Source organism: Anabas testudineus, chromosome 11, assembly GCF_900324465.2.
Source record: "Anabas testudineus chromosome 11, fAnaTes1.2, whole genome shotgun sequence".
Lineage (NCBI taxonomy): Eukaryota > Metazoa > Chordata > Actinopteri > Anabantiformes > Anabantidae > Anabas > Anabas testudineus.
Genome location: NC_046620.1, coordinates 14,340,549 through 14,407,543, shown reverse-complemented (window position 1 = coordinate 14,407,543; position 66,995 = coordinate 14,340,549). Strand labels below are relative to the sequence as shown.

The following is a 66,995-nucleotide window of genomic DNA, read 5'->3' as shown; positions in this document are numbered from 1 at the left end:
AAGAAAAAAACAAACCTGAAATCAAATACAGAGTGACCAAAGAGTTCTACAGGTTGTAGTTGCTACCGGCTATGTGCGTGTTTACTTGCTGTGGTGTATCTGGCTGTGATCTGGCCAGATGTGGACAGAAATAAATAAAGAAAATACATTAAAGTGGGGAAATCAACAGGAAATATAAACAAGTCTACGTGCTGGTATACAAACAGAGTGTGAGAGCGTGGCGCCCCCTGGATGTAGAAGACGACGAGCCCCAGATGAGAGCGTGTTAGTGCCGAGTGCCCTGTGTGGTACTCTAAAGGTTTCAGGCAGGATCGGAGATGCGTTTCTCAGTAAATGTGCAGCTGGCCAACTCATTTTGGTCTCTTCTGTTGCGGATGGTGACGACAGTGCTCTCTCCCTGTCACCAGAACGCCGTGCTTCTCCCCGACTCAGAGCTGTGCTGTTTTTCTCAGGACGGGTCGCAAAATAAAGTGGCACTATTACTCCTATTACATTGGCCAAGGCAAGTTAAATAAAAAAAAAAAAAGACTGAAGCAGTTTAAAATGTCTCTACAAAGGTCGCAAGCAAACATGCAGAATGCAGCCGTTACATAAACACAAATAGGTATTTATCTATCTATTTATATATATATATATATGTATATCTATATATAAACTCTGCCCTGTGAAAATTATAGAATAGCAGTGTTGCTACCTCACATAATAGCCATTATGTGAACATCCAAGCTTTTTGCCCAGGTATGTGTATGTGTTTGGCCTACCGTTCTCAACTCGTGTGTATAGAATGTATCTTCTTTTTTTTTTTTTTGCATTACATCTAAGTCATTGACTCTGCTACATATCCATACTTTATATATTGTATACTAGTTCAGCTACTACTTATAGTAATAATAACAACAATAACAATTGCTTTGGTTTTAAAAAATAAAGTTTTTTTTCTTAGTTTGGCATAGAGAGTTTAGAAACTGGCATCGGGATGGCCCCTGGGATGAGTCGCGCCACAGAGATCTGGTATCTTGGAATGCTGAATATGGCACCCGCTGAATCAATGTGTCGTGGTAGGAAACGGTGAAGTGACAGGGTGAAAAATGCTACATGTTCTGGCAAATGGTGTTTGCTTCAAGTTGGATTTGCGAGCCATTTTGTCAACTGAAACAGTCGAATGGGTGAGAATATGGATGCTCGGTTGAGCGTGGATGTGGCAGCATGTCAGTGTGTGTGTGTATGTGTGTTGATGTGGATGAGATCCAGTATTACAGTATATGTCACATGCGTCTTCCTGCACATGGGGATAATCTGTGTGTGTACTGTATGCCTACCTGTCTTGCACTTCAAATACAGTCTTTGTGTATTTACAGTACGTGTGTCCTTGTCTGCATGACTGTATGTGGGTGCCTACTGGGTGTCTAGGTGCACGAGGGGCTGGTGGCGCTCTCCAGGGAGGATTGGGAGAGGCGTCTGGTGAGGGGTCCGATGCTGGGGTCTGCCAGGGAGGAGGTAGGGAACAGCTTATACCAGCCGCTGACTGTGGCAGACAGGTCCAAGTCCTCCAAAAGGATCTGGGCCATTCCCATGAAGCACTTGTGGTCCATACGCCCGTAATCCCCCCACACTATTACCTAAGGAGGACATGAGGCATGCAGAAATACAGTAGCTGTGATACAAGACGAGTCACCACAGTAAGCGGTTCAGCTGGTGCAATCCAATTAAAGCAAACGTTCAAACAATATATGAAGGTGTAATATGTGTTTAATTAAAGTGTAATCTGAATTTCTTATAAAAAACGCGCAGGTCTGTCCTCAGTCCCTCAGGCCAGAGGAAGTTTTGTAATGAGATAATGTTTAATTCTGACAGCCCGGTGAGATGATTTCACATGTTATAAAACCTATTTAACTCCTTTAATAAATTGTCTAGAAATATGTTTTGAATAAGGCACCTTGCTACAGAAAAGTCTATTTGCATTGGCAGGAAATTAACTTTGCTCTGTGCTGCTGGGAGATCAGTAGACAGGAGAGTGAAAATATTTTAATACTAAACCTAAATGCGAAAAGGTGAAGTTCAGTTTTTATAGCTCTGTAATGGGTGTAGGAATGACTCAGGATTTTTTTTTTTTTTTATGATAAAATGGCAAATCAAAGGGAAGAAAGGAGGATGGCACAGCAGCACCTACCTGTAGGACTTTGCCCTGAGGACTCTCATCGAACAACAGAGCCTGCTGGTAGGTGGGATCCAGATTCTTCTTTACTACTTTGGTTTTCTTCTTGGCCAAGCATACTCCGTTCTCCAGGACATACACCTTCACGTAGGTTGCTGCAGACACAACACACACAAAACAATTAAAACTGCAACTTGTAAGTCATGTACGCCAGTAGATTCCCCAGCAGCAGCAGCAGGTAAGGTCAGTTCTGAGTACCTGGTATGTTCTTGGAGCCTGGTTTCGGGGTCAACCCTCTGGCCTGGTTGACCTCCACCTCCAGCTGCCCTCCTCTGTCTACCATGCCCACATGGACATCCCCTGGAGAGGAAAAGCACAACATCTCACAATCTAGCAAATTTGAACTACTGTTGAGATTCTGATAGTCGTCTTGCCTGAACCGCTTCAGTTCTCTGTTCTCAGGGCAGTAGGCAATATCTGACAGCAGAGGGCGACACAGAGCTTTAAGTCTGTCTTCACCACCAGCTGAACTGGAGCAGGCTCTATTGTTTGTCACAGGCAATGAACTTTACATGAAAGATTTATATCTTAGAAGAGCAACTTTAACAAACTCAGTGAATACACTATTATTGTATTCCTCACTTGTAAGTCGCTTTGGATAAAATTCATAGTGCACCACTTGTGCACTATGAATGTTTTCTGTTGTCTTTATTGACTCTCCATCTTTGTTTTGTGCAAAACTATTTACATACTCTGACGTTAAGCTGTACTACAGATTGCCCTACACCTGGAAACACTGCTGGAGCAGAATGGAACGGAAAGACTTGTGTTGTGGGTCACTCTTGGCTTACCCATAGGGGGTGTAGCTAGTGTTTGCCGGCCTACAATCTGAGCGGGGCCTAGTCCATCCAGAAAGTCACTGAACTGGCTTTCAGGCCCCAGGCGTGTAGTAGGGAAGACAAACCTAGAAGATTTGAATTAGAGCAGAAGATTAGAGATTAGAAATAATGAATTAATGTTAGATGGGTGGATATTGGCTATGGGTGGATGGGTGAGATGGATACTCACGTTCCATCAGAGCTGTTTGAGTTGGTGCTGCCATCGGTTGAGTCCTTGCTGCCCTGCCGTGTCACTCGGTTCCTCATCTCCACGGCAATGCCCGTCTCTGTGCTCCGTCGGATGGTGCTACGAAGCTTCTTTGTCCCGCCATCTGAAGAAAACACAGGTCCCAGCTTTAACTTTAATCCATTAAACTTAATAATCAGAGAAAGTCTGTCTGATAAGGTCAGGTATTAAACAGGCCCAACACATGCAACCATAGCCTCTTGTGAACATCCTGTACTTGGCAGTACAGGACAGTAGAAAATGATCTTAAATACACTGCCCGTCCAAAAAAAAAAAGCACCACCTAGACTTAACCTAGATAATTGCTGCATATAGTAGATGATTATTTTTCTGGAAACACGTTATTTAACTCTAACTGATGCAGTGAGTAGCTTCTCATTTCTTAAACAACCATGTCAGAAGACACATCCTGTGGTCGTGGAGAAGAATATAATCAAGCAAAGAAAACATCTAAGGAGATTGATGGAACTACAAAAACTGGGTTAAGAACTGTCCAGTTGAAGAAAGTCATGAGGTCTGATGAGTCTAGATTTACCCTGTTCCAGAGTGATGGGTGCATCAGGGCAAGAGAGAGGAGGGTGAAGTTGTGCCTACTGTACAAGCCTGTGGGGGCAGTGCTATGATCTGGGGTTGCTGCAGTTGGTCAGGTCTAGGTTCAGCAACGTTATAAGTCCAAATATTGAGGTCAGCTGACTACCTGAATATACTGAATGGCCAGGTCATTCCATCAATGGATTTTTTCTTCCCTGATGGTAATGGCCTACTCCAAGATTACAATGTCAGGATTCATTGGGCTCTAATTGTAAAAGAGTGGTTCGGGGATAATGATCATTTTCACACATAGATTGGCCACCACAGAGTCCAGACCTTATCCCCATTGAGAATCCTTGGGATGTGCTGCCGTGATCAGACTCTCCCATCATCAATACAAGATTTTAAAGAAAAATTAATGCAACTCTGGACAGAAATAAATGTTGAGACATTGCAGAAGCTTATCAAAATGATGCCACGGTGAATACTGCCATAATCAAAGCTAAAGGCCATCCAACAAAATATTACAGTGTGAGACTTTCTTTTTGGACGGGCAGTGTATTTGAATGCAGTTAATAAAACAGTGGGCGTGTCGTTAAGTGAGATTTTCTGTTGACTAAATTATTATTTGGTTTCTGAGTTAATAAAACTAAAACTGACAGAGGATGAATGTTTCTGTCAAACATTATTTTCTGCAACATGGCCTGTACAAGAACAGCAGAGCAGCTTTCATTTTTTAAAAACTACTCACTAGAAACAAGGAGGAATTTAGGTTGGCCTTGAGAGCTCCCTTCTCTCCACTGTTTATTTTGAAGCAAGCTCGCTCGGGCGAGAAGGCAATCTCACCTAATATCCACTGGGATGTCCCTGCACTATTGAAAAGTCTCTCCACTTTGCAGGTATTACTCCAGCCCATTTTAAACACGCAAAACCTATTTTACAATGTTGTGTGTCGCGTGTAGGGGGCTTTTAGAGGGACTCCTGAGCCTGACTTGCTAGGTAGAAACACACACAAATAGTCGGCTTGAGGATAGTTGTGAGGTGTGGGATAAAAAGAAAGTCAGGAGGCTGAGCTTTGGAGGCTGAGAGGAGAGGATCAGCATTTAGGCTTTACAGACGCCTGGAAGAACGAGCGCATGCTGGAGAGCGGCTAACCCCAGACGAAGCTTTGAGGGTATCATCCCATGAAATGGCACAATATATGTGTGTGTACAAAGTAGAAGGGCACGGTGAAGGGATTTGGGATCATGATGTGGAATATAAGGTAGCCTACTCGTGCTATTTTAGCAGGCAACTCCTTCTATCACTCCCATCTTTGTGTCGCTATCCTTCTCGCAACATTTCCCAGAGTTCTCAGAGTGCAATAAGCTCTATATGTATATAGTAAAACGAATAACCTTGACATTTAACACACCAACATCCACACACGAATGTCATGCTGACACAAGGACAGCACCTGTGTTTGTACATCCACACCTCCATGAAACATTTACACTCGCACTCACAGTGTTGTCTGCACCTGAGCACTCAGACAGGAGGGTGAGAAAGCTGCTATGAGCAGTTGTGTCAGCAAAGCTTGCTTTTTATAAAGTACCCGACTCACTACCCTTTAACAGGGGCTCTCTGGGCAGGTACGACTAAGCAGTAGAAACTGAGATTCTTTAAAGTGTTTTAACCCTTTAACTTGCATTTACGTTAGATTTAAGTAAATATAAATGACAGAATTTGTGATGTAACTCGCTGGTTTGCTGCTGCATCCATGCAGCACATTATAACTGCAGCCGTGGTTTCTGTACAAACTTGTGCATTTCTGCTCTATAGAAGACCAAATAGTTAAATGGTGCAGTGAATTCACTGTTGCTAGTTAAACCTACAACAGGATAGTCATCCCACTTCATTAGCCTAAGCAACACCAAGCTCATTAAGCATCCTCACCATGGCCATCCCATCACTATGACAACCACAGACAACCATCTCTACGCAGGTAAGCAGACAAAAAAATTAAAAATAACACTTGATGAGACTTTTGGGAAACTGAAAAATGGAGATGCAACAACAGGACATATGACTTTAAATGAGGGACAAAGACGAAAGAGAACAAACAGAAGGAGGTGTTGAGGAGAGATGGGTGAAGAGGAAAATGAGACTGATGGAGCCCCACGGGTGTTGGAGATGAGGAGAGGGGAGCAGCTTCTGCTGTCTTCTATTTATAACCTTGCAGTCAAGAATATTGTGTGTGAGAGAAAGTGTGTGTGTGTGTGTGTGTGTGTGTGTGTGTGTGTGTGTGTGTTTGCAGCATCACACCCAGACAAACTCCATGCACTCCTGCTGCCATGACAACCCCCGCCCTCTGATCTGGACCCAGACAATGCCACCTGAGACAACTGGCGCCATGGCGAGAGGCTCATCCTCCCCATCACTTTTTTAAAATTAATTTATTGAGGCAACATTTCACAGAAACTCCTGCACTTTAGACAGAAACCTGGATTAACACTGCCACTGGGACGATAACATGAACTCTGTCCTTGCTTGTGATTGAACCACAGAGGCCCGTTGTTCCAAAATGTAGCTTTAAAATCAATGTGATTTAAACATCATTAGCTGACAAGCTTCTATGATCTATCCATCACAATGATCAAATTGTTGTTGTTCTGTTGTCTTGTTATGAAGATAACTGTCACTCTGGAGTTCACCCCAACATCTTCGACATGAGCCCAAGTTTAAGTAGCTATTCATTTTACTTTATATCCACACTTGTTACTTATTTATCAGTACGAACCTCTCCTCTCATCAAAACAAGCTTTACCCCCCACCACCACCACCACCACCACCGATGGTGCGAAGCAGTGATCTCTTCCTTCCTATTTAATCCCCTCCTCCTTGTCTGCGCTTTCCCTCCTTTAGTTTCCATGGCAATGCCGTCTGCATTGCACCAAGAGCCCAGGCCGGCGCGTTCGCTCATAAGCCTTTCCCCTCTCTCTGTGTCTTTCCTCACTTGTATTGTCCTCTCCACAAGTCTCACTCTTTAATCAGTCCCCGCTTTTCTTCCCTCTCTTCGTCTTCAAGTTGTTCCTCCCAACACTTTTCTTTTTTATTGCTGTTTTTTATCCTCTCAGGCTCTGTTTGCCTTCTTCGTTCTTGCCCCCCCTTGATTCCTTTTCCTAGTGCTCTATTTGGCCTCTGTCCATCTTTATCACCTAAGTCTTATCTCTTCTCGCAGTCCATCGCATGTAAATTATTCAGTATTTTCTCCTCTTCGTCTGCTGAGCGAACAGTGTTATACAGAGTTAAAATTAAATATGTGCACCTCCTGAAAGAATTAGAGAATTAGAGGTAGTCTGACATATATATTTGAGGAGCTAAAATAACAACATTACATAAGCTGTTGTGCTTCATTGTGCTACAAGAGAGGGTTTCTTGGGCTTTGTGTGCTACAAGGCAGTTAAAGTGTCTCCTGTTGGCTTCACTATGATGAGTAATACCTAGTCCCTTAAGACACACTCATGAATCTCAGAAATGTGCAATACAGGGAGCAATCACACGCACAAAAGTTTGTATTTACTGGAGCTACTTGCACAAGCAACATGTTTGATAAGCATGATAAGGCGAAATCAAGTCACAAGTGAGGAGATTAGGACGGGAAAAGGAGCAAAGTGGTGGGAATGGAGAGCATTAATAGCTTCACTGGCGAGAATGACTAGCAGAGGGGGAAATAAAGAAAAGCAGGATTACTGAAAATGCCAACAATGCAGAAAAAGAGCCCCACACTGTTACGGCGCACACACTCTCACATGAAATACAGCTTCTGTGAGTGTGTGTTAGCGCGTGTGTGTGTGTGTGTGTATGTGTGTGTGTGCTCAGCAGATCATTAAAGCTGCTCTGACATTTGCAGAGAACACTGTTGAAGCCATTCTCATTATATGCTGTTATATAGAATGCTGTTTTTAGACTCCCTGGCTGCACCGACATGCCTTATTGGATGCACTAGTGACGGCAACGATCCACCATGCATAGCAACAGTAACCAAGCACGGGTGTTTGAGATGAAAGATCTGTTGTCGTATCTTCACTGCCGGACCCCTTCTAAATTTGGATCAAAAGAAAATTCAAGGTAGACGCTTAAGAAAAGAGGTTACACATGACTGTGATTCACAGTTATAATCTTGTATCATACAGTTAAAGACAGATGAAAGATTCAGTGGTTACCATGGTACACTGTAAGTTAGTATAAAGCTTTGTCTTACAAAGTTTCCTGTAACTTGAAATGCAGTATGCAATTTCTTCCAAATCATATTTTAATATTTAGAGGTGCCGTCAAAGCCTCCTGTGACTCACACTTGTACAGCACTGGCAGCATTGCAGACAGATTCACTATTAAAAGTTTATGAGTGAGACTAACCAATCCGAGGGTTTTGACTATGCCTGCTTCATTTTTAGGTTTTGGAGCAATTATAGGAACATTTTGGTGCAACTGTGATGGCCAGAACATGGAAGAACATAGCAGAGTGTAGCAGAGCAGGGATAGGGAGATTGATTTCAAGTCTAATGCTAGATAGTGCTAGCTCTAGCTGCAGATTTGTAGTACAGATTTAAAGGCCTTTCTATAGTCGATAAGGGGAAATTACAGTTATTCACTGTGGATCAAGTCGGCCAGTATGTGAGTAAACCCAAATTAACGTGTGTGAATGAAGTTTAAATGGTTTTTCCCTCCAGGGTAACCCTGGTTAAAACACAATGTAACCCTGTAAACACATTAATTATGTTTGAAAAATCAATTTGCAGTAGCTTCATTCAATCAGTTGCCTTATTGCTCTCTGTGTTGTATGTGTGTAGTGGTTGTCGACATGAACACACCGTATTTGACAGTTTTTTGATTATTTCACATTATACTGCAATTCATGTATAGTATCTGTTTTATTTAGCATTTTTTTCTGGGCTGAAATCGGATTAGATCATTTGAAGTGGGTGGGGTTTAATTTGAAAAAGTAAAATCACATAATACTTAAGCTAATTTACATCAGTGCATAATTGGTTAATTTGGATGGATAAACCAGTGCAGCTCAATGAGTCAAAGTTACATAATGCATCTTTATGTGTTCCAATTTTGAATCAGAATCAGTTTAATCACTTCTTACTGAGAGTTAATATGTTAATCAGTGAGCTTCAGATGTGCTGAGACACAGATTTTAATAGCTTTACATAGAACCACACTAGCTGCTTCCCCTGGCTGTTTCCAGTCTATATGCTGAGCTCAGCATCAAGATACATCCAGATACATATTTAGTGCACGGGTATAAATGTGAAATAGATATTTTCATATAACCCCCCGCGCAAAAGTGAATAACAATATTTCTCAGAACTTTAAACTACTTTAAGGATACCGAACTGTATGAGGAGAATCGTTTACAATATGAATCCAAAGCAGTTCGGGGAGAAGCATAAAATATCTTTACAATTCAAGTAGTTAGCTCATTGAACATTGCTTCTGAACCTTGGTCTATGTCTTTATTAGTTGTATTTATGCCTGTGCGCAATCATATGCCTGTGTTTTAACTGTTTTGTGCATATGTGTATGTGTTCTTCGTTAAAATGATCCACTTTAGATTTTCCTGAGACAGTTATTTAACTCCAATAGATTGGAGAGAAATTTGAAATGTGATGATGAGTCTAGTGTAGCCTGGTATGGCTAGTGTTTCTCTGTCTTTAATGACAATGCATGGGAAACAAATATCCTGTACTGTGTGTATGTCCATGTCTGCGCATGCCTTTATTTCCTTTTGTGGACAGATTTTGTTCAAATACTGTTCTTTTGAGGACATTTTGGTTGGTGATTTGTGGACATTTTAGCCAGTCCTCAAAACTTCAAAGAGCATTTTTGTTAAGACTAGACTGGATCTTAGAGTTAGGGTTGTGTGTGTGTGTGCGTGTGTGTGTGTCAGTGAGTGGTCACTGTGAAGCAATTAGCCTTTCTCAGGACTGTGTTGCATAGGAAATGATTTCTTGAAATCTGAAACCTTAATGTATGGCAGGATGTCTGTTAGTGAGTTAATATGCCACACAAACTCCTGTCTAATGACAATTAATTACAATGAGGAAAAGACTAACCTAATTCAGATGTCATTTCCTGGTGAACTCTGTGTCTGATGTTTGAATGACTGATTTATATAGAAGAAATTAGATGTGAAGAAAAGAAAGAATATATTATACATTATTATTATTACTACTAGTAGTGATCATATCCTTTACTCAACTAAAAGTAAAAGAAATGAATAAATAGTAATAAAACTACTGAAAACATTAAATACATGAATGTATTATAACAATAATGTACAAAGAATTCAGAAAATAGTGAGATGTGCTTTCACAGATTCTCTAAACGATTATTAAAATAGCTGCCAATGTACTGGAGGTGTGCAACAGTACAGACAGAGCCTGTCTGTACATTTCACTAACACACACAAACAGTCACTTCAGCAAGGAGGTGGGAACTTATTAATTAACATCTCCACCAATGGTCAGAAGGGGGCCAGATGGAATCTACATGTATACATGACATACATGCATGTATGTCTGTATGTCTGGTGCCCAACAGGCAGGCAGGCACAGGTTAAATACGCCGTTCAGTTAAACCATTTTTTAAATCTATAATAAGCTATTATACATGCAACGACTGACTGGCTGGAGTAGCAGGCTTATCTACCCTATGAAGTCATTAAGTCATTAACACTTTGATGGCCCCCTGTGATCTGCATCAAATATCTGGCACAGTGCTTTAAACCTCAAATTCATACCTGGCTGAGAGACAGCAATTTATAGAAGTAGAGCTGCACACATACAATAGTAGCGTATACAGGACAAAGACAGATTCACAGTTGAATGATTCGCAAGTATGGCTAAGGCTTGAGCGGGAGCATGGAGAAATCAGTGGGCGAGATTGAGAAAACATGACAGACGCTATGAGTAGAAGAGAGATTTAAAAAGATGGAGATGAAGGGAGGAGAGAGGATGAGAGAGAAAATTAAGATGCCAGTGAACTGGGGAAAACACAAAGAGGACGTTGAGAGAGTACAGCAAGTGCAGAGATGAAAGACACAAAGGGGAGAGAAAGTGATCACCAGTCGGCTTAGCTGGTGTTTTGTAGCCTACAAAAGCGCCGGTGGGGAAGAGAAAGCATTTACAGTTTGTATGTGTCGGGAGAGCCAGTGACTCAACACGCTTCAAAAGAAAACGGAGCAGGAGGTGGGTAAGGTAGACGACGGAACAGCAATCCCACCTGAAATAGCAGCTCAGAAGCTACAATTAGTCACAATGATTATGAATAGCTATCCTGTAAACAGCTATTATAGTCAAGGTCTGTTCAAGTGTCAGGTGCTCCAGAGATTCAGCAGCTCTCATTGTTTGAACAGTTCATACCTCGGCGCCCGCTGCTCTTTATTAGATCTTTCTTTAAGCTGTATTCATTGCAAGGATTTCTCTTTGAGTGCGAGTTTTCCCTCAAAGGATCTGATCACTGTAAGCTTTCCTAAAATTCCTAAAGTGTGTTTTCTAGCTGTGACTCAGCTTCAGAGTAAAAAGTAGGGCACCAGTGACTCACCCCGAAAACACCCTTAGCGTTGCCAGGTCTATTCATTGGTCCACTGTAGTACAAAGACATTTACAGGGGTTTTAACCAGTGAATATACTATATTGTATTGTGTCTTTAATTTATTATTATTTTATTGTTTTATTCATTGTTACAGTACAGCTCACGTGATTAATACATAAATAAATAAACATACAGAATATGTTATACGATAATAATGAAGAAGGCTGGAATTACTTTTGATAAAATACTTTAATGGATATGATCAAATAAGGGATACATCTGCTTGTGGGCTGTGTGTGGAACTGTTAATTCCCAGAAAATGTTATCCACAGAAACAATATCCACCGTATCAGCCTGTCCCGCAGAGCTATATCTATGTGACGGAGCGCAGTGCACAGATTGCTACTTTTTATGTGCATGTAGTTCAGGCTACCAGATAAAAGTAGAGCCCCAGCTAAACACTGTCCTGTCAACAGTCAAAACATATGCTGCAGTGCCACTGATGCAATCTATGTTTGCCCACAGTTATCAGACGTGTGGGCTAGTGTTACCCAAGATACACAGAAACACCACAAAACACCACATCACAAAAAAAAAACAAAAAACACTCCAATAAACAAAAACACTGAATGTACGCTAATCTCTACGCTATCAGGTGCTTCAGCTGGATACGGGGGTGTCATTCTTAACAAAACATAAACTAATAACCTTAAATTGGGCTAAAGTCGAGCTTTTAGCAGCACAGCCTGAGACGTTTTTTTCCCCCATCTGGTTGCAGACTGGCTGCACGCGTTACATTTCGCAGAATTCAGTACATTCAGTAACCGAGTTGAGATGATCTCTCACAGCACCTCCTGTACTTGAGCTGCAGCCTGCAGCCTGTTGCTGCTCACAGTGGACTTGTTTACTAGCTTGTGAATAGAACCAATTCGCATGATTCCCGGTGCCGACTGTCTTTGAGAGAGACTCACTGCTACTGCAGAGAAGTACACAGCTTTTAGTGACATACACTGTGTACTGACCTGAATGCACAAAAACACACCATGCTGACATTAGCTGGTTTAGTGCTGATTGTCATCAGTGGTGTGCTTGTATGACAACAACAATCAAACTAAATGTACTGTAATAAATATGCTGCTGTATTCTGTATACCAGAATGTTTTGTTCTGAGATCCCTGTGGACAGCACTTTTGCTGCTTTGGTAATATCAGGCTATTTCAGTTTTACACATCACAGAGAAGCATTTTATTGGGGCTCTGTTTAAAGAATCCCACACTTTCTGCAAAATCGACATATTTAGGCAAACGTCACTGCATAAGCCCATATGTTGCTTCAGCTCTATATGCTCAATATGTCAGTGCTAAAGCTGGGCTACCTGATTCCAGCTGCTTTTGACGTTTTAATTGTGCACCAGTAGTCGATAACTACTGTGTTAATCTATTTACGTTTCTCATGGCCACTATTACTTAAGTGAATATGCGATCACCATTAGGTCGATTTCTCATTGGCTGCAACTAACATCAGAGGCCGGCCGTCAGTCAGACAGACACACCATGGGTGTATTATAAAAACTGGGCACTGGCTGAAAACATGGCACCCATTAGGCCCTATGAAAGGTGCTCAGTGATGCCTTGTCAGATGATGCTCCTACTTCTGTGTTTTTTCCACACTCACTTCACACTCTGCACACATGAATGGGGATGAAATAAAATAATCCAACTCTTCTAGATTTTCCAAAAGATGTTGGAGCACATTCGACCAAAATCTGATAACAAAAATGGGGCATTTGTGAAGCTCAGAAAAATACATTTAGTGTTTTCAAAATTCATGTCACAACACTAAACCTTGTGCCACAGAATCACACTGTTTAATTATGCCAGGCAAAAATAGAAATATATAATGAAATATAAACGACTGGGGTATTTTATTGAGAGACAAAATAAAACTGAGTAAGAAGAGAAAATGGGTTTCTTAAAATTATTGGCAACGGTGACCCCTTCAAATATCTTCACTCACAGGTTGGAGCCAGAGTTGCAGCGCGCCAACTCAAAATTATTTATATGACAATAGAACAACCCAGTCCTAGTACAAAGCTGGAAGCAATTTAATAAGCAAACTAACAACTATTCTTTTCCTGTGTCAGAGATTCTTTGGTCTCGGTCTCTGTTTCTTTTCTGTGTCTGGCATCCTTCCAGCAATAGCTACACCTCCACAGAAATAAACAGGCTTAAAGAAGAAGAAAAAAATATTTTAAGTTATTGAAAAGTGAGGTTGATTGAAGAGAAGAACAGGTATCGAGTGGGTTGATAGACCTAAATCGAACAGACAAGAGTGAGATGAGTGTGAATGTGCACAAACACATGAACACAAAGAAGCACACACACACATACACACACACACACACTTTCTGTATATACAATAAGCTAAGGGGCTGGTGAGGGGCTTGGAGTTGAAGCCTTCCACTGGGACGCTCACCAAAAACCCACAAAAAACAGATGCACGCCTGGTTTCCTTTAATCTAACTCTCCTGGTGCACTGCATCTCATCAGTGAAGCTTGTTTCTCTGCAAGCCCCGTCCCTCCATGCAGATTGACGGCGTACTGGGAGCCGCTGCTGCTGGCTCTGTTTTCGCAGTAATGGATAAACCTGCTCAGGAGATAAGAGCATGTTCAGTGGAGGAGTGACTCACCCATTAAAGCTGGGAAACCACTTGTGTGTGTGTGTATGAGCGCTTTCTCCTTACTGGTACTAATAATAGCGGGTAATAAATAGAACACAGACAGATCCAAAATGCCATCCCAAACACTGGCTTGTTGTCGCAGAAAAATGAGACAATGACAGTGGGAGTCAGAGCTAATAATGGTACAAGAGGAGAAAAACTGAGCTACATTATACAAGTATAAAATACACTATATCTGTATGAATGTATAACAGACAGGTTGTTCGAACATATGGATCTATATATGGAAGCACACACTGAACAATGGCAGCAGTTATTGTGATACTGTACCTACTTAAATAACTTTCTCTTCTCTTCCCACGTGTATTTTATTAGTGTTCATGTTCAAGGCAGTGCTCCTGAAATGGTGAACCTGTCTTTTTACCTTGCACAACCCAGAAGTCTAGGCTATATTATACTGCCTCTACTCAGTTCGCCATTTGTCACAAGGAGACAAATTTTGTTTCAGAAGACCCAAAAGGAAGCAAGATGAAAGACAAAAAAAAAGAAGGATCAGGAGGAGTGTGTGGTTCAAGATGAAGGCAAGGCAGTGGTCGTGGTACTTCTCTTATTCGACCAATCAGTAGCTTTTTTGATCTCAATAAGTACGAGATACCAGGTTACACAACTTCTACCATGATGGAAACCCAAAAAAAAGGTGATCAGAAAATGTCCTTGTCCTACTTTACACATTTAAAGTCAGTTTGTGTAAAGGTTTTTTAAGGTGTTAGTTTATAGGTATCCTAATTTATATATACATATACTCTATGTATTCCTTTTGGATTCTGCACTGAACCATGTTACTGTTTTGGAAATGAAGAGCTGCCAACCAAACACCTGAAATAAAGTAAATCACTGTTACCAACTTCAGTGGAAGGTATGAACAATGTGTGAGCTGTTTAAACGAGACGTGAGAACCAGCATGCCGAAAGGATGATCAGACACAACTGCGATGTCTGGGCTTTCTGCTTTGAATGGAGTGCTGAGATGCACGAGCTGATTGGAACTTGTCAATGATAGTGAAAGGTGATGGAAGCTCTGGTTAAACTTTACTAAACAGGACATTCAATATTGGTTATAAATATTGAATGAAATAAGGAACCCTGTAGCATTTATCATCCCGAACTGTGATCTCATTGTATTGTTTCGATGACGACACAACTTGAAGTTTGAAGATGATTAATTTATGAAATAAATTTCAAAATAACAACATAACATCCTCGCAGGAGAGCTTACTGAAACAGAGACAGTTGTAAATCTTGATCCAATTCACAAAAAAGTAGCAAAGCTAGAACACAGCCCACAGAGATAACAACACAGTAAGTACGTTACCTCTTAATAGCACTTTAATGGTGACACGGTGACGAATTCCCCCACTGTCTCCATTCACTTTGTCTTTTTTAAATCTTTGTGTCTCTTAATCAGCCGTCTCACCGTTCAGTCACTTTCTCTACCAGACTTCATCTATTTAGTTCTTGTAAAGTAAAACTAAGTATTTAGAGGACAAAACAAAACAACCCAAACAAATGCAAAAGAACGCATGTAATCTGTACTTTAAGATCATAAAAACTCAACACGAATCACAAAATGGTCCAAAGTCCTAAATTTGCCTCACATACTTCTTCTTCTCTCCGGGGACCAATTCAACCTGTGACTTATGGCCTATTAGCTGACCAGTGGAGCGGCACACAAGGGTAACACCTGGGGTGGTCCACCCCATCAGGCAATCAATGCATGTGTCACTAGGAACATGGAGCTCTGACAGCTGACCACACTGGGCTGTTTATGGCCGACAGAGAGGAACACAGAAAACAACCTAATCAAACTTCTGAATGGAGTGAATGGAAATCTTCATACAGGTTAGCCCTGCACAGGTGGTCACATAATTGCTTTGAAAATACTTAAGGGCAGATTGGATATTGGTCTATAATTAGCTAGTATGTAGTACGTACAAGTGAGGTCTTACAATGAATCTAGAGCTGTAATACATTGGAATCCATCCATGCCAGTTACAGGAAAGATCTGACATTGTTTTTCTTTAATATTTATGATTTTATTAGTAAAGTAATTCATGATGTCATTGCTGCTAAGATTTATGCTCAACAGAGCTATCACTCTTTGTCAGCCTGGAACTAAATCAGATGTCTGCGAATTCAGTTAAAAGCTCAGAGTAAGGGACCAGAGGACGGTACACGGTAACAAACAGGACTGTTTCTTGACTTTTCCAGTTTGGATCAGAGAGGCAAAGAACTTGGCCTTTCCCGCAGTAGTAATAGTTGTAAAAAGAAAAGGCAAGAGCTGCGTCTACTTCTAATCAGTCCAAGTTTTCTCCACAGTTCCAATAGTCTATGTAGCCCATGTTGTTGGTGGGTCATCGCTTAGAGAGGCAGTGGTTAAATGATGGCATGCGACATGTCATCACTGGAAGGAGTTCAGAGAAAACATCAGGACCAACATCGATTCCACATTCATTTTAGTGACGTTCAACGGCAGCATGGAGAGGAGGAGCCAAAAAAGCAGGGAAGAATGCTTGTCTGTCCCTTTATTAGTTTGTCTTTGACCTTGTGTCAGTCTACCTGCCAGTTTGGGTCACCCCTCTTCTTACATGCATCCACATTTTGCCTCTTGTTGGTCTATATTACAAAGTAAGGGAAACAACAGATTAGGGGTGTCTCACTGGATCGTTGGATAAACAACCTTATTCGTCTCCAGGAAACAGTTTCCAGGTTTCCTCAGTTCATCAATCAGGTTTTGGAAATGCATCTCAAACCTGTTGTCGTAAGGAGAGATCTAGTGTGGATGGAAGACCGAGGAGCTGTGCACAATACTGTGATATTGTTCCAGCCTCGATGTGCTCCTCTGGCAGCTGGGATGTTCTAAATTTAGACACAACCCTCGTCTATCCTTCCTCTTCTCTACATACTCAGTCCCTTCAGTCTCCTCATCCACACTTTCCACATTGTGGTCTTCATCAACGCGAACACAGAGACGCTCATGTGATAAAAATATCGACAGCACTACATGTGTCAGACAAGTGTCAGCTGTGCTTAAGTGAGCTGAGCTCTTTGTGTGTATTAAGTACTGGAGCAACAGCCATCTCAGACTTATGCCATTCTTTCATCTACATACCTCTACTATGACTTTTTTGTCACTTATCTTGTGAACCTGTCTGGTCTCGTTATACTACATTTAGTTATGGTCGTATAAAGAAATGTATTGGAGTTACATTTCATGGAACCTTTAAGTTTGATATTCATCAGATTTAAGTAAAATCAACAATTGACCAACACGATTAAATCAATCTTGTTTTTGTTTTTTTGTTGAATGACATGTTTATATGTGTCTTAAACTAAGGAAACAGGAGAGATATGGTGCTCGTGCACAGCCAGCTACACAAAGCAGAAAGCCTGAGATCTTGTAATACAACTGAATGTGTTCACAGAATTAAGACACACTTAAAAGTACTGTACTACCACAAATTCAGCACAACGACACACAGAGACATGGACATACTGTTCTGAAAAGGTTACAGCAGTGTGCTGCAAAGAGAAACAGAATGTGCTATGAGGATGTGGAGAGATGAACAGCATGTTTGTTACTGACAGATGAATGAAAAAAAAAATGTAACTGCATTTCAATGAGTAGCATCCCCCTGCTCCCCTTTCCTTCCCTTTCAGCCTTTACCAAGCCTTAGTCTGTGACATGTTTACTTATTTCCCACCAGGACTGAGTGGGTTTGTGTTCACTGCTGAGGCGCAAAGTGAGAAACACTTTTGTTGCAGCTGCACAGTATCTGTAATTATACCCCACAGGGGACATATTAGAACACAGCACCATACAGTCACCATTCATACAAGCTGCTACTGCTGCAAACTCACTAAAAGGTTCAACACACGATAAAGCTCAGAACAAGGTTGCAGCCTTTTTAAAAAAGGACACATTATGATGATAATAACACAAAAAATGAAGCCACTCACACCTTGTTAAATAAGATATTATAGGTATTATAACTGCAGTGTACCACCAAAAAGCCTTTGAAGTGGATTATGCTAATGTTATTGTTCAAAACTAAAATGACAGTTTTGTTGAGCCTGTAATAGTTTAATAAGTATTTTGTAATTTTAAAAATAAAGCCAGGAGGAAAATAACAATTTAATCTCTTACCAATAAAAATTCAGTCAGACTTCATTAGAAATAAAATATAATTTGCAATTTGAAAAGGAAATATAAATTTATGTAAAAAACATACAGAATTTCAATGTCAGAGCATACATCCTACAAAAGAATTTCAAATTACAAACTGACCTTGCTGGTTGAGTTGCTGCGTGCTCTTGCTCCACTGCGACAATCCCACAATGGCCACCATCTTGGCACCCAGACTGGAGCGCCGCTTTTTGTTGCCAGCCAACGATGCAGAGTCTGGGCCCCCACTGCCAGGACTCTTTTCCAGGCTGTACATGGTCCCTGAGATGCTGGAGGAGCGCACCACGTTCCGGGCTGCTGCACTCAGGCTGCTGAGACCGCTCATCCCGCCCGGGCTGGGCACCTCCACAGAGCTGCTGAGCATCATGGTCCTGCCGGACTGGAGGGCCGATGGGCTTGGGGGGGAGAGCTGGAAAGTTGGAACTGGGCTAAGGAGAAAAGACAAGCGAGAGCAAGAGAAGACAATGAGCAACAATGAACAGCTCAAAACAAAGGACCTCTTGATGTGCAATGTGACTGAGGAAATAAAATAGAATAGCTTGTCTTACAGCTGCAGTACTGTAGCTTCCTGCGGCTAAAGGACACAGAGTTTAAATTTCAACTAAAGTTTGCTTTTCAATTAATTCCTCACTTCCTGCACAGGCAGCAGAAATAATATCCAACCCCATAAAAGACAAATTAAAAAAGTAAAAACCTCGCAAAAGTGCTTTGGATCTCAAATCTTTGGATGTAGTTTTCCAAACTGAGGAAACAAAGGAGGCGAAGGTCAGATGGTGAGGACAGTGCAGATGGCAGCAGACGTACAGAATATCCACAGTGACACACACCATGTCAGGCATAGACTGCAGTTGAGGGGTGACCCTGTCAGTTTGTATTTGTCTCATATGCTTTTTTAAAATCTTATTCTCTTTGTCTGACCTTAAATTGTGATAGATGATGAACTTAATCTATGTGGTTATGTGTACAGTACAAACACAATTCAGGCCTCTTTATGAACATTTCAACTTGTCACAGCAGACACAGCATAGCATCTAATAACTTTACTGATGGCTCTGTTCTGCTCAGAGGTCCCACTAAGTCATGACAGTGTGATACCATAGCTTAAAATTGAAGCAGGTAAGCTGAATTCAGCCATTGTTCATTTTATTATTTACGTCTGTGCATTTCCTACTGTGTCAGTAAAAAAGGTTTATTGTGATTCAGCACCTCTGTGCCATACCGCTTTCCTTCTCCCTCTCCTAACATCACAGTCATTACGCTGAAGTTAAACTGACAGCCCAGGGGCACATTAAATATGTAGACACACTGTGGCCAACATCATGCTTCCACACTTTACAAAAACATCTTTCCCTTTCTTTATAGTCTTCTTGTATATAATGTGACCTCTCTTTGTCTAAACAGCCCCCGCTATAATGGTTTTAGACTTTTTGAACTGGCAATGCCAAATCTACAACCATCGTTCCAGAAAAGTTGAGACCAATAACCTCAGGTAATGCTGCTCAAATGCTCACTCACTCCCATTAACAACGACTTCTGGTGTTGCTGTCACAGTCCCACAACCATGGTGCTTACTGCTTTAAAAAGAAATTGCTGATCAACACATTTTGTATTAACACAATAAGTGAAGTGGGTGCTATTGAGGGATGGTGAACTCACGTAGCAAAGGGCACATTTTGGCATTTTGGAATGAAACTCATAATAACAACCAAGAAGGAGGGGGTGAAAGACAGCATGCCTTGTATAGAACTGCTGCAGTGACATTTGTTAGGGCTGGGAAAGAGTACTGAGGGGGAAAAAAATGGAAAGCAAGAAATTGGAAGTGAAGGCTGAAATGCGAGTGAGTCTATACGCCTTTATTTTCTCCTCCTTATCCTTCTTCCTTCTCTTTCCTGCCCTCCCTCCCTTTTCTTTTCCAGCCCTTGTGCACTCTTCTTCAGCTCTCCGGGGGGCCTCTGTACTTTGAACACACGCAGCAAGCCGAGCAGGAGGAAAACGAGGATAAAGGAGGGATGGATGAAGGCTGCGAGAGGAAGGAGATACACAGAATACTTCTGCTTTCAAAAGAGACATGAGGACAGAGAAGAAGGAGTGAAAGAGGACAAGGAGAGAGATGTGGGAGAAGAGGATGCTTTGTGATGAATGGACACTGAAAAAGACTGCAGGAAACCGGGGGCTGATGTGTGAGAAATAAAGTGAAGGCAAGATGAGGAGAGGAAAATAATATGAATTAATTTCCGCATGTGTGGACTTGCACTGCTACGACGGCACTAAACTGCTCTTATTGTCTGTGATCTGTCAGTGATCTGCATCATAAACATTACATGCATCCAGTTTCAGGTCTGTGTCTTGGTGAAGTAAAGAGGACAGGAGTAGATTTGGGGCGGGACAGAGTGAAATTAGGGCACAGCGGTAAAAGGAACGGCTCGGATGCCTTTGTTCCTATCGTGGAGTTGTTCAAACAAACTAGATCAATCATGAACATGCCATCACTAGTGTGTCTGCCTGTCTAGGTACTGTCTAGTTTACCGTTTATGTGTGTTTTAACTGGAGGACAGCTACCCTGACAAGTATACTGATAACTACATATTAGTGTCTTCTTAGTTGTAAGTCTGACATAGAGAGAGTCACCCAGTTAAACTTAAACAGTTCAGTATTGTGTGAAATATTCCCATTTACCTTCTTACACTATAATGCCGGAGCCATGTGTTTATTAGCTTAGCATAGCATTAAGACTGGAAGAAGAGGGAAACTGGAATCCCGAGAGCCATAGATGCTTTTAGGAGTTTTTCCAGTCAGTATTATCTGCAGTGTCACCATGCCCCTGTTCGCACACAGTGTTTTAGCTGGACCTAAAGGCAAACCTGGAGCCCATCTGTCTATATCTGAGCACTTCGCAGATCCCCTGCAACCTGCATCTCATCTCAGAGCTCGTTTTTTTCCCACACCCCCATCAGCAAACCGGTGACAGTAAGCTCCTCTTACACACCCCAACACCAACCGTCTCCACCCTACAAAGTATGAGCTCTGACCCCCTAATTTGTATCGGTGTTAGTGTTTGAGAGAGACGTGTGGATATGAAAATAAAATAAATATAATAAGAAATGAAATAAATCCTTCCTTTAGCTCATAATGATTTTTCATAGATTCAATTGGAGAAGTCAAGAAAACACTTGCACACACAAACTTGCAGGAATGACAAAACGCACTGAATGTCAGAAGACCCGACATGCAACAGTGTAGAGGACAAAAAGCGTCACTTTGACTGTGACTCAACCAACCATGACTATCCACAGTCAGTGTAACCTCCTTGTAAGGGAACGCAAGGAAGCAAATGTAAAAATTCCCCTTTCAATTTCTCCTACAAACACAACAACCTTGTAATTAGATCTGACTGATTGATCCATTAATGGTCTCTTTAAAGTTGAGCAGGTCATTTCGCCACCGTTGACCAGATAATTACCTATAATTAAGACGCAAAGTAGATGGTAAAAAAAGAAAACATTCAAATCTGCCATTCTGTCTTTGATCACCTATTAGTTTTATTTAGTATAATTTGTTTTTACTTTTAACATTTTATTCAGTGTGTTACTATTTGTTGTTGGATGAGTCTGTTTTGGTGTGTTTTTGCCAACTCTTTTTGGCTGCTTCAAGCCAAATTGCCCATGTGGGACAGTGATGAGTAAAGAAAGTTTAATCATAGTAAAATTGGAAAAAAATAAAGAAATATGAGTAATGTTGTGTTGGTTATTTCATATGGGTCAAATGTTTTTAGACATTTAAAGTCTAAATAATTATTCCCTTTGACTGAGACCTGCTTTGGCTACTCGGTTTTTGTGTGGTTGTTTCATTGTCAAGTCTGTAGCATCATCTGATAAAGCCCATCGTGTATGAAATTTTAACAGGTCAAGCGTGTTTCCTTCATTTCACCCATCAAATTGGCGTCAACATCTCAATAGGCAATTTGTTTTTCAAAATAAACCATTACTTTTTGTCTTTTTTTCCTCTCTCTCCTCTTCCAGAGATCATCACTGTGAGCTAAATCAACATCTTTACTTTACACCAGCTTTGCTTCCATCACTCAGTGAATATATTAATTTAGCTCCAGCGCTGTTTGAGCAGCACTCCATGTGCACATCAATCACATACAGTCTTTTCTTGCATCATGGATTCTCTTAACTACATACATTGCTGTTATTTTTTGTCTCTTTCCCCTTCATCATATTCTTTGCAGGATCTGCCTCTCACTTTCATTTCACTGTTGTTTCATTTTTGTAACATTACCGTAACTATCCGAGGATCCTGAGGAGTAACGTTAACGCTGACATCACTTGCACTTATGTTTGCACTAGTCCTTTTGGGATCATGTGTTTTTTTTTATGAGCGACTTCAACCTTGGTTGATGTACATTAACATCAGTGATCAATTTTTGCATGCTTTCATATTTGATCACTGGAACCAGACTGTACCTTAGCAAGAGACACTGCAACATGAGAGAAGGCTCATAGCCTTGGAAAGAGAGGGGTGCCAAGCGTGTTGTCATTTTAAATCTCCAGAAAATATTTTATTATGTGCAATACCCGATTCCCCTGCTAATCACAGTTTTCTTCTTTACATTTTACATCTTAAACATTAATATCTAAATCACTACAACAGTGCACAAGGCCAGACAGGAGCTGTAATGCACTTCCTGTTGAGGCTACCATGGAAACCCATGTTATGATACTGCATGCGTCTACCCCCTGCTGCTATTGTATTCGGCCTGATGTTACGTGTGTATGTGGCTGAAGTAGCTCTCTCATCACAAGAGGTCTCTTAAGGCGAGAAAACAGAAGGCTGGCTTCGCAGCGACACACACACTGAGGACAGTGAGAGTGCCAGGCTGTGGGATAACTGAGAGCCAAATGGATCACACACAAAATCTCACACACAGAGAAACCCAGCATAGTGCAAACACACATATGCAGTACTGAAAATATGTGCCAGAGTGTGGAAGAAGAAAGAGCCAAAATGCTGAGTGACAGAGGGCGTTGACACTGATATCTTGGCTGACTGACTTGAATTAACATCCAAATCTTCTGTAAAGCACTCAGCCATCACACAGATTAGACAGTATAAGACACAAACAGATCATGTAATGTCACAACGTCATTAAATATTCACACATTTCTCATTTCACACTTTGCGGAACAATAATGTGACTAGTGAACACACACACACACACACACACACAAAGATCTGAATCACATGCTAACAGCCGTGAAATGAACAGAAAAGGAGTTCATCCTCCGCTTTGGCTTCTCTCACTGACCCAATCAAAGCTTTACCCAATCAAATCTTTAATGAGGTGAGTCATGGAGTCGCTGCCTCTACATCACCTCGTGACATAAATTCGATCCGTCACACCATGTTTTCACACAAACTGCCTGGGCCATGTTGGATCTACCACAACAGGGAAGCAAAGGTTTACACTTTCTCCGTCAGGACTACACTAACGTGTAGCAGGCCCAATTTTCCATGTTGGATTCAAATGTGCTATTGTATTAAAATTCCTTTTACAACTATAACCAGCGCTGTAGCGGAAAACAGCCATCAAGTCGTTTTTGGGATCATTTGTCATTTAAATAACATCACATCACTTCTTAGCTATAATAGTTAAAAATCTAAATTGTGTGGGTTAACATGCTTAATTATCCTAACTCAGTCATTAAAAGATAATTAAATTTAATGACAAAAGAGTTTATTTTCATACGTTTCCATTATAATAACAGAGCACTCATCATCTTTTCAAACACCATTGACTTCTTTCTGCATTCCAAGATCTCAGAAGTTAACTGGGTGAGTAAGCTCCACTTGAATCGATGCCCAAAACCGGGTAATAACAGCCGAGTGGTGGTGAACTGGAATTGTGTGACCCTCCCCAGTCGAAGCAATGATACTGGAAAGTAATATAATACATGTGAACTGAACTGAGTCAGTCTGTTCATGGGATGTTCTGTTCATGACTCAGATAGTAAACACACACTAGGAGGCAACAACTACTTCATAAGAACACTGGCATCAAGCCCGATAACCATCAAATCACTATACTGCATGGTGTATCGTTTCATATATTCAGTCATCCACTATGTGCGGCGCTTCCACAGCTGAGCTGGCAATACAGTGTTTTTTATCTTAGCAGTGAATCAGATTCTTTGTCCACAAGTGAGACTCGTATCATCACTTATCACCCCACAGCAGTCACTCACTAACACACCACTATGGGAAATCTGGTGTGAAATTAAGACACGTTATGTCACTGTGTTGTCTTCTTTTTAACCCTGCAGTGACACCAGCTAAACCCATTCTGTGTTCTATTTATTCTTTTCGAATGTGAAATTGTTTGGTTTAAAAAACAGTCCATTTCCAAACCTATTTCCCTGGTACACAAGAAAGTCTGACCCTCAGTCTGTTCAACATCCCATCTTTTAGTCAAACTAACAATCTGTCCAGTACTGGTCCATTTTCTTTGCACCTCCTTCAAGAGAGGGATGGTAAAGTTACTATGTCAGCAGTAGGGGGGATGGAGATCTAGCACAAAATAGAAAAATAAAAAGCCAGAGTGGCTGAGCTGGAGGGAAAGTGGGTTAAGAGGGGCGTGATGGATGAGACTGGGAGCTTTCCTGACTCATGGCCTGCTTTCAGGTGACAAATGTGGTCAGTGACATCTCTCTCACCACCCCTTAGCCTCCCCCCCACCCATCTCTCCATCCTACCTGGAAATGCTGGTTCCCAGCCCAGGGCAGAGAGGCGAACAGAATCTCATCCCACTTATCATGTCCGGATCATCAAGCCCCAGCTTAGACAGCATGGGCAGTGCTGTGCCAAAGAAGATGGGGGGGGGGGGGGGCTGCAACAGGCCTGTAGAGACATGGCCACGGTCAAATAAAGCATGCTGCTCTATCTTATTTACTGCTAAACCCCTGGAAAGATGTGCGCACTGCAACATAGTCAGATCCAGATCCAGAGCAAAAACAAGATAAGAGCTTCATATTTATCTTTATGCTTTTAAGGCTTCTATCACGGGCTTTTAAACCAGTATCTCTCCCATCTTCCTTTTACATGTGACCTCGTTTTTGGATTTCTCCTATGCTTATGTTTGACTGATCTGTCACACTGATGATGCTCTGTTTGTACAGTGGGATATTTGCTAGTCAGTCTTATTTACTATTGAAGTAGTGTGGCTATCTTAGGGCTTGAATTATTGTCTACAACTGCATCCGCATAGTGATTTTATGACTGTGAATAATGATACACTTGTTTGGTCTAAATTAAAGATACAGAACAGTTTCTATGTAGGAATTTAGCTCCGTGAAAGATGACAGGTTAGCATGAATGTAACCTATATGCACATAATGGAGGTCACCTTTGCTTCTGCAGCTGCTTCAAACATGTATTAAGTGTTGAGCAGAATTGATTTTTTTAAAGACCGTTGCCCATTACACTGGCCTGTAACTCGATCACCTGACACTGTGTATTGACGTAAACACGCTCCAGAAATATAGGTCACAATACCCATGTCCATGTGCGGCGAATGCTGCGAAATAATCTTGCGCATGTGTCTCATTAGCACGTACAATTTGGAGCGGGAAGTGCATCCATTGATGCTCGACCAATCGCAGCCACTCACTTGTGAACTGTGTCGTGCAGATGGCTGTCCACAAGTGTACACAGCCTCAACAACACATACACATACACACACACACACACACACACACACACACACAAAGATGTATCCAGACCCACACACTGAAGCATGCTCATTAGTATGATAAGTGTCTGCTCTTCCCCTCGGTTGTTTTCATTTGATTTTCATTTCAAAGAAGACCAGGACCAGCAGCACCTAGTTACGAATCTGAAGTGTGGTCAGATGTGTCAGTGCATATTTTAGTGTGTGTGTGTGTGTGTGTGTGTGTGTGTGTGTGTGCTGCACTGGACTTGGCCTTTGCCCTTTCCAGCTATCAATTTTTCAGTGTGTGTGTGTGTGTGTGTGTGTGTGTGTGTGCATGCATGTGAGCAGAGGCTCTTTGATGAAAGATGATCTGATGCATAACGGTCAGCCTGGCCTTTTGAGCAGCCAGCCCATCTGACACTATCCGACGCATCTCTCTCTCTCTGTCTTTACTACTCAGACTCAAACACATGAATTCGCAGACATGCATGCAAATGTGATGAAACCCTGGACAAAGTCGTGAAATGTTGTGTGCAAAAGGAGATATACTGTACAAGTGGTGAGTCTAATTCCAGCTTTTGCTGTCTCAATTCGGTCTCTAGGGATTATTCAGGGAAAGTGTGAGTCAGGAAAGGATTTCAGGAGTTAAGGACTTGGCTAATTATTCTCTCTCCCATTAAAAGAGACCAAAGAGGACCCACTCCTTTAGTGCTGCTTAATGTACTCACTAAGTACTTCACGGGGCACAACACAGAAATGTCACACAGCTTCCGAGCTCAGGTGTCACGTGTTTCGGGCTCCCATCCACAGGTGACGAACGCAGTTTGAGCCGAGATGGGAACACTGTTGTGCTGTGCCGGCGTGCGTATGCAAGCATGTGCGTGGTACCATCTGATATAATCTCACACCTCAGCGTGCACTTGGCTTGACCCGAGTACTGGCAGAGAACAGGCATCTCGAAATATGCTTATTCTCACCCCCGCACTCTCATCCCCCCACTCCCTTTAGCCTACCTTTGCATACACACACACACACACACACACACAATGAAACCAGTGCATTGCTTTCCCCTATCAAGTCACATGAGGCAGATTTATACCTCTCATCCCATACAACAGACCACTGCAGATAATCAGCACAGTTGCACTCTGTCATTGCTTAACTTTTTCCTGATATAGCTACATCAATAAAACATAAGTTATACATATTTCAAGCAGCATTGGCCACCTCCCTTTAAAAATAAAAGCAGGCAAAAGGAAGAGATCTACACGTTATTTAGGTCACCCCATAGAGCTTTAACGTGCATTAGCATCTCACATGACCCTATTAATCCTTTAAACAGTTTAAAAAATGTATTCAAGCAGGAGAAGACACGGGCTTGTAAGCTGTTAGTTCATCCAGGCTTCTAATGCTGCAGAGGTGAGAATAGAAATGCATCTCACCAGTTGACACCAGTGATCTAATCTAATTACCAAATGCAGGCCTGCACATCGTTATAATAAAGACTGCGCCCAGTTTGGAGCCGTGCACACCCGATCACCTGTCACCTGCTTTGCCATTTAAGTGCATTATTGTCAATCCCAGCTGCTCGGAGCCATCGTCTCCCTGTGCGGACGCCGAGCACTTACAATTAAAACAAGAGAAATCAGAGCACTCACCACTTACAGCAAGGAGCGGCGGAGGCAAAGGTGTGCGGTCGGAAGTTGTCAAATAGATGTTTGCCTCTGGTGTTGCTGTAAGAAGGTCATTGTTTTGGGTTTTTCTGTTTGCACTGCTGGTGTGAGGACGGAGGTTTGCTGCACGGCTTCTTCCCCTCGGCGGCGCTGGTCACACTGTATCCGATCCGAGGCGCGGAGAAAGACGCGCTGCTGTGGAGAGAGGAGTGGAGAGGAGGGAGGGAGGGAGGAAGAGAGAGAGAGAGGGAGGAAGAGAGAGAGAGAGAGGGAGACATGCGATCACCGCCTGGCCTCACTGTTGTCAGTGGCAAACAGCGACAACACGTGGCCCCGGTGCGCATGAGCAGCCCACGCCTAATCTGAAGTGTGGAGGAAAGATGGACCGATTGTTTTGTTTGTTTGTTTTTTCTAAGTTAACCGATTTACATGCACATAAACGACATCCTGTTTTTACTGAAAGCATGTGCAAGCCACGATGACCTACACGTAGATTAGGCCTCTGAATCAGGCTGGTATTGTGGGGGTCCCCCCCCCCAAAAAAAAGCAGCTCCCTGTTGCAGCATGAAAGCTAATGTGTGAAAGACAACAAGTTCAAGTGGAAATGAGTTATTATGGAGTTAGTTTGATATTTTGGAAAAGGGTTAAGGTTACGAACTATTCAATGATAATCTCAATATTGGTTTTAATTTTGGGTAGCTAGCAGCTAGCTGTAAATCATTATTTTTGGTTAGCATAATATATATATACTGATAATAATATGTACTTAGGCTGATCTGGCATCATCAACCTACAAAACCAAATGTGTTTTCGCTTTGGTTTTATATAAATAAGCAAAAAAAAAAACTGAGCTATAAAGTGTATTTGTATTTTTGTTTTTTTTACCAGTTAGCTAGTCCAGCTAAACACATGCTAACTGTAGCTTAGCATAAACAAACAGGTAACATTATAGTTTTATGAGTGTCTTTGCAGGGAGAAAGAAAAATGCATATATTTATTTTTTGCCCTATTAAAGCCCTTACCGTTGCAGTTATTGATGTACTGGTCAATATGTCACTACAGTAAATCAGACTTCATCAAATATTAGGCGCATATTTAATTTGTTCTGATGCAGTTTAGCATTTAACTGGATTTTATAAAACTCAACCTGTGGACTAAAATCTTTTTTGAGAAACATCACAGCACCACAATAAACACTAACATGCATAAATAAATAAATAAAAACAACGGATTATTTTTGTTAAATCCACTCAGACACTCAAACATGGTCTTGCCTTTTAATGCAGTACACAGACGGATGTGCTCACACACAGTGCTCCATTGTTTTCCTCTTCGCTTGGAGAGCGGGCAGCACTGTCTGCATACACAGATACAATTACTGTAATGTAACATCATTTTCCCCCCAGCCTCTTAGTGCTACTCAGATGATCCAGCATTTACTCCATTTACTCCATGCAGTGTGTTATTAGTCAGTCAGCGTCAGGAGAATGTGGCGCACTGATCCTTGTGCAAACGTGCAAACGTGCAGCACATGAACCCACGTTATCACCCGTGCAGGTGAAATATGTGCCACTCAGTCACCCGTGCTGCAGGCCACTCAGATGGGCATAAATCAGAGGCCTTGGATCAATGCCCCGTTTCCCAAAGGCGAACTGCTGTGGCACAACACAATCAATTGTACCCCAGGATTCATTGTTGCAATTACTAAGCCTTGTTCTCTGCCGCAACAGTAAAGAGGAGCGAGCGGAATCAGCCCCTATCAAGCATTAACGCCAGCGCTGCATCCGAATTAGCTCATCGGCATTCTGTGCGGAGAGGGGATTCAAGTGGTGGTTGCAGCATCTGTTGCTGTCATCAGCTGAAACAGTGACCACAATGCTGTGGAACAGCCACGAACCCAGTGTGCATTCATATGCTGTGTCCTCAAAAAAGAAAAAGTGCAGCGAAAGGAGGAGGAATTTTAATAGCTGCAGGCGGAAGTCATAATTCAAAGGATTGATCTGCTCTAAAGTTCGATATGTACATGCACAGCTACAGTGTATGGTCTAAAGGGGGAATTGATAAGACAAGCAGCCCATATTGCCTCTGTGGAAAATGGTGCTAACAGTATTAGAGCACCATATGGAGTTGGGCCATGTTGCTAGAGACAGGTCACAGTAAATTGAATTACAGTAGACATATGTTCATGTGACTCGGTTTGTGTGAGCTATAATCTTACAGGAGGACGGGGCAGGCTGTGCATGAAACTAGGGGTTTCTACAGGGTCCATCAAGAGTGTGTATGTTTCTGTGTTACGGCTAAGCATTTACACATTTTAATTCTCACTATAAGACACAACAGGGGTAAAAATTTATAATTTCTTTAACATAAATGCACAAAGGTCTTGATGCACACTGCGATTAAATGTTCCCAATAAAACCTCCGTGCAGGGATCCAAAGACTCATCCCTCATTTTTCATATTACTCTGATCCACTCCGTTCAGCTCATGCATACATTACATAAATACAGGCAAACTGGCAAATTGATGCTACAACAGTTAGTGATTAGATCTGCTTATTTGCTGTTGGGGAAACAAGGATTCATAAATCCCCAGATTTCTCGGGTTAGATGTATTTAAGAGTCGCAGGATTGCAATTTAAACAAGTTTCCCTACACGACTGCACAAGTGCCTTTTCATGAGAGTCTCTATTTCAATCGTTCATTAATACGTTGAATTATTTATGTATTATCTGCTGGTAGGGGATGGGTGGGAGGTTACTGCTGACAGACTAAGGTGTAGAAGAGAAAAGCACTATGTTGCTTGCTGTTTAATCGTGTGCATAAAATCGCATTAGTTATGTGCACAATTTTTCTGACCTGGCCATGAGATGAAACTCACATTAAGACACACACCAGCTCGGTTTCACCGCTTGCTGAAATCACCACATATGTCCCTGTCGGCTGAAAATATGCTCCAGTCAGCAGAGCCAGGGCTCCTATAGCAGCAGTTTATTGCTGTCTCTTTGTCACTGCATTACTCTTCTTGTGGTCCCACTGGGTGCTCAGCTTCTAATAAATACATATTCCATCGCTTAGTCACACGTTGCCATCTGAGCACTACTACATTTTCCTGTATTTTGGAGGCTATGGGCCTAGAAGCAGGGCCTGGCTTCAGGTGTTTCAATATTACGCTGTCTGATTACAATCATAATAAACATAAATTGAAAAAAACTTGTCCTAAGTAAACAAAATATCCCCTCTTTTAACAGTAGTGCAAAAAACATGCATCTTGTTCTTTCTGCTCATCTAATTGTTCTTCACTAAAGGTGTTGTTGAGACACCCTCTCCTGGCTGAGTTGTGCTATTGCAACATGTTCTAATGAGGATCAGTTGTAAATAAATGGCACAAAAATAATAACAATATTTCTTAGCCAAGTTTGTTGTGTTTTAATGTTTTTCGGTTACATACAGTGGAGCAACCTGTATATGTACTGTATCTGCATACTCTATGACTTGACATAACCCTTTCTTAACAGTGAACATTGGTAGATCAGTTTAGTGCAAACATCTTGACTGATGGAGAAATCCAAAACAGTTTGACAGCATCCACGCTGTACTAGTACAAATTATATGAGTTAAGAAGTCCAATATTCTCAAACATAGGACAAAAGAGAAAATTCAAAAATCCTAAATACTATAGTGTGCAGCTGTACCTAATGTTTACCTTGTATATTCACAAAAACTGTACAGCAGATCTCCCAAGCTTAATTCTGTCTTAAGTATTTGAATAGATATTTCACCAGCTATATAAAAACCGAGTTATCTGGATTTGAATAGAAAAGAACTGAAACATTAAATCTCTTTATTTAAACAAAAAATATATAATGTTTCTGCTTCACCATATTATACTACCAGCAGGTCAGCTGGAGGGGGTTTTAAAGGAATCTGACCAAGAGTGAACCTCTTGGCCTTGAATTGATTCAGTTCCTCTGGTGTCAGAGTGCTCTCATTGGAAAACAGACTGCCCGATGCCCCACTGGCAGACCCACTTCCTGCTGCAGCTTGAGCACCACTTGCTCCAAACCCAGCACTTGTCTGTCCAAATACACTGTTGCTTCCTGTTGGAGCAGGTGCTTCAGATCCAAAGCCGCTCCTAAGTCCTCCTCCGTTGTTTGTTGTAGATGAAAAACTGAACCCAGAGGCAGAACCAAATCCTGACGTCGCTGCAGGTTTGTCAGAGGTTGGAACAGCGAAGGAGAAAGCTGAAGCTGAGGGAGGGGAAGTGACTGTAGAGGAAGAACCAAATCCAGAGGGAGGTTGTGTAGGTGCTGTTAGGGCACTACCGAAGCCTGTTGGAGCTGAAGGTGCGGATCCAAAACCACCACTTGGAGCAGCAAAGCCAAAACCACTAGTCTGCGCTGGTGCTGGAGCCCCAAAGCCTGTGTGGTCAGAGAGATTTTAGAATGTTGACACTGATCACATATAGAAATGTCTCAAAGTTAAGAAGCTCAGTCACTGTCTACAGAGCCCAGAGTAGCACAGCAACTTTCATCTGATGCTCATTTTCTACATTTTTCTTTTTATGGAATTGATCACCCGATGCTGCACATTCAGGCTGGACATCAAAAAGCTTATGTATGTATCACAATCCATTAGTCTCAAACAAAAAGGTACCATACATGTAGTCAAATGCAGTCTGATTCTGTGAGAGCTGGCTAGCTAGCACAAAGACAAAAAAAACAGTGGAAACCGTACTTTACAAGAAACAAATTACTATTTCCCCCAAATACTAAATTATTAACCTATTAAAACCTATACTGTTACAACAAAAAAATGGTCACCTTTGCTTCCAAAGTCAGATGCAGAAGATCCAAATCCAGTTGCACTCGCTAAACCAAAGCCACTTGAAGATGTCTGGGGTGTTGGATCATTTAATTCTGCAAGCTGAAAGTAAATACAATAAATATCAAAACATGTGCATTGTATTTAAAAGTCTTTTGCTTTTTTGAATAGGTGGGAGTTCTGTTATAGTGACTTTGTGTGTGTTTGTCTGTGGGCATGTGTCTTACCAAAGCAGCACGGGTAGCTGGATTCATAACCTTCAACTCCTGCAATCTGCTTCTCCACTGGTCGATCAACTGACTGACACCACTGATCTAAACATATCAAGCAAATGCATCTTAGACTCATAAACATTTGCCTGGAAAATGCCTATAATTCACTATTCTACAAACTTCCCAGATCAAGTGACAGAAGCACTAAGTGACTGCCTACTATCTGTATTAACAGTAATACTACAGTGTGACACTCCTGTACACTTACATAAGTCTGCAGATCTCCTGAAGCTCTTGTGGAGTAATACTCCAGCCTGAGCTCTTCAGGGGACAGATCAGTGAAACCTGAAGACATAAAAAAATAACATTTAATGTCTTGGTGATCGTTTATAGCTAGTAAAGTGACTACAAGTAACAACATAAATCACATAATTAAATGTATTATGATTGATACAGACCTGACAAAGTTGCATTGGATTTTGAATAGCATGACAGGGCCCACTGCCCTGAACTCTCCCAAGCCTCCATGTCTGCCTGAATGATCTCCCTGAGTGAGACAGATAGCACATGAATTACCTTCTAGGGGCAGATACATGTTAATGTACCAAGCTGCAAGACTTACAGTTTTTTGTCATCATCTTCATCGCCAGCTGACGTTCCTCCTCCTCCTCCTCCTCCTCCTCCTCCCCGTCTTCCTCCCCTATCAAAGGTGCTGGGAGTATCGAGCGCTGAATATCGGTTTTGATTGGAAAAGCTGAATTCAGAGCTCTTCACGTTATCTCTTCTCCCTCCACCTCCTCGACCCCAGTCACTCCCCCCTCCTCCTCCTCCTCCTCCTCCTCCACCACCTCCTCGACCCCAGTCACTCCCTCCTCCTCCACCACCACCACCACCTCTGCCCCAGTCACTCCCTCCTCCTCCACCACCTCCTCTGCCCCAGTCACTCCCTCCTCCACCACCACCTCTGCCCCAATCTGCTCCTCCACCTCCTCCACCTCCTCCTCCTCTGCCCCAGTCATCACTTCCACGAGAAGAGAAGGACGAAGGCTGGATGTAGCCTCCTTTTTGCTGGTTAGGATTCACCCACACTCTGTTTCCAAAGCCTGAAACCAACACAAACATCACATGTAAACCAGTAACAGCAGTTGTAAAATCATGATGTTCCTTTTGAGGTGAAACTGGATTAAAACGTGTTGATTGAAATCCATTTAAAGAGCGTAGTTTGTGGCGATTGTGGCGTTTTAATGACTGACTCGATTCGCCTAACATACGTTACCTAGCCGACGTTAGCTTTGTGTACTTTTCGAAAAAAATACAAGTAATGACGCAGATGATTAGCGTAATTTCAGTAAATAGGAAACGAAACTTAAATTCTGTCGTCAGTACAGCGTCTTCGCCAGGAAGCTAACTGCAGCTTACGCACAGTCTTTCATATAAGAAAGCAATTAGCTAAGTTTCTGTTAATTCTTTATCGTCCTTACCTCCTTCTCCTCCTCTGGGTTGCTGCTGCTGCTGACCAGAAGCGCGGTTGTAGTTGTTGCTGTGTTGTTGTCCTCCACCACCTCCTCTGTTTCCTCCCCTCGGATGCTCATTCCAACATTTATCGCCGTAACGACAACGTCCCTGAAGATAAAAGTTGCACACTGTCATTTTTACCCCGCGCTGACTGTATCAAACGCACCGTTTTTTTCTTATTTAGATCTCAAACACACGTCCTCCTAGTCAATGTTTTGCTACTCGGAACGGACGCGGCTGGGGGTCGCAGGAGATTTACGTCATTTGTGACTGCCATAGAAAGCGACAGCAGCGACCGTGCGTGGTCCCAGCTGGGAAACCACCGACACTTCAGTCAACTCATCGACCTTTAATAACAGTCATGTCAAAAGCAGGTGTTTTTTGTTTAATCGCACGCTATTAAATGGATCAAAGATGAATTGTTCATGTGATGAATCGTCTGCTTCGTAGCCTTGCAGCATACTAGGAAGAAAACTAGTAATAACTTAGTAAAAGTAGCTTATTTGTGAGTTAATTTTTTATTGATAACTAAAGACTCAATTTCAGAATAGAAGAAATAAACTTCAATTTCTCAAATGAAATTCCCCCATTAATCTGGACATTAATAAACGTAACAAGGCTGAATGTTTTAGATCTATACAGAAACCTTATGCAAAGATTGAATAAATTAAAAGCTGTTCACATACAGTACTCAAAAGGTGTTTTTACTCATTCTATTTGATTTGACTTTTTAAATTGGCCAGAGGGATGCTGGACATTTCCTCATTGCAACATCCTGTCCACTTACAGTTGTCAGTTCATTACTACACTGCGTCCAGATTAACCTGTTAAAACGCCTCAAGGTGAAAAAATAAAATGCTGTTGGGCCACAAATAAATTCACCTCACACATTTTCATTCACACACCCTGCATCATTTGTATACCGTCAAGTATCGATTACATAGCAGACAGACACTCCTACACTGGGTTAAAACTACTGTACAGTAGCTGGTCGTAGGTGTCATTGTTGTCAATAACGTCTGTGTCAAAGCCAAATTTGTCACAGGGAGGGATCCTCAAGATAAGAGAAAAGACGAGATAAGAAATCTGTTGTACAAATTTCTAATCAGTATTGAAATACTTCTTTAATACTTCTCTCTTCTCTTTGCCTGTCTCTAACATTTGCAAATCAAATTCTACCAAACACCCCAACAGGTGCAGCAAACAGTTTCTAAGACATGAATCCATCCATCTGTGAACATGTATGCACACTGTGAAAAAAAACAAGTCAAGTCAGACAAAAAGTGAAAATACTTGTGTACTAAGATAAGATTTTAGAGTACAGAACAGAAGAAATGGAAACAAGGGAAAAACAAGGGAAAAAAGCTTTTATTTCCCAATTTTGCAATACAAAATGATAGGATTTTATAAAGGTATGAAACAGCCAAAAACAGAAATTCAAAATGTATGAATATAAGATAAAGTGACACTTTTTTTAAATAAAAAAAATAAGTTGTAATGTTAACAAACAACATGATGCCAACAAGGCCCTGGAAATATCATCATGCTATAAGTACAGATTATCTACATTAAACATGTCAGTACTACTGAAAATGTAACAATTTTAATATTCATCGCCAGCATTAAAGGAAATGTTAAATATACAACACATTACACAGTAACTTAATTGCTGTATAATGTGTGTTGATCTAGTGGCTACAGGCTGTAAATCCGCAGAGAACCAATTTTTCATTGTGAGCTAAAAAAAATAATATTAAAAAAATGAAACTGGATGGCTACAAAAGAATAAAAATAGCAGCCATTTCAACATGTTTATGTTAAGTGATGAAACACAAACACACCAAAGCAAGCACAGTTTGTCTCCATGTTTTACCAAAGACTACAACATCTACAGCATCACTGATCAAATACAAATATAGTTTTTATATACAAAAAAAATAAATGCTTATTTAAGTGAAAAAATATGTGATGCAAAAATTTTGTATAGTAGAGTAACAAATAATACTATTTTAAAACTATTATAGTTTATTAATAATATAAAGATGTTGCAGTAAGCTTAGATGCACTAAAAGTTACAATAAAGAAAGAAATGAACAGAATGCAGTTCACAAAAGAAGAACCAAAGTGCACATGTGGATATTACTGCTTATGATTCAGCAAGGACAGTCCGTGTATGATGAGGCCGAGGAGCAAAGGCTCAAATCCTTTATTTTCGGTTTCCATCCACAGCCTGTCTGTGTCTCTTCTCAGCGTCACACAGATGGTACTCAGCAGCTGCTCTGCCAGCGGAAAAGCCTGGTTGTCCTGCAGAAGAGGGGGGATACACTGGATGGGGAGATGCCCCCTACTCTTCTTTATCCTGCACATCTGCTGAGATAAACAGATTATTTTACTGATGACGTCATCTGGAGGCATTTTCCCAGCCAGAAGCAGAGAGATTTGTTGGGGAACAGATGGTTTTTTACCATTCATACACATGTTTCATGTTCGCATCAACGTTCTCAGCAAGTTTCAGAAAGAAAGATACTTATTTTATTATATTGTATTATATATAAACATGTTCAATAAATGAGAGTTAACTAACCAGTGTGTCCAAAGCTTCCAGTAAAGCAGGATGGCTCTCACTCAGGAGGCTCAATGTTTCATCAGGCAACTCTACAACAACATTACACACAACCAGATTAAAGAGTGGGAAATAATAGCAAGAGCTCTGTTTAGTGGTGTCCAGAGAACTGTGCAGGAAATGTTTACAGTCCTCAAAGTTGGGAGTGTCCCCTTACCTTCCATGGCACTGACCAACAGGTGAGCTGCCTTTAGGCGATCAGGGTCGGCAGACTGGCTGTCGGGGTTCAGCTGATCCAGTATGGCTGACACTGACTGTCTCTGGCTGTCCGACAGCTCCTCGTCCTTGCTCATACCCAGTGATTTATCACTACGCAGATCCTGCAGCTGCAACACAGAGAAGCGTACCCGAGAAGAGGGAAGAAAGGGTTAAATAAATAAATAAGTTACGTTACTTCAAACTAGCGCACAAGATGTTGAGCCAGTGTGATGGTGTTACTCACCTGACACTGCAGATAGGACAGAGCAGTTCTGTCCCTCATTGTCTCTTGGAGCCCCTTGAACAAGACATGTTGAGCTGACAGAGGGAGATCGGCTAGTGGACACAGGTCCATGTCCTGTGATCCTGTAAGACAAGTTGGAAGCTGAAGCTACAGTGGCACAGCGTGGCCATCCACCTTTGAAATGTTAAGAACACTTGACATTGGATGCCTTTAATGAACTCCTACAACGTAATATAGTGTGATGTAAGTTCAGTATTAACATTGTCAGTTTACAGCTGGATGGTTTAGCTGGAAAGTTTTTCGAGAGAAATATTAATAATGTTAGTACAAATAATCACTTTATAGCAGAAAAATAACATACTGTTGGTACTTGTGTCTGAGCTATTAATATTTAAAACATGAATGACTGGACAAATGTTCTTTATCTGGAACCCTCTCACTATTGCACTTACCATCCACCATGTCCTGGGAATCAGGGGTTGGGCAGGGCGTTACAGACACGTCTGCCTCAAAGCCTCCTATTGTCCCAGGCTGTAGGCATATGTCTAAAAATACAGACATCATAGACACAAACACAGTGAAGGAACCATGGGTGCAATAACAGAGATGCATGCAACTATAGGGGCATGATTAAATACCAGCCTGCGGGATGTGTCAAAAAATGACTGGTTTACAAGCCAGAATGGAGAAATGACGTCATGATTGACGTTTTCGTCTACCACCCACACACTCACCATACTGTCCATTTCTTTTAATCTCCAGTTCCAAGATGCTGTATGCGATGACTGTACCAGAAGGGATCTCCACAGAAACATCACTGTCCGCCTCTCTGTTGTTGCTGGCCTTCTCACACACCCGAGAATGCACAAAGAAACACACACACACAGGTATGAAGAGTTTCATGATGAGGTTGGCCCATCTATCAAAACTGTACATGTATGTATGTTTATTTAAATATGTATTACATAATTACATATAATCCATTAAAATATTATTTAAACCAGTCAAACCTACCTTAATAGAGCTCTTCAGCATTCCTATCAGCCCGACGACGCCCTGAAAGGTGCAATTCTGCTTTTTTGTCTGCTTGACCAAGCAGGAGTTGGTGGTGAGGATCCTCTCCTTCACCACCGCCAGCAATTCAGCACGCTTCTGGAGCTGTTGCACGAGCACGTGCTGCATGTTCACTAACCTGGCAAAAAAAAAAAAAAAAACAGGTCGTAATCTACAACAGCTGAGTGTACGCTGAGAAAGTGTGATGTGTCTAATTTTACACACGAGGATCAAGTTGTTTTAAACTAGGACAATACTCCACGACACTGGTGTGAGGTGTCGAATGTCGGATGTCTGACTACATTTTCAGACTAATCAGTAATTAAGTCATGGTCGTGTCACCTTCTTCTGACTAGCATCAAAAGAAAGGACTGAACACCTGTCGCTGGAGTCGCGTAACAGCTTCTTTACATCCAGTTCCTCTTTCTTCAGCTTGCCAAAGCACGACTGGAGCTTGGAAGTGCCCCGCTCCTCGAGTGTGACACTGACAGTGCCGGCCTCTGTGTTCAGCTTTCCAGAGAGCTTGTCTCCAAACGTCCCTTCGTAGGTCAGAAAATCCGTCTCGTGCACTCCTGACAACATAAATGGTGTTATGATATATTGTGTGTTAGTGTTAGTGTAAAAAGCTCCATCCACAGTGTATCTGTACAGCATGTATGTTTACCTACATACCAGGAGAGAGATTGTTGTCGCCAAGCAACAAATCACTGAGGGTGAAATCCGTCGGCTGGTACTTGGGCCGCTGCCACTTCCAGAAGCGGTTCCGTTTGACGACGAGAGCCATAGGGGCCAGTTTGTGCGAGTCATTTACACGGGACACGTGGATGAGGCTTCCCTCGGGGTCAACCTGACGGACGAAGTTGGCAGTGGCCTTGGAAAACATTGCTTCAGCAGACGAGGACTGCAGACAGCAGGAAAAAAAAAGGAGACATTTAAAGCTTCAGTTTGAGCTTATTTTGTCCAGTCGACGGCAGCAAGAGCAAAGACAACAGCTCTGACATGCTTCTGTTCAAGTACTAAACTACTTTCGGTGATTTCCTTTGGGTTTATCACCAGTTTTCCCCTCTTGATTAAGTTTGTAGAGCAGAGTGGGTGTGAGTGAGCCGCATATGACCCATGTTGTGTTGTGAGAAAAAAAAAAAATCCCCTGCATGTTGTTAACTTGTCACTTTGACCAGAAACACACACGGAAATACACACACACACACACACACACACACACACACACACAACCTGATTTGGCTCAGCTATCATTGAGTAAATATTTAAAGTAATCAGGCTTTCGGAGGCAGAGGAAAAAGAAGAAGGTCTGAGCTGTTGCCCTGTTTTGGTTTGAGGGATATTACAGTTCGACAAAAGAATGCAGAGCTGGCTGGGGCACAGAGGAAGAAGCCAGTTAAGTCAAGACTTCTCCAGATTCTCCCCTCAGTTCCACCGGGACCAGCCGTTCCCAAATGAAAAACAAGACCACCTCTCTGCTTTACATGGTTTACATGTGTGTGAGTCAGTGTGTGTGACTCACTGGGCCTGAATTATTTAAGTTGAGTTCTCGTAATGCTGGTGGTGACCTTCTTCTTCTTCTAAACTTGAAGGTAGATGATCAAATAAACAGTTTTGAGCTAGTTTAGGATGAGTGTGAGCTGGATCCAAGACAAGATTAGAAATAAAAACACACATTTAACATGGATTATATGTAAACAAATGAACAGTGGCTTTAAGTCTCTACTACAGCACAGTAGAGTCAAATCTAAGGGTAAATTCATTATTAATAGAATTTATCTATACCTCTACAAGTTATTTATAGCCCCCCCCCCCCATCGCGTGCCGCGTAAACACACAGCCACACACTGACCAGCACGTGTGTGCCAGCGCGCGTACGTATTTCCCGGCAGCTCCTTCCTCCATCAACCCAGGGGACCTTAACTGCGCGCGCTTGGATCGCAACATCAGCTGCGCAGGAGCCCCAAGGACGCGAGCCTTACGACTTTTTTTATATTCAAAGTTAAACCAAAGAAAATGAAAAACCCTCCACAGAGTCCCAACAAACCAGCACACGGACAGTTTATTGGTTTTCTGTGGCTCAAATACCGCAAAGAAATGATTCAGCCGAGCAGCCGCTTACCTCAAATGAGATGAAGCTGCGCGGTCCAGTTGTCGCTCCTGGTGCGTCACCGATGCGTAATGCGTAAAAATGGACAAAGCTGTCTAAAAAATAAAGGTGCCAAAAAAAAACAAAAAAAAAAACGATGGCACAAAGCTGATCCAGGCTGTGAGCAGCGTGAGGAGGACTGTAGGAAATAACTGATGGGTCAGAGCTGTGCCGAGGGGTGGGTAAAGTCAAAACGCGCTTCTCCCTCCCACTGTCACTGGAGACTTAATTATGATCAAATGAGCTCTGGTATTTGTGAGTGCCCATCACTTTGTAACTCTTTGCTGCACTCTTCTTCTTTTTTTTTTCTTTCTTTCATATAGGAAATGAAGGGTGTAGGTGGTTTTTTTTTTTGAAAATCATGCCTGTGATTCACTCTTACCTCCTTGCTGCTGATGTGATAACGGTGAAGTGTGCAGCTAATAAAAGAACACACATTTGTAACGCAGTGGGGTTTTTTTTCTAGAAGTGAATATCTCTGCATGTGACAGACTTTGGGTTTTTGGTTTGTGACATGCTTGTTTGTGGTAATAACCCAGATAGCAACTCACATTTTCATCTGGCTCCACATACACATGGCACATGTCCTTTGTCCACCATCGCATTGATTTTGAGATCAAGCACTCAACATGTGAGCAAAGTCAAAATTTTCAGCTTTAATTTGAGGGGTTTTATTAACCATGCAGGAATTACAGCCATTTTCATATACACACACACACACACACACACACACACAAATCCCAACATGTGGTCCAAAGAGGTGTCTATGTAAGTGAAGAAGGTCAGGATTAGCCTGAAAATAAAGACAATACACCTGTCAGAGAAAGATTTCAGAAACACTGGGAGTGTCCAATACAACAGTCTGGAACATTCCTTAAAAGGATCATTTGTTATTTTTATTCCTTCATCTATGAGCCTCCAAAAATGAAGCCAAAAAGCGTCTTGTCATTCAATTATTCATGGACGTAACTGTATAGTGCAGCACGCCACAGATGACTCAACCGGAGTGCAGTGGCCAAAACACACCCATAACAGGAACTGATGTGAGCCACACATTGCAAATTGTATGGACCACATATAAGGTCAAATGTGTGACCGAGTTCTGGGCCAGATGTTTGACCCAGATGTCAGTCAAACGCATGGCCCAGATGTCAATCAGACCGGTTTACTACTAATGGAAAACTGAAATTGTTGCATGTTGTTTTACATGTTGTTTTAGAGGATGGGTGATGATATGGTGAACAGTTGATTTTTCTTGCCTGATGGCCTCCTTACAATTAATCAAACTTAACTCTTCTCCAAAGAACAAAATATATAACTTCAAAGTGTTGTGGCTAAAAACATTGAATTTACAAGAAGGCATACTGCTGTGTGTGGGACTAAAATACAACTAGTGCCTCTCTCTATACTCATCAGTTTCGTGTGCCACCTTCCTGATTCTTCAGATAAAGAGCAACATACTCAACATTACTCAAGATGTTTCCCATTGAATCTGATCACATCACAATTTCCAGTAAAGTGTGTAGCATGGACTTTGGCCAACCTACAGGCCATCTATAAGTCATCATCATCAACATTGTATATCAGAGATAGACTGATGAAAAAGAGAATAAAATAAATGTAAAAAGAGAATCAAGTTTTAATATTGTTTTTTAATCAGTGCAATATCATTGAGGTTTAAGCATGTGCACTTTATAGCCTCTAAACATTAACAAATGCAGTGAGTCATATTAGGAACTTATAAAAAGGGGGGTGTTATTCAGTCTCTTCCTAACTGCATTTTCGTTTTTTGAATTTCCTCTTTCTGTGGATGATTTGACAGCAGATTGCAGAAATTACAGTTAACAGTAATGTCCACGTAAGCATGTCAAATAAATGTCATTAAAACAATGAACTCCAAGTTTAATGTTTAGACGCGTATGTACGTATGCAAGCATGCATGTACATTTATGTTTGTGTGTGTATTTTACTCACAGGTTGTAGTAAACATTTTCAAATCTTGATTTTATCTCAGCCTTATTATTTAGACCTATTTTAGATATTAATTGTACCCAAACTGTGCTTTCTTTGATCCTTTTCTGTCTCAGTATGAAGCATTTTAGCAAAAGCAAAAAGGACGCATTACATTTTAAACGTTTCTTTTTAATATCAGTTCAGTGACAGTGTGGAAGTGCAGTACCAAATATGTATTTCTGCAACTGTGCTCGTGAGGTTGCTGTGATTCTTATGTCAGAACATACATTTCTACTAATGCCTTTTTCCTGTTTGTGTCATCTGAATGAAATTCTGATTGAGATATCACATTATTACAGTATTAACAGATACTGTAGATAGATATGATGCATTTTGGGAGGGAGTGGTATTTAATCTGAGAGAGGACATAGAGTAAAGTGTAAAGTGTGCACAGGTGACTATCAATCGTCTTTTCACTATTTTGGATAAAACCTTTCAATAATATCCCACTAAATGTCAAGCTATGGTCTTTTTAGACAATCATCCACCATGCTACTAAATCTTCAAACTCATATAATAACAAAATGTAGTCAAATAGAATCTAATTTCACCTCATTTGCATATCTTTGTGTGTAATGTTCCATGGTTCTACTGTGACATCATTAGAACAGAACCTGCTGCAAGTACTAAAGTGCAGAATCCTGATCCAGTCAGTCACATACTGAACCTGTCGAGTGAAAGTAACAAGTTTTATTTCTACCGTTCGATCTATTGATAATTTCTCTGTATCTATCTGATACTCATGGAGAGTCGCAAGATACCGAACTTCTTCCAGAAGTTTTGGAAGGAAAAGAAGAGCTTCAAAGAAGACAACAATGTAAGTATTCAACTCTATCAACCTCCTCTTCAGGCAAAACGTTAATCTTTTGAGTCAAATACTGTGTACTGATATATATTTACCAAATTTAATTGTGTATTTACTGTTCACTGACAACATTAACTCAAGAACGAATATATGTGTGTATTTTTTCACAGTTAATGGAGATCTGTATGGAAAGATGCTCCAGCAATCAGGCCAGAATCCAGGAACTTGAAAGGGCAAAGTCGGCTGCACTGCTTCAACAAGCAGAGAGGCTGTGTGCTTCACAGAAAGCCCACACCAGCGCCGTTCTGAAGAGACTGGGTCTCCAACAGGACACCCCTCTCTCACGTCAGCCCTCAGCTCCTCCTAGAGGACACCCTGAATCCTCTCTGAAACAAGGGAGGATCAGGTCTGATTCCCATGGATGGCCTTTAAACATGGACAACTGCAGCGCCACGTCAAGGAACAACCAGACGTGGGATCAAGACACGATTTCTGTTGAGACGCTGCATCACGCTGATGAACTCTACGCCGCAGACAGAGGCCCAAGTCCAGATGCCTCGCTGAACTCTGGGGACAGTCTCAGCTTTGTGGACACACACACTCCAGATGAACTGAGGGCCATTCCACTGCTGAGAAGCCCAATTCTGTCACCCATCACCCCTACACCTCCTCAAACTAAAGCAAGGAGAAGATCCTATCTCCCAGTGCAAACCAGTGGAGCAGGTAAGTTCATCCTATTGAGTAATAACAACTTAATTTACTTAAAACAGAGAAATAACATGGAAACACGTGATCACAGTAAGAATCCTGAGTATTGTTTCGTATTGTGCTGTTAATCTGAGCAGGCACGATGGCAGATGGATGCACGGGCAAGTTAGCCAAGGCCAAAATTGAGGAGTTTATGGAAAGGCTGGGTCAATGTCATCCAGCACCTCATCCTCCAGCTGCTCCTAAAAAACCAGCTATGGCTCCACATCCTCCAACAAACCCTGCCCCAGCCTGCAGAAGTCGTTTACCTCCGGCTGCTCCCAAAAAGACGACTATGGTGGCAAATCTTCCAACATCAGCTGCCTCCACCCTCAAAATTCAATCATGTCAACCTCCGGCTGCTCCCAAAAAGGTGGCTATGGTCCCAAGACCTTCAAAAAGGCCTGCCCCCACCAACAGAAGAGCGCCTAAACATGAAACACAGCTGAAAAAAGAAGACCTCAAGCCTTTGAGGAACCCTTCAGAGAGCCTGTCTCTCTGTTTCAAAAAAATCGACTCAGAGGACTGGTAAGACACAGACACGACAGACCCACCAGCAGAGGAACTGTGGTCTGTTTTTTCTGACACTATGATTAACACGGTTCAATGTTTTTTGTCCTCTAAAAATAGGGAAAAGAAAGTCGATGGACTTAAAACAGTTCGAGCTCTGGCAAGACATCATCCAGAGATTCTGCAGACCAAACTGCATGAACTCTGCATCGTCATCTCTGAAGAGGTATTGTAGACGTGTGTATTTATCTGCTTGTGTCTCTCCTGTGTATGCACACGTTTTCACTGGTGTTGTCATTTGCTATCTAGGTGAAGAACCTGCGCTCTAACGTGGCCTGCGCTGCAATCGACACCATAGCAGAGCTGCATGTTGATCTGGGGAAGACCATGGACCCCGAGGCAGAGCGGACAGGAAGTGCTCTGCTGCTGAAGTTGGCACAGACAACCAGCATCTTCATTCACCAGCAGACCAACCATGCCTTGGATGTGCTGGTGAATGGCTGCAGCCCTGGTAGAGTTATAAAGTGCTCTACTCAACACAGGATTGAGGTATGAGGGGAAGGTCTCATCCACATTTAGTAAGAAGTGTCGCAGCAGTGGCTTTAAAAGAAATGCAACGTTAGCACAGTGGTAAGATTTGTCCAACATTTCCCCATCTCTGTCCTTCCTCAGTCACCCCAGTGCTGCAGTGAGAGGCAGCACAGCAGAACACCTGCACCACCTTGCAGATATCATGGGAGAGGACCGGATCCTGACAGCAGGGAGGATCTTCACAGAGCGCTTCATCATAGCTGTCAGTAAGATGGCTGTGGACGCTGCCCCGCAAGCCAGGTGGGTTACCAAGTGTGGCATTTTCTTGTGCTTGGTGCTTCCAGTGAAAATGTATTTGTCTTTGCTCCATCTCAGACCTTCTGTCTGTTGATACACTTCACATTGCTAAATTACACTTGTATTTTTCCACAGGCAACATGGGCAGAAGATGCTTGAGGGACTCGCTCATCAGAAAGATTTCATTGCTCTGTGGGATAAGTTTGTTCCAAAGAAAGATCAACGTCCCCTGGCAAAGATTTTGAAGAAGATGAGGGAGTAGGCGGAAGTGACAACATCAACTTTGGACCGGCATGGGGAGTAGTGCACTGTCGCCTCACAGAAAGATTGTAGCATGGGCTTGGGTCTTTTCTGTGAGGTGTCTGCAATTTCTCCCCATGCCAGTCTAGCCTTACTCCAGCTGCTGCAGCTTCCTCCCACCATCCCACCATCTTGTTATTACAAGCACGCTTACTTGTAATACAAATATGACTGTTTGAACTGCCATAAAAAACAAACGTTTATTGTGCAGATTTTCGTCTGTTTTCATTTGATGTTAAATCCAATATATGTCACAAATGGTACAGTATCTTATGTTGACTGTTTTCTCAAACGAGCCACACTTTCAAATCATTATTACAACTCAGAGGGATTTACTTATTTGTGTCTGTGAGACAAAACAAGCTAAATAGTGGAGTATTGTTTCAGTTCTCCTCAGTGAAAAACCGCAGCCATAATCATATGCAGAACAAACTGAGTATAAGAAGACAACATACAGAAAAAATGAAGTTCTTTCATCCCTGGAAACTCTGCTTCCATCGTTCAACAAACCCTGCTCCGACCAGCAGAATTTAATCACTTCAACCTCCAGCTGCACCCAAAAAGGCAGCTACGGTCCCAAGATAACCAGCATCTTTATTCACCAGCAGACCAACCATGCCTTGTTATGAGGGGAAGATCTCATCCACATTTAATAATTAGTGTGGCAGCAGTACAGCAATTATAACACAGTGGTAAGATTTGTCCAACATTTCCCCATCTCTGTCCTTCCTAAGTCACCTCAGTGCTGCAGGGAGAGGCAGCACAGCAGAACACCTGCACCAACTTGCACGTATCATGGGAGAGGATCGGATCCTGACAGCAGGGAGGATCTTCACAGAGCGTTTCATCATAGCTGTCAGTAAGATGGCTGTGGAAGCTGCTCCTGAAGTCAGGTGGTTCACCAAGTGTTGCATTTTCTTGTGCTTGGTTTTTCCAGTGAAAATGTATTTCTCTTTGAGAATCACTTGCTGGGATCTTTCTGTGTGGAGTTTGCAAGTTCTCCCCATGCCAGTGTGAATTTACTCTGGGTGCTCCGGTTTCCTCCCACAGTCTTTGTGTAAATTAGGTTAATTGGACACTCTAAATTCCCCTTAGAAATCAATTGGCTGTCAATTAACTGCGGTAAATACAAATTTGTATTTGCATTATAAGATTAATTTCTTATAATACAAATACAGTTTTGATGTGTGGTCTTTCTTCAACATATATATCATAAATGTTAGAGTTAGATGTTAAAAAACATACAAAGTTTTTTCAAATGAGAAACATTTCTGATGATCATTACAATTGGGAGAGATTTACTTCTTTGTATCAGTGAGAAGAACATCAAAGTAGTGGCTCCTCCATTTTATATCCAGACACACCATAACTTGCCAACTGTACAGTTTATTATGCTTCATAAACATGGAGTATTTTTTGCTGTTTTTCTTGTGAAAAACTGCATCCATCATCCCATTACACACTCATAACTGAGTAGAACAAGGCAGCATGTTGAAAAAAGGCTGGAGTCCTTCTTTTAAAACTCGAACCAGTGATCAGCCACTGGCTTAAAGTCATCAGAAAATCCCGAAGTCATGACGTTGACTCAGGTGAGGAATACTCGTGCAGCTTTATCACTCACAATGCTGATCTGTTCTGACCAGCAAAGTCCGTGTGTCATACTGATATCAGTCCAATGACGAGATGTTGAAGTCTCTTAATAAAAGTGCATAACTGCTACAGCAGTTGACAGTGTAGCACTGCAATAAAAGGCACTTTGGAATTAGCTAAGATACAAAAGAATAATGATATGAATTCTTATTCTACACTAAGTGTAAATTACAGTTTTGATAATGAGAGAAGAAAATGTACCCTTCAGGTGAAACATAAGAAAAAACACAAACAAAACCAAATGATATTCTACAGACTCTGTTGATCTGTAAAGAGGAAGCAGCAAGTCCATACGGGGTTGGGTTGTCATGACATAGAATGATTCATGTCAACCAGGTCAGGACACTTGGATGCTGGTCTCATTTCAGCCTTTTACTTCCCTCTTTATAATAAGGCATAGTAGAGAGGTTTGGTTAAATCCAGAGTTACCACAAAACAGGAAAGTCCATTTTGCCAAAGCCAGGGTCTCTGCGCAGCTCCCAGTACGTGTTGTTGCTGACCCATGTGTCATTCTTAGACTTTCTGTCAACACAACACGAATAAAATCTGTTTTTAATGATAAATCACCCATAATTAAATAATATCAGGATATAATAATAATACATTTGTTGTGTCTATACTATACTATACTATACTATACTATAAAGAATGCATAGATAAGAACATTTCTGATTTAAAGCACCTACAAATATAAGGTGAAGATGTATTTTTAATATTCTGCGTGTAACTTAATTAATGATGAGCAGAGCAACTGAATAATGATGAATCACATAATGTTACTTCTGAAATAGGTATGATGTCATAAACAATGACATAATCAGTAATAATTACTTTTTTTGGTCAACAACATCCTCGTTTGTTTATTACAAGGTTAATCACATCTATTTATGACACAAGACACTGTTGCTGCTCTGCAGGTGAGCTCATTATGATATTCAACAGACGTGCACACACTGTGTTTATACACTAAGGTCATCAAGTCATACGCTCACAAACAAGTCAGGAAATGCATACTTGAAAAAGCGTGGCTGATGTGTCATGTTGTTGTCCTGTAACACCTTCTTCCTCTCCCTCTGGAGCTGCTCTATCCTCTGTTTCTGCTCCTCAGCTCCTTCTGTGTTCCCCTCCTCCAGCAGCCTGGTGAAGTAGAGCATCAGACCCATTCAATTCATTAGTAGCAACAGTGGTAGCTACAGCTAACGTTCCAGTCCTAAATGCTAATGCTCACTGGTTTGACTGATACTCAAGAACAAGAAGTATCTATGATGCCACTTCATTGTTCTAGGTTTGAACTACCATAGACTGACGGTTGGGTCCATTTGGTGTGAAACCAAACTTGGCTCACAAAATCATGTATGGGATGATGTCTGTGTACAAAACGAACATTACAAACAGATAAAAAGGTGTCAACCTCTGGTCCGGCCTGAAGCGTGTATCTGTGGTTGGTAGGAGAGGTCTCAGCATAGAGTTGAGCTCATTTAACTCCACCGCCAACTGGGTGAAGCCATAGTACTGTTCGTGGTCCACTGGCATGGGGTCTGCACAGACAGAAAAAACAGCTGCCATGTCATGTCAAGAATATAGTACTGGTCCTGCATTGATCTGCTGTGGTGTAAAAACAGTTTGACTGGCATTGCCTGGCACCAATCACTCACTTGCTCTCCAAATGCACATGGCAGAAGGTGGATCTCCTTGAAACACAGACTCGTGCCATTTCCCAAAAATGGAGTGTACAACTTTTCCTTTTAAATCGGTAATCACGCCCTGAACCTCGTTTACTGTAGAGCTCCACGATTTTGCCTAAAGAGTGTGAAGGGCACAGAAGTAAAAAACTAGAAACGGGAAGAAATATCCTAAATGTAGCACAATGTAGCATTTTATTATTATAAAAACTGCACGATTAGTGAGTATTACAGTCACAGTGCTTAGTTTTGTCCAGAAGAGGGTACTGTTGGCTTTGCCAGTGCTGACAGTACAGCAAGTCTGTTTGAAAAACTGCAGTAATCTTATCACAAAGGAACAAATATTTCAGTGTCAGCTCAGAGAATGACTCAGCTCAGCGTTAAATTCTAGACAATGTGTATAATACTGAATGAATGAGGCACATGAGAACATGACAAATCAATACATATAAATAGAAAGAAACAAGATTTTGTTTTGTAGAATAAGTTAGTCTCTTCAGTAGTACTACACAAGAAATCTGCTGAATAAGCAAGTTACATTCCACCCCCAAAGTAAATAACTAATATTTTTTTCTGCATTGCTAAATCATGAAAACACTTTCTCTCAAAGTCATTTGTGGGTTAAATATCAGCTTATTGCACAAAACAGACAAAGATTTAAATATAGTATGTGTGTTTTCTAACCTTCACAAATGTGACTTTACACTGGCAGGCGTCACTGTTGATGTTTTTAATGGCCATCTCTCCATAGTGTTCAATCCAGCGCTGGCCGCTCAGAATGTTATGAATACAGGACGTCACTTTGTTCCATTCGTAGTGGTCACCAAAGCTGGAAAATTCACACAATTGCTTCACTTAATATGTCAAACAAACATGTTTCATCCCTTATATTTACACATACAGCCTAAAATGTGCACAGTGACAGACACTTCATATTACCCCTACAAAATTAGAAGTGTAAACACTCACCCACATGTAAACAAACACCCACACACTGAGTAAAAGAGTAAAGGGCTTACGCAGGTAGTGTGACATGTGTGGTTCCCATAGGAACGATTTCCATGGATTTGCCCCAGAATTTATTTTTCCATCGGACATCTGAAAGACAATGCATCACAAACTTAGTGCTTTGTGACAATGCCAAATGCCATATTAGCTATAAGAGATTTTCAATGTTTCGTCTGTGGTCTCTTCAGAAAACAGCAGCATCCTACTTCTAAATTATCTTCTTTATTTAAGTGCATGGAGGTAAATGCAAACAATGATGGAAAGTTCCAGTGAGATCACCAACGACACATAAGGTTAAATGAGGTTGCTTAATATTCCATAACAGCAATTTCCACTTGAAATATAACCTACAGCATGTCATAAACGCTTAAGAACAAAGGTGTGGCTTCAGTGATGCAAGTCACAAGTAAACTTAGGCATACAGGGGAAAAATGGTTTATTTAAACCATGCTTACTCATCCTCACCTTGCCAAAAGGTAAAGTTCTTTGAGTCAGCGTGACAAGCTGACACAGGTGGGTGATGACTGACCTAGGAAATGAAGTGATAAAGGTAAATCAAAAACAATACACACTGTAACTCATTAACATGTAGGTTATTTAACAATTTAAGCAATTATGTTACATATAGAGCTTTCATGCCGCCCAGATAGAAATCATTACTACATTTATTTTGAGGGTTTAATATAATTACTGTAAACAGACGAGACCACCACAGAGAACAGGTCAGTGCAACTCAGTTTGTTTACATTGTTTTCTAGTAGACTGGTTAGTGTGCCAAGTCTTTTCCTTCCCCAAAAAACTGTGATCTGAATCTCCATACACATTAATTTATTTTGATTTGTTTTTACTTCCTGTGAACTAAAAGTCTGCCTGCACTTAATGCAATTGTGTGCAATTAATCATGTGTGTGTTGCAAAGTCTGTGATCTCTACCTGTTCAGCTATAAACCTGAAACCTTTATCAGGTCTGTCACACTCGTAGGTCTCTCCCAGAACTGGGTTAAAGGGTTTACTTCCTGCCCGATGGTAGGTGGATGCATAGGAAGATATTGCAAACGTAGCAACATACACCTGTGTAGAAAAGGCAGAGAAGTCTTTATCAGGGATTCAAGGATCTTCTCAACATTAATGATTGTGTATTCGAAGTATGAGATTTGATCATTAACATATTAAACACCCTTATATTTGCCATGTAGGTCTGTCTGATCTGCTTCACTTGTGGGAAAGTTTTATTCACAAAAATTCATACAGAGTAGATATAAAACTTTTGCACAATAGACGTCAGAAATCAGCAAACGTAAACAGAACTACTTTAAGACAGATCGCTAGTTGCAGTAAAGTGGCAGTTATGAATAAATGTGTTTGTGCATGCTTCTTGCAGTTTCAATGTCTTTTAAAAATAGTTTTTTATAGTAAGTATAGATAAGATTTAAACTCTGTGCTCTATGATGAACTATGTTCACACATGAAACCAATTTAGACATGCTGTGTTAAGTGTGTGTTTCCATAAATGTAATTATAAATGTTAACGCTGGTTGGGCATCCTGTTGAATATTATTTATTACGTTACATCGCCTGGTGTGGTGTGAGTTACTTTGATGTTCATCTTTTAATCTGTTCATGTGCTTTTGTGCTTAATGTCACATTAAATAAATTTGCTCTCATATTATGCAGTAAGTCTGTGAGCCAATGTTCCTGTGAGACTGAGTGTAAACTACAAGAGGCTATCTCAAGTCTTTAAGTTATAATTAGTACATGTATACAAAGCACCATCTTGCTTGTGCATTTTTATAGATGCAGTGTTATCACGAGTTGTCTTTCCTCTCACCATGCGTTGATAAGGGTCTTGGGTCTGGTTGGCCCTGTCCAGCAGCTCGCTGTACTCCAGCTCTTCACAAAACCTCTGCAGAGTATTGAGGGGCTCATTGAGCTGCACTGGCATGGCCACCTTTGATAGGTCCTTGCCGATGTTATTTCTTAGGATGTTCCACAAGCTCACACTACTGGTGGGACTGGGAGAGGGCAACGTGGAGCGTCGACTAGTCACGGTCACCACACTGCTGACTGGAGGGGAGAAATGTGGAGAGAAAAGTGGTGAGACAAGAGCAGGGAAAGGATTTGAAAGGATTATGTGAAGGGAGAGGTGTGTCGGTTGAAAGATCATTTGAGGAGATGAGGAGGCTGCACTTAAGGCCCACACTAAACTTGTTTCACTTTAAAAAGTCACATTCAAATATGCAGCATGACACATTACACTGACACAAATCCTTTTTATCAGCTTCAATCTAAATTCTCAACAAAAAACATCTTTAAATACTATTTTTTCTGTTTTGTATAACCTGGAGGCAAAGGTTTATCCAGTGAAAATCTAAAGCAAACACAATCTGCAGCAGATAATCAGTGATGCCTGTTCACAGATGCTTTGTCACACACTCTTTGATGAAATATCACACTGAGTTTGTAAACAAGTTGGCGGCCGTCATGTTGAACACATTGTCTGAGGAAGCAAGTATTTTCTCTGATTCCACACGTTCATAATTCATTTGACACTTTCTGAAAAATACACATAGGCTTAGTCACACTCGAGCGCACAGACATAGACGAGCCTCTGTGAAAGAACAAGGTCTGTTTACACCGTCTGTCTTTCTCTCTGCTGTTTTCGCTTGCACATGCACAGACACACAACCTGCTGCTGCACCATGTACCAGAGTTGTGTCTCTCGCTGCCTCCCTCGTTGCTGCAGGTATCCATGGAGATAGTGTCACTGACATCACTGATGTAAGAGTCATCGTCGGACACCTGGAGACAAAAGAATCAATGGTGGAAAGGCAGCGATTGACCAGAACATGGGACCAAACAATCCACAAAGTAATAAGTCTTTGTCAATAAGAACTGTAAACTACACCCAGTGTAAAGCATTAAACAAACACTGGCTATTTAATTGCCCCTTTGAAAAAGGAGAAGAAAAAAAAGCACCATCAACATCCGCCTATTTGAGAAGTTGAGCAGGAGGAATTCTCACCTATTTCTAACATTTCATAGGCTCAATCAGTCTAATAGATCTAAAGATTGTTCACTTCAAATGAAACATTAACAAGAAAAGTAGGTAGTGTCTGACCTCATTCTCAGAGGAGGAGGAGGAGAGGAGGTACTCCTGAGCGTCAAAAAACTCTGACATCGACTCTGGTATAGATGCTTTGCTCTCATTGGACACCTGGTGGACCAAGGAGTGCGAGCTGCCTGGGCATTCCTGTTTTGATGATACACAGTCAGTTGAGAAAATCTGCAGCTGATGTGTGTAGCTTCACTGTGGTGTAATGATGCAGAATCATGACTTCTAAATCAGTAACTTAATCAGAGTCACTCACGGAAGCATACGTGGTCATTAAGCCCATGACCTGTGCAGGCTGAGGGACCTGCATGTCGACGGTGTGTCTCAGTCTGTCTCTTTCTGCTACCAGGGAACTAAAGGCTGATTTCAGACTAGAGTGGACTGGAAAGAGGAAAATGCAAGAGACAGATCAAAAGAAAAGAAAAAAAAGAGGGAGACAACAGATACACAGTTGTCATGGAAACTTGGAAAAAATCTTACTGTGGAGACACAAACACTTAAAAAACCAAACATATTTTCCTATCTGCAGTAAATGCATTTCCACAGTCATCCTGTACATACAGTATAGGCAGGAACTCACTGTTGCTAGCCAGCCTGCAGAAGTCCTGCTGTAGACGGGATACGTCTGTAGGTGAGTCTGGAGAATCAGCACAGACCTCCTGAGCGTTAGACTCCGTAGTGGAAAGGTTGGGGTTGGAGGCATGGAGACGAGGGGACTTGGAGGATATACAGCTTGGGACCTGGTGGACAAACACAGAGAAAAGTGAACAAATGTAAGACATTTTCCCTTTTATACTCAGTAATCATGAGCACAAAAAGAGTTCTGTACCTGAAGTGTGGTTTTGGTTTCTTTGCCATTGTTTTTTGATCTCCACCTTCTTGGCCTCTTCTCCTTTTTGGGGAGGTCATAAGTAGATACCTGTGGTAATACAAATATCCAGTACTGAAATAAGCACCCAAACACATTACAAACATTAAATTAGGTCCATGATTAAAATCACTATGTTGCTTTTCACTCCACAGGCATGTTCACAGGACATTACAGCAAGTAACATATTAGACAAAGAACATGGTCGCATTTCACACTATGGTCAACTTAGATCTTCTGCCTTTGCTTACTGGTAGTGCACTGATAGCTGGAGCTGAGTATGTGCGGTGGAGGACCTCCATGCTCTTTAGCAGTAGGTTGAGTTCGAGGAGGTATGATTCACATTCCTCCAAGTCTGAGTGGAAAATGGATTATCATTAATATTATTATTGTTATGATGATAGTTTGGGTGCACAGAGACAAACATGAAAGTCAAACATGAATGATTAAATATGATTCACTGGTGTGAGACAAACTGCAGGAAAAACTGAAAAAAGGCAGAGCAACGGACAAGCCAGTAGACAATTAGTAAGGCAAGAAAGAAGACAAAGCAACAAACAACAACCAACCTTTGCAGCACTTGTCCATGTCTTCTGAGGAGTGGAGCCAAGAGCTAACCTTAGCCTGGTGGACTGACGCCTGTTTGGTAAGGGTAGCCCTCTGTTTGAGAGGGAGACACAGGTGAGACATATGACGCATAACTTCACAGAAACAACAACAACATCAAATACTGTTTTTTTCTGCAAAGAAGCAGTTGGACTTGCTTTTCTGAGGGAGTCACTGAGTGAGGGGGAAGATGAGGCATGTGGGTGGAAAAGGTGCCTCTCATGGGGATACATGGCGATCTCGTTCTGCCGATACACACGGTGGTGACGCAGCTTTGACACCCACTCCTCAAACAGCTCCGGAGACTTCACCTGGGTGCCATAAATTTAAATTAGGAGCGGTAACTTGGAGAAAGCTGATGTGAGCGCCTTTGTCTTTGAAACAGTCACAGGAAATTAAAGACAAAGCACGTAGGTGTGGAGAAATTTGTGTATATCCTTGAGAAAGAGATAAGACTGAATCACAGTGAATTCAACAAAACCTGACTCATTTGTGCTAGTGAGAAAGAATTACCTTTAGATGATAGATGTTATCCTCTGTGTCCAGGTCAATACACATAGCTTTCTTCTTTATTGACATGACAGAAAGGCCAACGTCTATGCAGCCGTGAAGCTTTCCCTTCTTCAGCTGTGACAAAACACTTTTTTAGTATGTATGTATGTATGCAAGAATGACAGGCAGATGGTGCTCTTGAGGTGATACCTACATCACTTCCATGCTTTGCATACTTCAAGAAGCCATTCTCCAACAGAAAGTACCTCTGAGAGGAAAGAAATCAAACTTAACATTATTCACAAGAATTACAGTATTCAACCCGTAGGTTTATTGCAATAGTTTAAAACTAAAACTAAAAGGCATTGTACAGTTTTGCATCAATAACACAACATTCCCTTATGCCTGACATAAATTTTACAGCAGCAGCAGCAGCCGCAGCAGTAAAATAAGTGATGAGCACACCTCATTCACTGTGGTTTAACAATAAAATGAATACACTGACAAGGCACATGTGGGTTCAGATGTAGTCTATTAAAGTGGCAATTCATGTTGCAAGGCAGAAGTTTCCAGGTATGCATGAGCAGACGCACAGAGAATAGAGGGGGAGGAAGATGAGTCAGGGTTACATTATAATCAGGTGGGAATAAAAAGAATAGAAAGAAGGAAATACAGAGGACTATAATGGTGGAGAGGAGGAAATGTCAAAAAAAGCTTGAGGTATTAAACAGCAGCAGGTCAGAACTCTATTTAGACATTTGGGGAGAACTAAAACTATTTCTGGTTCAATCCTGATGCAGAAAATAAAGTGCAACTAAAACCCACATGCACAAATGCTGTTCATATATAACTGCAGCATGTGTTCACAAAAAATGGATGTGACCATTTGTAGAACATCATCCTTCCTTTTATGAGGCACAACTACAAATGACAAAGAGAAGAAAACTAAAGAAAGAAAACTAGGTTTTGCTCCAGTTAAACAACATCACAAATGCAAAATAAAGCCATTACCCCATGGCTGACTAATTGGCGAATCTTGTATGAAACGCAATAAAGATCTTTAGTTCAGTAAAATACAGCCGCAAAGTGGTAGTGGTGTACTGCAACAACAAGTGATGTCTCACTGCTGTTTCTGTCTAGGGCTTTAAGAAGAGTAGGTCAGGTGTTCACCTTATGCCATCCCTTCATGGGCCACTTCCTCCTCTTGAGCAGTAAGCCCTCCTGTCTGTGGGGCTCCTGCATGTTGGCAGGAAGCCCCCTGAGCCCCTCCACAATTTCCCAACTGTCCTGGAGGGAGACACAGGTTGTGAGTTAGATACAATGACATCAACATACATAACAAAATCTTTACCCAGAAACAGGCCACATATCATTTCTGCAGATATCCTTAATGCATTATACCACTTTAGTGCAGAATATAACTGTACAGACTCCAGTACTGGTTATAGTAAGCACAATAACAATGTATTTTTTCAGGGTCACAAGATGTGGTTTGCTTACATAGCAACACTAAAATGTTTAGTTACAGAGAACAATCATTAATAATCTAATCACTATGAATTGTTTGATTTAGACAGCTAACACACACACACACACACACACACACACGATTGTAAATTATTAATATCTGACCTGCTTCACATCCCTAGGGATAGTATGATACATCTGGAATCAGCTCATATTAAACTGAGAAGAAAAACCAAGTGCTCAAACGCCAACAGTGGCTGCAAGCACTTGTTATTCACACAACAAACACACACACAGACCCACACAAGTACCTGGTTGCTGTCATGTTTAGAGGAGCCGCTGCTGTCACTGTGAGTGGGCGATGGTGACATCATCTTTTTGCGACTTGACTGCTTTCTGCCCTCCGTTGTATCGTTTCTGGGGAAACCGTGGCAGCAGAGATCACAGCAGAGCTGTCAGGAGCATCACTCTGACCTTTGAAGGCCACTTTGCAACAGTCAGAACTGAGGAGAAAGGTTAAACCAAACCGATGTTAGAGCAGCACAAAGATTTTACTGATTTTATAGAGGCCATTAGCAGCAAGATAAAAACAGAGAAGGAATCATTTACTCATTGCCTGTCTGACTAACTAACCCAAGGCCCAGGCCGAAGCAGCATTATTTTAAGGAAGTTAAACACATATATCCTGAATAAAAACACAAGAGGCTAATGAGCCTTTATCTGTGTTCAGACTAATGTTTGACTTGTGTGGATAAAATTTAGCTTAGAAAACACATAAGCTTGAGCAAATATTTGCATTTATATCAGCATTTCTCACCATGTTGGTACCATACAAGCTTATGATCAAATGCCCACTTATAAACAAGCGTGTGAGCATCCAGCAAAAAATCCCACTGGAAAGTGCAGAGCATGATACTTAATGAACACTAAAAACATGAGCACCTAGTAATGAAACTGGGTGATGAATGGAGTCTTTCGGTAGATTAAATACTACTGTACAGTACATGTATTTTACAGTCCAGTGCATTACAGTGAGCAGAGGGTTAGCAAGGAACACAACATTCTCACTGTGATGTAACATACATTCCTCTGCTTGCCACAAATGACATGCTCTAACCTGGCTGTACACATAAATGAGTGGATGCTTGTTATACCTCAGTTTGTGTTTTATAGTCACCCACTGAGTATGCTGACACAAAGACTAAACTCAGGTGTGTCTGTGTGGCTGTGCAATATAGTTATGAGCAACACACATTTCTACTGTATTTATCAGGTGGACTAGCACAGCTGCAGTAGTCTGAGTGCCTGTGGTCGTGTCTGTTTGTCTGTGTGTGCTTGCATGCATGCAAATTCTATGTGTAAACTTCTGGATTTTAACTATGCTGTTAACTACATCCTCTGGAAATGGCCTTGTGGTTTAAACGAATATGTGTGTATTCTGAAGTTCCCCAAGGCCTCACTTAGAGTCAGCACCATGCCCAGGACATGAGTCATCAGCAGGAAAGAATGTGCTCCGTGCTTCGATACCCCCGACACACCATAACATACAGCTAGCTACAGTCAACACTCAGCTAAAAGCAGACTGAAACACATGGACAGCCCACTTACTTCACAGCTCTGGAGCACAGATTAAAAGGACAGACAACATATTTGAGTAGGCTTCAAATGATAAACTTGATTTATCTCATCAAGCTGTTATGTTCACACTTTTCAGGCTGTGCCTGCCTAGCATCTTGAGAAGCATTTGAAGCTTTATGGATATAAATCAAGTTAGGATTTCAACATACATACTTTCTGTGTGTAAATACATTTATGTGTAGTGTTTATACAATAAAATACCCACGTATTGTACATACTGCACTGGCATGTAACGTAGGGCCTCAGGACCTCAATAGTAAATTCAAAACTTCAACTAAATCCTTTACATACAGTCATGATTATACAGTATATGCAATAATCAGTCAGTAAGGGCAACAGCATCAAGAATCATCAATTTACACAACACTGTCAGCCCTGTCTTCCATTCCTCAGCCTTTTTCCTTTTCACACAACTGAGCCGCAAACTCTGCAACTACACACTTCCTTAGAACAAAACCTCAAAAATCATCTGTGTATAGATACACACAGATACACAGATTTTGTTTGAAGTGTCAATACTTCATTACACTTCCTCATTTCACAAGATTAAAAGCTTGTGTAAAAACTATGTATTGGCCTATTTCAGAGAGCACTGTAAAATCTGTGAATGTGATGTGAGTCCCTGAATATCCTACTGAGTGGCCTACTTACCTCACCTGAGTGATTACTGTAGTACTGTACACCACAGAGCCTCCTGCACTGTAACACTAGAAGTGCTGGAGTTTTGCCTTCAGTCTTGTGTAATGAGAGTCAATCATTAATGGCACAACACCTTGTAAATGATCTGTTAAGATGGAAAGGGGTTATCTTGCCAATGCAAAGTCAGAAGGCCCAAATGAGGGGATAAAAGGGTTAAAGGTTTCTCTTTCCTGCCCTTACATGTATCAAAATATGAAAAATAAACTGATCAAAAAAGGAATTAGAAAGACGTTTTTCTGGATGTTCGACAGAATCATGACAGTAGGTCTAACACCCCACTCACAGTTTCTAAATGAATTGACTTTGGTATTCTCACCTTTCTTTCCTGTTGGTATATTTTCTCTTTCTCTTTATTTTTTACACAGAGGAAAGTCCTCACATTTCACTGAGAACAGGTATTTCCCCCCAGGGTTGCTCTTCAAGATGTGATGTTTAAAAGTAGGCAAGGACCTGCTCAACATCAGAAGGCAAAGGCAGAAATGTAAATGCACACTAAACCAGAAAACAGACCTTTTCTTCTACCAATCCCATTTCTGGCATGAGTAATAGACTTGAAAGGACATAAACCACTTGCGGCAATTACTCATTACAAGGCATTAAGTCCATAGTTACAGCTTCCTTGAGTTTAGCGTTTTGTTAATATTTACAGAAATCTCCATGGCTTGCATAAAAAAAAGCCCTTCCTCTTGTTCACCAGTGTCTGCAGATTAAAAGGTGAAAGCATGAAGAATGGTCAAGCTGGAGTTTCCAGTCTGGCTTGATAAACACACAGATGTCAACTTGACAGCAACTCCATATGCTTTCTGTCTTTACACATTCTTACAGCAGCAGGACTGCCATCAACTCAACTGTCCAAATAGTTTGTATATATTCTTCTATAATAGCTGATTGTGACTGCTGATGATGCCGCAGATGGCCCATCTGTGACTCTAGCTCCAGTAAAGTGCCAGAGTCTTCTTCTAAAGCTTCTTCACAGACTTATAGAGCTAAAGCTCTGCATGATCCTCTGATTATCAAACTGACAGCGAGTACAAGATGCTTTAAATAGACTCACATCTGGCACAAGTGTCTAGCTACTTCAACACCCACATTTTACAGGAAAATTGTGTAATGGGTGTGTGACAGCATATGGTCTTGGATTGGTTAGTGGCAGTAGCACTTAGTTAACCTGACCTCTGACATCATCACTAACTGGCTGATGGCTCAGACTTGTCTGAAGATATTTTTAACAACATTCTTCATCAGAAAGTAATACAGCGCCTGTATGCTCAGGACGCAGCCAGAGGACAACTAGCGTGTGTGTGTGTCGGGGAGTGATCGAGGAGGCAAAAAGCAGCCCCAGTGTGCCATTCATTCATCTGTCAGGTATTTTCAGGCGTCATAACAAGAACCAACACTCTCACAGATTCTTGACCGACATGTTTTTCAAAATCTGCATCACAAAAGATGTCTTTCTGTTTCTTCCCTGCTGAGACAAGGGACACTTTGTGTTACTGCTCAATCACGCGTTGCTATGGATACAAAAAAAAAAAAAACATCCCAGAGGCAAGACTATATTCATTTGTTTGTTCTTTATGGAAAATCTAAGGGCATAAAACACAGGGTTATTTTTAGAATCTGTGTTGATGATGGTGACGATGATGATGATGTTAGGATTTCACACCAGTCTCCAACCAGCCGGCTTGACAGGAAGTAGGGCATAACATCTTCTAACTTTACAAAAACCATAGGAGATCACAGGTGGGTTATTCTCAAAGAGTCCACTTGGTGAATTAGTCCAGGCAGGAGTGCTCTGTATTTACCAGCTTTTAGGTGGGTGTTGTGTAAAGGAGAGAATGACATAGAGATAACTCAGTGAGTCACATTGGCACTGTTGAATGTTTACGCCCAGAGAAGCTGCAGGAAAAATCATTTTCACCGGTCAGTTATCAGATAATTGAGAGAAGTTATTTCTTCCTGCGGTGCATTTCTCCTTTGGATCATGACAATACAAGAGACGGAGGACTGAGCAGTGCCTCCAGAAGTCGATGGGGACTCAATGTCTTGCACAAGGGCCACTTCAACATTCCAACACAAGTATGAATCCAAATAGCTGGGCTGCTTTTTACTGCTACTCTTACCACTACCACTTAACATATCTGGACTAGGAAATATTCCACATTTCTGGGGATATTTTGTCTGAGAGAGTCTTAAACTCAAAGGTATTCAGTTTAAAACTGCATAATTATAGGTTATTAAGAGAGAATAACAGATTATCTCATTATCGGAGAAGCTAGAACTAAAGAGCGTCCTCCATTATTTCCTGTAAAGTAAAAATCTGCACATGCTCTTTGTGTCTTCGTTACAGCTCTACGAACCCGCCTCACCCTCAAGAAGCATCAGAGCTACAGATTTGTTTACACTAGCTTGAATACCAGGCTGGCAATGTGGGCTTAAAGTCGATCTGGCGAACAGCACAAAGACGGCGATGCCATCACAGCACCACACATGCACAAAACAACCCAGTTTGGACCGAGAGGTTGCTGGCCAGGTGTTGATGTAGAGTGTAAAACGTAGCCACTCAAGTGCCACAAAGGCTGAAGCAGAAAGCACTGGCTGACTCATGAGTGCTTCATGAATGAACAGAGATCAGGGCTGCATCCAGAGATGCTTGCTGTTAATTACTGGTCTACCTGCTAAGTGTCCATCACAAATGTGTGCAAAGCAATATGCTCACTAGCAAAAGACATTTCATTTACTGTTATGAAAGCCTAACAAGTCACAGTTGATCATGTTTCAAATGACATTACACCAATGATCCTCCTATGGAGTGACCTCCATGCGTAATATGAACCCACTGAACAAATATATAATAGTATAATATGTTGTTTATCCTGGGGATGAAGGCAGGGCAGCATCCAGCAAGGTGAGCAGGGTTTGACGGGGACACACTCCACCGGCATGAAACCACAGGTGTCCCGTTGAGACTGAACAGCCAACACAGCCATTCAAACTTGTCAGCGCAGAAAAAAATGTCCAGCATGAACCATGTGGCCGTAAACTCGGTGCCCGATAAAAGAAAAAAAGAAAAAAGCGTAAGACACCGCGTTCAAACCGTCCACAGCCTCTGACGAGCTAGTTGAGCGCCTGGTGTTATGAGGAAGTCCATTAATAATTCTATCGAAAGCCGTGTTTCACTTGGCGCTGAGGACGCGACGGGAGCGCCGTCAACTGAGACGGAAGCTACAACACAAGCAGCCAAAACAGAGCCGTTTTCACACGGGTCGTGAGTATTTATAAAAAAATATAAAATAAAATAAAAAAAGATGTACTCACCGGAAAGCTTACAGCATCTTCTCCGGACGGCAGAGACGCGCACCGTCTCTCACACCGCGGACTGACGCTGGTTCGCTCCGGGCTTCCAGCGTCGTGGTCGGGGAGGAGTTTGCAGTAAGTGACGTAAGGAGTGAGTGACGCCCGTCTTAACCAATCACGATGTAGTATTTCGCCAAAGAGGCCGGGCGGGCTCGTTTTTGAACGGACGGTGGTGTGACGTGGACACAATGTCAAATCCATGGATGGGAAAGAACAACAAATAAAAAAAATAAAAATAAAAATAAATAAAAATAAGACAAACAAACAAAAAAAATCAAAATCAGACAAGCAAACAAACAAAAATCAAAACAAGACAAACAAACAAACAAACAAAAATCAAAACAAGACAAACAAACAAACAAAAATCAAAACAAGACAAACAAACAAACAAAAATCACAATCAGACAAGCAAACAAACAAAAAATCAAAACAAGACAAACAAGCAAACAAACAAAAAATCAAAACAAGACAAACAAGACAAACAAACTTAGGCACACATAAAAGGTGAGAGTCAGGTGAGGGTCCAGCTGTTAAAGTGCAACAAAGTATTTCTACTTTACTTGAGTATTTCCATATTGTTGCAGTATCGTACTTTTACTTCACTGGCTATGTTTACTTAATTGCTGCTGTTATTGACTAGTTAATGATTGATTGCTACTGATTAATAAAACAAAACATGCAGTACTGTCATAAGCACAGCCACAGTGTGATATTCATTATTATCATATCATTATTATCATATTCACGGATGTGAAATGATTTTTATCTAAGTGACTGATGCAGGACTTTTACATGTAACAAAGTATGTCCACACTGTGATACCCTGTTTCTTTTTCTATTTTTATTTCACAAAATATGAAATTCTAGTATGATGTACTGTACATACTTTCAAATTCGCAACTGTGACAGCCACCAGGAGCAGCAGCAGCTTTAAACAAGCTTTACATGGAAAATGAGAGACAGCAGTGAGTCTAGGATATTTTTCAATGGGATGGTCAGACTGGGGGAACACACTCAAACAAGGGCCCACATTTGGAAAAAGACAATACACAAATAATAGGCTGTATATAGACAGTCATTCTTCACTGTCAGACATGCCAACAATGCAACTTTGTGTATGCTAATGTGGAATAAAAACAATAAAATGCACATTGCAGCAAGTTTGTAACTAGCAAATACAAGCGTCATTTTGTAGAGTGACACAAAACGTGAATACATATTAACATTAAATTGTAAATAATTAAGGAGTCTTTTGTAACAATTATTTATTGCAGCTTCAAATTTAAGCACTCGTGATGGAGGTTCTACAGCCTGCATCCATTATGTTTCAGTTATGCAACAGATTCTTTTAATATTATTGCTTGTTGTGGATTATAGGAGGTAGTTTGTTCATATACAGTTTAAAGGCAGTGGGTGTGGAGTTACTATGTCATAATACTGTGTCTGCTCTCATTGCTCCATCATATAATACACAGTCCAATTGCAAAAGATGACTTTACCACAACTGCTGACTGTGATCTGAGAGCATGAGTACACAAATTGGTTGTATGATTGCACACATTAAGAGTGAGAAGCATTTCTAAAACATCATTTTCTTATGAGAAGGTTGTGCTCAGTCAGTCCTCCTGTACTGTCCTTGTAGTGCTCCAAACCACCTTCATGCTTTGGATTTGTTTACCCAACAAAACAAATGTTCTCCTTTGCATGGGCACGAGGTGGCCGCTTCCTGCCTGGGTTTATTTCTATAGCAACAGAGAGAAGGGAAAACATGCAACAGGGGGGGAAAAAAAAAAAAAAAAACATCTTTGAAAGGGAGAGTCAGAGCTGGGTGTGTCCAGAAATTCAGAGGAGACAAAAACTAATGTGAGCTTTTGGAGTTTCAAGTAACACAGCACCGTGTCAGGATGGAAACCGAATGCTGATATGTAGAGCTGTGTTGGTAGAAGTAGAACGCACAGGAAGACGAGTCTTTCAATGGTCAAAGCCAGGTGGATTCGCTTGTGCTTACTGTGCGATTGTAGTCACAAGGGAACACACCCTTGCATACCTGTAAGAGACAGAGAGACACAGCAGACTCCACCTGTCTGTCAGCCACGCCTGTCCACACACACACACACAAATACACACACACACGCAGATTCAGTGAGTGATTGAAATTTTAATTTGAAAAAAGGGAATAATGAAGCGTGCGATGCATACACTTTTAAGTCGGTATGTGCCAGTATAGTTATTTATATCCTCTATCACTTCTCTGTGTGTTACAGTGCGTACACACAGACACACACACATACACACACACTGTGGAAGCAGATAGTGTGTGACAGTGTCATCTATAGGTTGAATATAGTTACTGCACACTGAGCAGCCTGTATACATGCTGGAAATAGAATTTGCCTTGCTGTAGGCTTCTGGTTGTCAGTCAGTCGATGTGGAACTTCGTTTAACAACCTGAATTGCAGGGAGGTTGTTCGATTAGTTTTTTTGCACTGCATCACTAGGTTTATAGTTGACTTAGCGGGGCACACTGTGCACTCCGACTTCAATGAAAAGAGCCAACACCCTTCATCTAGAGAACATTTTGTCTCACTCTTGCTCTCGGAAGTGTCCTCGAGGAACACAGTGACAGTCTTTGTTCCTTAGCTGATCCTGACCTCTGATCCTTGGCTGGATAAAACCACGAGGGAACCCTCGCCCTTCATTTTTGTGCAGCTAAGCACAATTTTACGTGGAGAAATGCCCCTTGTAAGCACCAAAGTTTACTGAAACACTTAAGCCCGAGGCCTCTCCACAAGGTGGGGCCTCAAGATTAGCAAATAATGCAGATGCTGCCTTTAGGCTCCTATTCAGTTGATATGGTGATCTAGTGGTGTTAATCAACACAGCCATGTTGCCTGAATGCTGATGTCAGCACTCTAACTGACTGGCAATGACATTAACATGCTGATATTCATGCACAGTACGCACTTATCCTGAATTAGCTGACTTTACGATGAAATTATGTGGCAACCTGTTACTTCACGTCACGTCTACATAAGGTGTCTAAACAGGACAAGTTGTATTGATTTAACTGACTAAAGTAATATTAACATACAGAGTCAGTTTATATTAGTTATTATTACACCACAGACTTTGAACTGCATCACTGGAACATTTATGGCATGAAAATATGAATATTCTGAGACGTTCCAAGTTCAACAACTATCTTCCACGTGCAACTATTGAACCTGTTGTATGTTTTAATTGACTCTAGAAATGTAATAATCAAGAAAAAAGTATAATGCAAATAATTTGGAGAGATTTGTTTTAACTGAGCTTCAACAAGCATCCCTTTTTCACTCTGGAGGTCCCACAACAGCGTCATGACTAACGCCATCAATTGTGCCACCTATGACAAGACATTGTGTGCGCTTATTTGTATTAGTTATATGGTTAAGGTTAAAAGGGTTAGACCTACATATATAGGGTTAATAGACAATGGAAAAAAGAAATAAATACACATAGACGAGTGAAGGAAAATCCCTGAATGCTTGGCCCCCGACAGCGAGGGGATCCAGTGGCTGTTTGTTGACATGGCGTGGGTCCACTGATGTCCGTAGAGAAAAGGATCACGGTAAATAGAGTTACAAAATAAATAGAGTGCAACTTCATTCTGAATCATCACTTTTATCTTATAAGCATCATTTTGTCTTGACTGGAGTGGTCTCTTCCAGGATGATGATACCCCTGTTCATAGGCCATGAGAGGACACTGGATGGTTTGATGGGTGTGAAAATAAAGTCAATCATATTCTATTGGCTTTGTAGTTACAACACCTATGGGACATTTTAAACTGACATGTTGACAAGACAGTGCTCTCTAACACCTTCATCTAATTTATCAAATTGATGACAAGTTCCAGGCTTCCTCTCACATCTGTGAAGGACTGTGCAGCACTCCCACTATCACACAGCTACTTCTAAATGCTATATTATTCCATGTCTGCAGGGGGCAACGTTGCACAAAAGCAGTTCTGTGTGGACCTCAAGTCGACAGCTGGGGATCAGATGTCTCAGCTCCCTAAATTACTGACTGACAACTTTGTTTTAATGACTCATAAAGCCCACATTTTTGTTCCCCTTTGTTTGTGACTTCGTTTGCTCCGTTAGTTTGCTCACACGTCCGTGTGCATGTGTGCGTTTTTGTGCTTGCTTTCATGTTTTTGATGTGTGCTCATGTGGCCCTGCACACTCACAGTGTTCACAGTGTCTACATGCTGAACGTGTGTGTGTGTGTGTTATCTCCTGTGCAGTTCAGTGATCTTAAGGCATTACATTTTATCATGGTCATTATGTGATTGAGGCTGATTATGTGCATGCAGACAGTTTCTATCAAACTTGGTAGATCAAAGAGACTCTCTCTCTCTTTCTTTCTATCTATCCCTTACACTACCCTCCTTATTCCTCTATCTACCCCTCCAGTCTATCCACCCTTTCAACATGGCAATAGCATGCTCTCAAATTTTTTCCAGATGTTGAGTCCCTCCCTTCCTCTTTTCCCTGCTCTATTCCCCCCATTCCTAATTCTAACAGGGCTGAACTGGAGCCCCAAAGTTCTGCCACCCCCTCCTTTTCTTGCTAACCCACTCACTTCTTCTCCTCTTTCTCTTCCCCTCCCCATTTTGCTTGACATATTGGTATAAACGACAAAACGTGACCTCTGGAGGT

At 41.4% G+C, this 66,995-nt stretch overlaps 5 protein-coding genes across 9 annotated transcripts; 1 reads left to right on the top strand and 4 right to left on the bottom strand.

The window, feature by feature from the left end:
- Nucleotides 1-611: 611 nt before the first annotated feature.
- rims3 (regulating synaptic membrane exocytosis 3) lies at nucleotides 612-27,835 on the bottom strand. Of its 3 annotated transcripts, none has more exons than XM_026347715.1 (7): nucleotides 27,684-27,835; nucleotides 18,420-18,745; nucleotides 3,224-3,365; nucleotides 3,007-3,119; nucleotides 2,414-2,515; nucleotides 2,171-2,310; nucleotides 612-1,619 (listed from the first exon to the last, which is right to left on the bottom strand). In XM_026347715.1, exons 2-7 carry the CDS (start codon nucleotides 18,682-18,684, stop codon nucleotides 1,407-1,409), a joined length of 975 nt encoding a protein of 324 aa, XP_026203500.1. In that variant the 5' UTR covers nucleotides 18,685-18,745; nucleotides 27,684-27,835; the 3' UTR covers nucleotides 612-1,406. The 3 variants fall into 3 exon arrangements, with proteins under 3 accessions (XP_026203500.1, XP_026203501.1, XP_026203499.1); XM_026347716.1 differs by having other exon boundaries at nucleotides 27,691-27,835; XM_026347714.1 differs by lacking the exon at nucleotides 27,684-27,835 and adding an exon at nucleotides 25,070-25,151.
- A 3,266-nt stretch (nucleotides 27,836-31,101) lies between these two features.
- Nucleotides 31,102-34,498, bottom strand: nup42 (nucleoporin 42). The gene is made up of 8 exons (XM_026347751.1): nucleotides 34,214-34,498; nucleotides 33,728-33,835; nucleotides 33,355-33,568; nucleotides 33,191-33,279; nucleotides 33,001-33,077; nucleotides 32,748-32,834; nucleotides 32,520-32,622; nucleotides 31,102-32,117 (listed from the first exon to the last, which is right to left on the bottom strand). Exons 1-8 carry the CDS (start codon nucleotides 34,380-34,382, stop codon nucleotides 31,582-31,584), a joined length of 1,383 nt encoding a protein of 460 aa, XP_026203536.1. The 5' UTR covers nucleotides 34,383-34,498; the 3' UTR covers nucleotides 31,102-31,581.
- A 1,099-nt stretch (nucleotides 34,499-35,597) lies between these two features.
- On the bottom strand, nucleotides 35,598-40,704 carry LOC113153838 (gasdermin-E-like). 2 transcript variants are annotated; one of them, XM_026347699.1, is made up of 10 exons: nucleotides 40,488-40,704; nucleotides 39,038-39,266; nucleotides 38,745-38,937; nucleotides 38,327-38,504; nucleotides 38,047-38,155; nucleotides 37,765-37,857; nucleotides 37,313-37,434; nucleotides 37,028-37,196; nucleotides 36,832-36,902; nucleotides 35,598-36,617 (listed from the first exon to the last, which is right to left on the bottom strand). In XM_026347699.1, the coding sequence occupies exons 2-10, from the start codon at nucleotides 39,246-39,248 to the stop codon at nucleotides 36,387-36,389; spliced, it is 1,377 nt and encodes a 458-aa protein (XP_026203484.1). In that variant the 5' UTR covers nucleotides 39,249-39,266; nucleotides 40,488-40,704; the 3' UTR covers nucleotides 35,598-36,386. The 2 variants fall into 2 exon arrangements, with proteins under 2 accessions (XP_026203484.1, XP_026203485.1); XM_026347700.1 differs by having other exon boundaries at nucleotides 35,598-36,614; nucleotides 40,488-40,703.
- A 1,517-nt stretch (nucleotides 40,705-42,221) lies between these two features.
- LOC113153835 lies at nucleotides 42,222-46,810 on the top strand. 2 transcript variants are annotated; one of them, XM_026347696.1, is made up of 6 exons: nucleotides 42,222-44,055; nucleotides 44,178-44,607; nucleotides 44,710-44,815; nucleotides 44,899-45,138; nucleotides 45,262-45,420; nucleotides 45,553-46,810. In XM_026347696.1, exons 1-5 carry the CDS (start codon nucleotides 43,506-43,508, stop codon nucleotides 45,388-45,390), a joined length of 1,455 nt encoding a protein of 484 aa, XP_026203481.1. In that variant the 5' UTR covers nucleotides 42,222-43,505; the 3' UTR covers nucleotides 45,391-45,420; nucleotides 45,553-46,810. The 2 variants fall into 2 exon arrangements, with proteins under 2 accessions (XP_026203481.1, XP_026203479.1); XM_026347694.1 differs by having other exon boundaries at nucleotides 45,262-46,810.
- Nucleotides 45,904-62,347, bottom strand: LOC113153822 (oxysterol-binding protein-related protein 3-like). The gene is made up of 22 exons (XM_026347667.1): nucleotides 62,254-62,347; nucleotides 56,913-57,104; nucleotides 56,305-56,421; nucleotides 55,349-55,402; nucleotides 55,156-55,269; nucleotides 54,801-54,953; nucleotides 54,606-54,696; nucleotides 54,288-54,391; nucleotides 53,998-54,087; nucleotides 53,749-53,908; nucleotides 53,425-53,549; nucleotides 53,175-53,306; nucleotides 52,762-52,855; nucleotides 51,885-52,120; nucleotides 50,990-51,127; nucleotides 50,523-50,586; nucleotides 50,069-50,147; nucleotides 49,734-49,878; nucleotides 49,023-49,167; nucleotides 48,779-48,905; nucleotides 48,382-48,504; nucleotides 45,904-47,889 (listed from the first exon to the last, which is right to left on the bottom strand). The coding sequence occupies exons 2-22, from the start codon at nucleotides 56,973-56,975 to the stop codon at nucleotides 47,793-47,795; spliced, it is 2,451 nt and encodes an 816-aa protein (XP_026203452.1). The 5' UTR covers nucleotides 56,976-57,104; nucleotides 62,254-62,347; the 3' UTR covers nucleotides 45,904-47,792.
- Between the last annotated feature and the right edge of the window lie 4,648 nt (nucleotides 62,348-66,995).

Excerpts from the sequence above, each read along its gene's own strand:
- rims3 (XM_026347714.1), bottom strand. The coding sequence starts at position 25,131 with ATGATAAGTGGGATGAGATTCTGTTCGCCTCTCTGCCCTGGGCTGGGA. Across the intron at positions 3,366-18,419 it reads GCAGCAACTCAACCAGCAAG|ATGGCGGGACAAAGAAGCTT; the intron begins GTCAGTTTGTAA and ends TGTTTTCTTCAG. Across the intron at positions 3,120-3,223 it reads TCAAACAGCTCTGATGGAAC|GTTTGTCTTCCCTACTACAC; the intron begins GTGAGTATCCAT and ends CAAATCTTCTAG.
- nup42 (XM_026347751.1), bottom strand. The coding sequence starts at position 34,382 with ATGACAGTGTGCAACTTTTATCTTCAGGGACGTTGTCGTTACGGCGAT. Across the intron at positions 33,078-33,190 it reads ATCCAATGCAACTTTGTCAG|GTTTCACTGATCTGTCCCCT; the intron begins GTCTGTATCAAT and ends TTATGTCTTCAG. Across the intron at positions 32,118-32,519 it reads ATCTGACTTTGGAAGCAAAG|GCTTTGGGGCTCCAGCACCA; the intron begins GTGACCATTTTT and ends CTGACCACACAG.
- LOC113153835 (XM_026347696.1), top strand. The coding sequence starts at position 43,506 with ATGGAGATCTGTATGGAAAGATGCTCCAGCAATCAGGCCAGAATCCAG. Across the intron at positions 44,056-44,177 it reads AGTGCAAACCAGTGGAGCAG|GCACGATGGCAGATGGATGC; the intron begins GTAAGTTCATCC and ends TAATCTGAGCAG. Across the intron at positions 44,816-44,898 it reads GCATCGTCATCTCTGAAGAG|GTGAAGAACCTGCGCTCTAA; the intron begins GTATTGTAGACG and ends TTTGCTATCTAG.
- LOC113153838 (XM_026347699.1), bottom strand. The coding sequence starts at position 39,248 with ATGTTTTCCAAGGCCACTGCCAACTTCGTCCGTCAGGTTGACCCCGAG. Across the intron at positions 38,505-38,744 it reads TTACGCGACTCCAGCGACAG|GTTAGTGAACATGCAGCACG; the intron begins GTGTTCAGTCCT and ends TTTTTTTGCCAG. Across the intron at positions 36,618-36,831 it reads TGGAAGCTTTGGACACACTG|CAGATGTGCAGGATAAAGAA; the intron begins GTTAGTTAACTC and ends TGTTTATCTCAG.
- LOC113153822 (XM_026347667.1), bottom strand. The coding sequence starts at position 56,975 with ATGATGTCACCATCGCCCACTCACAGTGACAGCAGCGGCTCCTCTAAA. Across the intron at positions 53,307-53,424 it reads TAATGACCACGTATGCTTCC|GAATGCCCAGGCAGCTCGCA; the intron begins GTGAGTGACTCT and ends TCATCAAAACAG. Across the intron at positions 52,856-53,174 it reads CCTCCTCCTCTGAGAATGAG|GTGTCCGACGATGACTCTTA; the intron begins GTCAGACACTAC and ends TTTTGTCTCCAG.